The sequence below is a fragment of the Neolamprologus brichardi genome, chromosome 4, assembly GCF_056152115.1.
Source record: "Neolamprologus brichardi isolate AB-2024 chromosome 4, ASM5615211v1, whole genome shotgun sequence".
Classification (NCBI taxonomy): domain Eukaryota; kingdom Metazoa; phylum Chordata; class Actinopteri; order Cichliformes; family Cichlidae; genus Neolamprologus; species Neolamprologus brichardi.
Genome location: NC_142107.1, coordinates 8371673 through 8426155, shown reverse-complemented (window position 1 = coordinate 8426155; position 54483 = coordinate 8371673). Strand labels below are relative to the sequence as shown.

The window sequence follows — 54483 nt, the reverse complement described above, 5'->3', positions numbered from 1 at the left end:
TCGCATAACAGTTTCTTAATGTCACCAAATTGAGAAGCGCAGAACGTATCATACTCAGCCTGATATTTATAGATAGACAGACATCTTATATGGTACACCTCTGAGAATCAAGCTGTGCTTCAGGGTCACAAGCCAGCTCAGGTTTTATCACAGTGCACAACCAAAGAATATCAGTGTCAGTCCTATCACTCTGAATGTCACACCAAAGGTGGGGAGCTTAGATATGTCTTTTGTTCAAGGGGCAGTTTGCTTTTGAACTGGAAATCAAATTGGGCTCTTTTAATAACACAACAATATTACTGCCCATTATTGTCTGAACATGATTACTGCAGATTCACACAGTGGAAAAAGTGAAAAATATGAAAGAACAACATGATTCAAAAATCACAACAGTTGGCCTAAACACCACCACGGTTTCTGGCAGAATCTTTCTCACTCACTGCAAAGCATGGCCAGTTTTACAGTCAGCTCAATTACTGTGTGAAGCAATCGTGAACAATGGACTTGTTCTCAGTGTTTCTGTTAATGAAAATCAATTCATATGCAGAGTTGCACAACAGACCGTTCTTGGACACCAGTAAGTAATAAAAGCTACATTTGAGACTATTTTTTTCCAGTATAATATCCAACGATTGGTTCTCCTTTTCAAAACTGAGGCTAAGTTAATTTTCTGATTAACAAAATTCTACTTTTTTTTCTTACTGAGACCAAATTCTTTATAAAGGTTCTTCATTATGAAGCATTGATTTATATCCCATAAAAAAAAAACTGCTTTTAAAATCATTCATGAAAAAACAGCCAATCAATATCAATGTTACACTTACAATTTAATATCTTGGTGTATTAATGGCTGGGATAGCTAGGATATTGCAGACGTTTGTTGGTTTTTTGTTGTTGTTGTTATATTATGACATTGTGTTTCATCTGCATGCCTAGTGTTCAGTGACGTTGCAGCAAAAAAATTACATACCTGCCCAGTGTCAGATAAATCGTTCTCTTCTTCCTCTTTACACTCGCTTTTCTTCACCTTTTACACATGGCTGTGCAGCATCAATGCACATGGAACAATATACATTCAAGAGATGTTTAAACTCATATTTATTTGTCATTTTTGCAGAGCATGATTCCAGGACCGCAGTCAGCTCAGGGCAGGCCCACGCACATCTCAATGTGTGGCTGATAGCTTCAGTGCAGAAATCTGGAGTCATGCTGGCACTAAATATAGACAAAGGTTTTATGTAAGCTGAGGTGAATCATTCTATTCCACACATTTCAGCACATTTACTCACACACACTGGAAAAGTGACATGGCACAGGTGAAGGAAATGAATGTGTTAAACATGCACGGTTACATGAAATGGATTTAGAGACTTGACAACACTGCATATGCTGTCTGCCAGCTGAAATCGCACGCATTTACAGAAATGGGTGTGTGAGAGTGTGTTTGTGTGCATTTGTAGCTGTGTGTGTTTTCCTCCAGGGCCTACTATGAGCAAGGTAATTTAAATGTGTTAATCAAAGCTCTAACATGATTGATTGGATGTGTTGAAGGCATCCTTGTCCTTCCCACAAGCATCCCAGTGTTTTTTTTCTTTTTTGTAAGAATGGAGATAATGGATCAGTGTAATGGAACAACACACACCCCATCAAACATTTCTGAGGAACAGACATTCAGATTGGCTTGACATGTCACCTGATAGGATCCCTATGTGCAGGTCAAGTCCTGTTTCAAGCTGAACTAAAATGCAGTAGATGCAGAACAAACCCAAAAATAAGAGTGCCAGATATTTTCAAAATGTGGGGTGAGCTCTACTGATAGAGTGCAGAGTCACTGGAGGTAAAAAAAAAAAAAAATGGATGGTAAAAATAAATGATGTTATTGTACAGGTCTTTTTTTAAGGTAAAATTCAGCTTCGATCCCTTCTGTTGTGAATGAATGACAAAATAAGTAAATAAATAAATAAACAGCTTCTGGGGCATGAACTTTTTATTGCTTCTCAATTGGAGCACATCAGAGAAAGCTTAAGAACTGCTGGAATAAATCAGTGTCACAGCCCTTGCATATTGATTTCACAAAATAATGAAGAAGAGAGGTGTTGAAATAACTTGTTTCTAATTAAGAGATAGCTCTTCAGAAGGTGAAGAAAGTGCAAAGATAAGAGGTGAGTAGCAATGAACGGCAAGAGGGACTGAACTGTGGTCATCGTCAAATACAAATTTGCTCCTCTAGTCATCAACCTTTGACACCACCATGTGTTTGCAGAGCTGTGTTTACCTCACACACTCACATACAGCATCTGCAAAGACATGTTAGTAATGAAATCTAACAAAGAATAAAGCATCATCCAACATGATCCCATCAGCCTTTTGTCTTAGAGGATCAGAACATGGGAACCTGTCCTTAGACGTCAGCTCTGTTCTTTGCTTCCTCTTGTCTGTCTATCCCTTCTTAAGTCAGCTTCACACATATTGCCCTGTGTTACATCAGGTTAGATTATTATAAGGCTCACAAGCTCTCACACACACACACACACACACACACACACACACACACACACACACACACAGAGAGAGAGAGAGAGAGAAAATAGAGCTTCTACTGATTTTTTTTAAATCATTTTTCTGATTTTTACTGCATCTGAAGCAAATTTTGTTTGGCAGCTGGCATTTTGCAATCTGGTCAGATCATATGCATAGCACTTAACATGCCAGTCTTTTCTCTCACTTTCAAGCACAGCACATCATGGAAGCTTTTTCAGTTGCCTTAACTACAGTACATGTAGAGTTTACACCACAGCATTTCAATACTGGGGTTTGGATAATAAGAAGTCAGATAGCTGATGTCTGACAACCAAGGACAGAATTTTGTGTCTAACTAGACTAAAAATTTCACAGAGATAACTCACTGCCAAAGAAGCATACATTTTTTGGCAGAGAGTAACCTGAACCATTTACCATACCATCTACACTCTGTTACTATAGCAATGGTGACATCTACTGGTTAATATTTGCATTTCTTTAGACAAAACAGGAACATTTTACTGGGAAAAAAAGGAAATTCTGTGCTCTGTAGATTGTTAATTGGACTGAGTCTTTCCAGGCATCTACTTTGAAGGAACATTTACAAGTTAATGCAAGTCTTTCTTGCTAGGGAGCACCTACAAGAAACAGCTCTGCACTCCACTATGAGCAAATGAGAGAAAAAAATTAATGTGATTAGTTAGATTATGGCTTGAAAAAGGTCATAATCAACTTTCATGGAGGGCTTATTTATAGCCTAATGGTGTTCCAATTTCACTGACGTATACCTAGCGCTTACATTGTTTATGCACTGATATTTGGCAGCAGTAAATACATTAAAATGTCTTTCTTTAAGCCACGTGACCTGATAAATAAGAAAGGGAAAAAAAACTATTTTTTATACTGTTGTACAGGTGCCACATATTTTTATACATTGATGCTGTCAAAGTCAAAGTTGACCTGTATTTGTTGTGATGGATTTTCAATCCGCTAGTGTGGGTCAAATAAGGGAAACTGGTGGTTCAAAGCAGCTTGAAGCTGTGAAACTGTACGTGCCATGTCTGTGTGTATTTTTCATTGAACAGTGGTGACAGAGTACAAGGGGGATCTTGACACTGTCACGAAAACTGCATTCACAAGGGGTCACCCCAGCGGGGAGCGCTGCATGCTTGATTTTGGCAGATCTTTATGCCAGGTGCCAAATGAACGGCCAAAGAGGTCATGAAGAGGTCAGAGGATACCCTGACATAAACACGAGATGTGAAGCTGCACATACGAGCAACTGCAATGAAACATAATTATCTAAAAATAATCTAATTAAAATTGATTTATTCAGAGCTAACTGCATTTAAAACATTGATTACACAAGAGATGGGAGGGTTCATAAGATTATGAAGTCACCTGAGCTGCAATTTCAGTGAATGTGGGAAACACGCACAAATCCCACAGGCACAAGGTTTTCTAACAATGTTTTGAATCCACAGACTAGTTTGCAATAAACCTTTTTTAACATGTAACATTTAATGTAGTTAATAATAATAATAATAAATTTAAAAAAAAAAACAGTTCCTTTTGTCGTCTGTGGGGGGCATGAGTCTGAATCTCTATGTCAAGCAGCATTTATGAAATCTATACACCTCACTGTACTCTCATTATCCTGTCATTCTGGACATCCTGAGCTTTTATATGATGCAACATTGTAGAGTTTGCACATGTGGACCCTTTTTCACAATGATGGGAACTGCAGCATCCTCATTTATGAATATGACATAGGTTAAGTGATAAGATATTATGAGTCTACTGATAAAAATAAAATAGTTTCTTCAATTCGAGAGTGTTAACTTTTATTAAGTAGGATTATATGAATATGGAGTAATTGTACCCTCTCCAAAACAATCAGTTATTCTTATTGTTGTCAGGGGATGAGGTGAAGGAACCAGAAAGGTGAAAGCTCAGGGTGAAGAAATATAAGCTTTTGGGGAGCATGAGCATGTGATGTATCCATAATATCTGTAGTATTATTTACTGAAATTGGGTTGAAATAATTTTTACCGGGGAAAAATGAAAAACGTTGCCCACAATCTCCAAACTGATGGTTACATACAAAAGAAAATAGGCAGCCCAGTTTTCAGAAACTAGAGCGAGGTGCTCATCTCTGAAGGTAGCATCAAAACCAAAGACAACTGAAAAACACTCCTCAGCATATCTGTGGCTAGAGCATGGTTTACTGGTTGCTAGTTATAGCCAAGATTAGGAAGTCCGTCAAAATAAAAACTGATCTTGATGTCTCTGATAATGGGAAAACAATAAACCCTTCTGGAAGTTAAAACTCTCTTAACAAGAATGTCAAAAGGTTACCTCATTGTGCTGCGGTCATGCAGCTGAGTAACCAAATCATTCAACTTCAGAGCTCCAGCTTAAGCACTACTTCTTATCCATAATGGACTTTGTCATCATTTTCATCATCTTCTGAGGCTCCTCAAAAACTGGTATTTCCTCCTCTGACCTTTTTTTTTAAAGTTTATATTTTAATTAACAACAATACTTAAATTATCTTTTAAAAAAAGATAAAGAGTTTTTGATGTTATGTTGATGTTTTTCATCAGTTTATTAATGTGAGACTATACATTCTAAACTGATCTGTAGTTCATACTTTGGTACAGACACTAAATACAGCCCATATGTGAAAGTTAAATTACAGACCACAGCAGTGACAGTTTCACCTATGATGTAATTTCACTGTGTAAGTGTTACAAGGATAAAGAGTCAACAGAGTCGTGTTTCTTTCATCACAGAAAATGCTTTAATTGATGCTGTTACAGTTAAGAATCAAAATATAGCAAAAAAATAACAAAGAAGCATTTAAAGGCACATTAAAGAAAACCTGATTACACTGTGGTTCTTGCTAGCAAAACATTACAAAAAGGTTATGATTCTTTAGGAGTCCATCTGTTTGGATTTGCTTTCAACAAACTCAATTTCTGAAGAAGCTGAAGGCCTAGAGCAACATTATCACCTGCTGCTAGACAAAGCGAAAAAGAAAACAAAAATTCAATTCAAGAGAGGAAAGAGATTTACTTGATCTCAATGCTTTGAATGCGAGCACCCTCATGAAAGCTCATGAACGAGTATTCCTGTGCACCGAGGCGGTTGGGGAAACGAAATGTTGAGCCATCTGGTAAAGTCACCTCAAACTCTGAAGGAGTGAATCTGATGACAATCTAAAAGGCATGAGAGATAGAGGACTTATATTATAGCTTGTAACGATAGATAGATAGATAGATAGATAGATAGATAGATAGATAGATAGATAGATAGATAGATAGATACCTTGAAGTCCTTTCCCAGGCTGAAAGGAAAGCGTTTCTCCCGTTGCTCCTGACACCACTTGTCTGCCTCGAAAGTGTTGCAAACAATGATGTTTGTGTCTCCCTTGGCGTTAAAACGAGGGTTGAGATGAAGTGCAATTCTGTCATCACTGGGGCCAATATTCACTGCAAACCTGCAATGAACAGACACAAACAAAGCTACTTGCTTAAAATACTTTATTATTATTATTATTATTATTATTATTATTATTATTATTATTATTATTATTATTATTATTATTATTATTATTATTATTATTACTATACTAGGTAAAATATAATGAGAAGAACAACAGGAATTAAACACAAAAACATGTTTCATAGAGTTTCAGCTTCCTTAAAGAGACAGAGACAGACAACAAATTCAAATTTAGACATTTTTCACCTGGTTTTTTTTGTGTGAAATCTGACATTTGGGAGATGACAGCTGCATCTCCCAAATGTATAGCAAGAATTTATTTTGTTACATTTTGTTTGGAACTACAATTACTGAAAACCAAAAAGTTCCAATAACAGTTTTTATTTTATCCTTTTTATTATTTTCAATTTTACTATGATTCACTAATTCACAAAATCATGATAGAGTTTGGCCTTACTCTAGTACTTACTCTTTGGAATCAGGTTTAACAACTCCAACAACAGTCAGGGTTTGTCTAACCTTGAAGGTCATGTTCTTTATTGTCATCCACTGTGAAGAAAAATTATTAGTTTACATTAGATTAGATTAGCTTTTAGTGTTTCCCTTGGGATTAATATATCGTGGACAAACGAGAGAAACATGTTCTGTAAGATAACGCACACATACAGACACAAAAGTTGGGCAGGTTGATGATATGGTGATGTTTTCTGTTTTTTTTTTTTTTTTTTTTTTTTTTTTCTTTTCTTTTTTGTTCTTTTCTCTTAAGTTTACAGATTTCAAGGAACTCCTATTTTAGTTTATGTCATGCATCTGACATCCCAACTGAAAGCACAGATATCAGTATTTTGTTCACAAGATTGGGGTTATTTCTGTCAGAAAAGTGTAAATAGTTTGAATTCTAATACCTCTTGATCAATAAAAAACATTATGCTGTTTTCTTTCTATGATAGAAATGCATAACTATTGCTACAGTGCAGCTTTGCAGTAGTATTATAATGCTTTATATATTTTCAGCAGTGGCTAATGTAAGGCATGAGAGGACAGTTCATTAGTGGTAGAAGAACACAGTTTTTGTTTCGTTTTTGTTTGTTTTTTCACTTAAGTGAAAGTAATACTACTCTGTAAAATATATTTAAAATTAAAGCCTGAAAGTCATAATCCTCTAACTACAGCTGTTTGTATGGGAACCAGACAAATGTGTAGAGTCATAAAAACTATTCACAATAGACGATCGTATACATGAAGATTGTAATACAAAACAGATAAACATCTGCATCTCTTAGATAATAAAGTTATCTTTTTATTATATTTTTTATTATTAGGAAGGTTGATTTTATTGATTTTTATGTGTTTATTTTATTTTATTTTAATCAATAAATGTCATTATTTTTTTCCTGGGGGGTGGCATGTCTCCCAGCTAGATAAATTAATCTCACACAGTATTAAAAGGATTTGTTTTTATTGTGAAGTCCAGCAGAAGTGGTCAGGTGCAGCATAGTGTTGATGCATAACAAGTGACAGGTTCACCGTGAGTCAGCACAACAGCAATTACGAGGATGGAAGTTCACAAATCAAAGTTTGCACATTTTTGTCTGCTTGTTTCGGGAAAAATGTGGAAGTAAAGCACGTGAACATGTTATGGTAAATGGGTCTAGGGACTTATCTGGAAAAATTAAAAGTGAAGAAAAATAGTTTTGTGTGTGTTTTGTGATTTCTGCTACCACTTGTTTATGCTACATCACATGTGTTTCTTGCTTCATTTTTATTTGTCTCCTTTACCCTGCACATGATGATTGTATCAGTTAGATATTAAAAGTTAAAACAGCAGGAAAGTCACATGTTTAAGAAATTCAGATGAGTAAAGCACAAAACTCAAGTTTACTGTCTTTTATACTCAGTAATCAGGTTATAAGATTCCAGCTTATTTAAAGCAGGGAGGATGACAGTTGATCACTGAGTGAATCATGTGATTATCAAAATAAATGTTGAAGATTTGGATCACAAACATGTAGTAAACTTGCATTTGTATATAATGTCCCATTTGACTCTGGAACCTGTATCATGTGACTACCACCAATGAGCCATCATATGACTAATCTGGGTCAGCATAGGGTAATATTATATACAATAATATTTGCATCTAATAAAAAATCTAGAAAGTAGTATTACTAGACAATAATGCACTGTATTAAGTAACTTACCCGTTACTGTTGATGAGAATACAAAGCAACAGATAAGAAGTGATAAATGCACACTTACACTATGTGGTAAATAGCAAAGGTCATCAAATAAATCCAAAAGGACTCCCAAATTTTCAATCAAAAGTCAATTAAAAACAAACAAACAAAAAAAAAGCCGAGTTACATCAGCCTGGTATAGACTAAGTTTGCACCAGCTGTCAGTTCCATGTTTAAACTATGGTTTAAGACTCCATATCAGTCATAGGACTCGGAGAGAAGCAAAAGTAATGTAAGTTAAATATTGCTGCCAAAATTATACTTACAGTCTCCATCCTGACAGATGTAGTAGGTCAAGTAGTAAAGCTGAGAAGCAATGAGACTGCTGTGTGGTCTTGTCTCTCTGCACTCCAGCAGAAGACCTCAGTATATAGAAGGTAGGCGGTGCCTTCAACCTGAATGACATTTCAAGCGGCCAGTATAACTGTGCTACTGCACAGTAAAATTCGTAGTGTTAAAATAACACTTAAAGAGTTGAATTTAACACGGGTCCTGAGTCTATTTGGTCCCATTTGGAATTGGTGTTAAATCAACTCTTTCTATAGTGTTAAAATTTTAGAGTAACATTAACTCTAAATAGAGTGAAAATTTAGCACTGAGTAACACTGCATATTGTTAAATCAACTTAACACTACTAGCAGTGTCGTATTATTTACTCTATCATAGTGATAAATGAACTCTATTTGAGGAAAATCCCACTGATTTTTAACACTGTTATTTGAAATGAACACTGGGGGTTCAAATAACTCTGATGAGAGTTGATGTTACTCCATACTGTGTTATTCATACACTGATCTCTAGTGAAAAATTAGCTCTCATAGAGTAAAATTTGAAATTAATTGTACACCAAGTAGTGTTACTAAAACTCTTCCTGTTGTGTTACCTTTACACTCAATTTACTGTTTTGCAGCATGAAAACTTGCTTTTTAATCATTCTTTTACATATAAAACAAGTAAGCAAAAACCACAACTAGATCATACATTTAACAGCTTTATTTTCATGTCAGGCTCAAAATATTATATTATATTTAGCATGCTAAACTCGTACCAGCTGACTATGGAATATAGACCATAAAAATGTTAGTAGTTAACAAATACTGCCCATGTTGGTGAAGACTGGCTGAAAGCTAAGCAAAAATATTGTAAGAAAAATAAAACAGCTAAATATGCTTTTTATTAATCGGAAATGACATGTCACAACCATATTCACTTCATGACACTTCTGAAATCTGGATGTAATGTACAGTCAGACATTTAATTAATAATCATAAATTCACTATTTTTATGAATCATAAAATAATTGTAATTTGTGCATGAAATCAACACAAAGTGGACTGTAACAGTGAGGTGCTTTGAGGAATACTACACTACTACTAAACGTTTACACTGCAGCTTACCCCTGTTTCACATAGAAACACTCTGTTCTAGCTTCTACATTATTACTTAATTTAATTTCAACCTTTAATGTGATTGTAACCCTTTCCAAAAAGGGTTACAATTATTTGGGGTTTGAGGAAAAAAGCCCAGTTGATACAAAGTATTTGCTGTGTTCTGTTTAGTTTTAATCCAAAGAGGAAAGATTGCAATGCAGCCTTTGTTCAGCTCTTTTACCGGGAAAGCGAGAACTCATAACAGAAATGACACAGGGAAAATGTTAGCATGTTTATCTTGCCGTCTAACAGATAATGTTTGTGCATATGTCTTCTCATCTACCATACCTTTCCAAGCAAATTCTCCCCGTATCCAAAAAAAGTGATGCAAGGTGCTTATTATAGCCTGCCTAATTTATCAATCTAAAGAGGAAAGAATTCAATGCAGCCTTTGCTCAGCTCTGATACAGGGAAAGAGAGAAGCTGTGACAGAAATGACACAAGGAAATGTTAACATGTGTTTATCTTTATGTCTAACAGATAATGTTTGTTAATATGTCATCTCATTTACCATATCTGCACTGCTTCCCCAAGTACATTTTCCCCATATCCAAAAAAGTGCAAATGATACAAGCTCCTTATTATATCCTGCCAATAGTATCAAACTAAAGGGGAAAGAATCCAACACAGCATTTGTTCAGCTCTGACATAGGGAAATGCTAGCAAGTGTTTATCTTTCTATCTAGCAGATAACTGACATGCCTATGTATGTCCATGCAGACAGGAAGATCTTTAGAGCTGATTTAAAATTGTCATTTGATGGCTTACACCAGAGGTGTCGAACTCCAGGCCTCCAGAGCCAGTGTCCTGCAGGTTTTAGGTATCACCCTGGGTCAACACAGCTGAATCAAATGATTAGTTCATTACCAGGCTTCTGGAGAACTTTGCGACATGCTGAGGAGGTATTTTAGCCATTTAAATCAGCTGTGTTGGATCAAGGACACATCCAAAACCTGCAGGACACTGGCCCTCGAGGCCTGGAGTTCGACACCTGTGGCTTAGACCATCAAATGTCAAACTCCATCCCTCGAGGGCCCGTGCCCTAAAACTTTTGAATGTGTTGCTGATGCAACACACCTGAATAAAATTATTAGGTTATTAACAAGACTCTATTGAACTTGACTGCATGCTGAGGTGGCAACCCCTTACCCTACTCAAGTAAATGTAAATAAATGTAAGTACATGTGCGTTTTTGAAAAGGAAATTACTGAAAATGTACTGAATGGCTGAATGAATGGCTGAATCGGCACCTCAGGATTCTGTGCTTCGAGGATTCTGGTAGTTAGAATGACTCGGGGGTGTTGATTCATTTAGACTAACATAATCTCCCTGCTGCAACCAGGTTTCTGTAAGGCAGAGTAAATCAATTTGTTGATTAAATATTAACTTGTGTACTAACAAGGACTTGGAAGAGATAGACCTAATGTTTACTAAATCAAATTTGACTCTTTTACTCTTCGGTGCAGATGTGGATACAGTATTCTTCTTTCTTTGTGATTGTATGTTTTTTAAGTCATTTTTTGCAGATTTTTAGATTATTTTTGTTTGTTTGGGACCAGACACAGACTCTAAGGAGATGGGGTTTTGGGGGGTAGCAGAAGGAGAGAAGCTATAGAGAGGTGTTTAAGACTGCAACTCTGCTTCCTGGTCCCAAATCTGGACAGTTATGTAGTTATGTTTGGATGGGTTTAATACATTTGGCCAGATTTTTATAAATGAGAGCTGCTCCATTCAAAGTGAAATGGATGCTGTCTCTCCTAACAAGACTAGATTTCCCCCAGAAAGTTTTCCAATAATCTATAAAGCCCACATCGTTTTTTGGACACCACTCAGACAGACAGCAAATTCAAAAGAACGTGCAGCTAAGCATGTCACTCCTGGTCCAACTGGGGAGTGGACAAGAGAAAACTAGAGATTCTAGCATTGTTTTGGCAAAGTTGCACACCAATTCAATATTAATTTTAGATTTATGTTACTGGTTGTCCTTACTACCAATGTGAATTATAATTTTACTCCATTTTGCATTTACCGTTAGCCGGTGGGGAAAAATGGTCAGTCACATGAACAGTTTGGTAGTGTACTGGGGCTTCTGTTTAATTATATTTCCTCCTCACCATCATCCAGCCATCCTGTGTTCCCGGCTGCTTGGGACAATCTGCCGGGGGAGAGCTAATGGGCCCTACACTACCTTTAGCTGCACCAGCTACAGGGGCCTAGCTAGCTACGAGGTTTTTAAGGGTGCGAAGCCAAGTCTCCAGTTCAGTAATCCTGGCATCCAGAGCTGTAAATATGCTACATTTATTATAAGTATCATTACTGCTAAAGGAAGTCGAGGAGTAACTAAACCGTGACACACTGAGCAGGAAAGTGCAGGAGGAACAAGTAAAGAGGCCATGCTACTAGTGAGTCAGCTACAAACTAAGCTAAGCTGGCAAATCCCCAAAGACACAGTGAGGTGAGGAAATACTGTGAATATAATTAGCGGGAGAATCAACAAAGAATGTGCTTTGGATAAAGTGAAGATGTGAAGATTACACTATGAAATAAGAAGTTATATATAAGTTGTTAATTAAATTGGCTACGTAGATTAATCAATCAATCACTCAGTCAATCATTTCATTTATTTATGCGCACATTTAAAAACAACACAGGTTGACCAAAGTGTTGTACAAAGTAAAAAGTAAAACAAACACACGCAAAGAGAACAAAACAAAAACTCACCCACACACGCACACACACAGGTCTTCAATTTTTGCTGTTCCAGATGTTTTATGTTTGTTTTTCCTACAGGTGCAGCAGTTGGCAATACATTGTGCATTTTTATTTGTATTATATCATTTTACTATGTCTGAACCTGAATCCTCCCTTAATTATGCCGTTGCATGCTCGAGTCAGGGGTCACCAATGTGGAGCTAAGCATCAACGACACAGAGCTCTCAGTTCACACTCCTTCTTTATTCCTTTCCAACATCAACTGAACATATCGTGCCACAAAACACAGGAAACACTTCCTTAACACTGGGTGTGAGTGGAGCCCTCTAGTGGTCCACCACACTGCAAAAGACCAATGCTGCTGGGGGCTTCCCTGAGTGTTTCTTTTTTTACTCACCTTTTTCACTCATTTATCTGCTTACATATGCATTTAATTAGTAGATATTATTACAACTTCCTATTTGAACTGTGAAGTTTCTATCTTTCATGCCGAGGAAAACCCAGTGTTTGCAGAGAATGCTACTTGTCTGACTGCATCGTGCCAGGAGGGATTATGGTATGGGGTTACTTTTCATGAGTTGAGCTCAGCCCCTTAGTCTCAGTGAAAGGAACTCTGGCATTTCCAGATCAGTTTATCTCTAGAAGGGATTTAAATGGTCTTCATATAAGAATACACAGAACATAAAACATTGCAATGCCAAAACATGGCCACACAGTTTCCAGTTCTGAGTCTGTCAATTTCGGAAGGCTGTTTATATTGTGATGACTCTGTCTGCCTGACTGTCTGTGTTTGAAAATATAGTGCAACTTTTGCTATTCATCTATAAAACTGACCGTAGATACCAGCAAAATTTGGGGATTGCACTCTCACACTATTTTGCTCCATTTTGTGAGATTTTTAGTTGAACTTGGAGCTACCTACAGAGTTTTGTTCTCTTTAGACATACAATTTAGGATTAATTATTCATTTAATAATATCAAGTAGAATAGATATATATTGTAATTTGATCTGTAGTACAAACCTTGGTACATACAGTTACTGTGAGTCAAAGCTGACCCTCATGTTATGAAATATGACCCATAATAAGAATTAAATTACAGACCACAGCAGTGACAGTTTCACCTATGACGTAATTTCACAGGGGAAGGCCCAAAGGCATCATAAAACATTCCATGTTAGTGTAACAAGAATAAGGAGTCACAGGAGTCATGTTTTTTCATAAAAGAATGTGTTTTAAATAATGTTGCTGCAATAAAGAAAGAACAAGTGGAATGTCTTGGGAATTCAAACAAATGCTTTAGTACTTTCAGACACCTTACAGAAAACCTTGATCACACTTTATTTGATTTTTGCAAGCAAACTGCTAATTCCAAACAGAAAAATCACTTTGGCTACTTTAAAACTGCGTATGGCATCTTCAGTTATCTGTGTCAAGAACCAAAGAAAATATTTATCTTACATCCCATCTTCACATCCAAAGCTGTTTGGATCAGGCTCTCAACAAACTAAATTCCTTTAAGATAAAAAATGAAATTAGTCATGAGATTCAAGGTTGGCACGGTCACCATCCACCTTTGGGGACATATTACCTACTGATAGACAAGCAGAAAAATCAAACAAGCAATGTGAATTGACGATGTAGATTTACTTGATCTCAATGCTTCTAATGTCAGCATCTTGACCAAAGCCAATGACAGAATATTTCCTTGCACCCATGCGGTTGGGAAAACAGAATGTTGAGCCATTTGGTAAAGTCACCACAAACTCTGAAGGTGTGAATTTAATGGCGATCTAAAAAGACATTTTGAGTGAAGAGAAACAGAGAGACAAATTATAGATTGATTGTAATACACACACACACACACACACACACACACACACACACGCGCGTATATATATGTATATGTATATATATGTATATATGTATATATGTATATATGTATGTATATGTATGTATATATGTATGTATATATATATATATATACACACTCTCATACCTGAAACTCCTTTCCCTCACAGAAAGGAAAGCAATCCTCATGTTGCTCCTTACACCAATTGCCTGCCTCCAAAGAATTGCAGACAATTTTATTTGTCTGTCCCTTTGCATTAAAGCGAGGGTTGAAATGAAATGCAATTCTGTCCACGCTGGGGCCAATATCCAGCGTGAATCTGCAATGTACAGACACACAAATATTTATTACATCTTATATTCCTTTTAGCATGTGTAGGAAGGACATAGGGCTGAAATAAACTGAAATACAGATATAGCATTTTTACACACATTTGCAAATAATTTTGCTACAATAGATTTAAGGGACCATTCACCCCATAATCAAATTCTTAGGGCAATTTTAAAACAGAAATAAGCACAAGAAGTTTAAAACATCATGTAACTTAAATGAATCGCTAATGAAATTCTCATATTGTATTAAACACAAAAATGATATGTTTCCTAGCTCTACTTTGAGCTTCAGCTGTCTTAAGGATAGTTCACACCAAAATCAAATGTACACATTTATCTTATGACCTTAGGATCAAGTTATAATTTTTGTGCCAGCTGGACAGAATAAAAAATATATGAGCGATATGTGCAAGAATTTTGGGAATAGAAGTTGAAAACACAGTAACTGTTATCTTTTATGCATTAAAATATTTAATTGTATTTCCCAACTTTACTATCATAGAATGATGTGCAAAATCATAATACAGTTTATCTTTAATCAGTATTTACTCTTTGGGATCTGGTTTGATCACGCCAACAAGAGTCAGGGTTTGTCCAACCTTGAAAGTCATGTTCTTTATTGTCATCCACTGTGAAGAAAACAAAGAAACATTTGGTGATGCAGCACTGGCCAGTGTTGTTTTCTAAATGAGACTGCAGTAATAATTGGCCCTAATAAAGGTCAGTAGTATTACTCAACAACAATGCATTGTATGACCCATATACAATGATGTGAATAGTTTGACTATCAAAGCTTATCAAAACTTCCAAAATCTCAATAAAACTAAAAGCAAACGTCTGATTCGGTTGAATCCGTGTTAAATTATGGTTTAAGACTGTCCTTATTGGTCATGCAACACAAAGAGAAAATAGTCATATTACTTACTTCCACCATCTTGGTAGATGTACAAGGTTAAGTACAGGAGAGAATTCTCAAAGATGTTCTCAAAGATGTTCTGGATGAGTTTGGCCATGACAGTCTCAGGACTACTGAAGACCTCGCCCACCTGCTTATTGACCCTCTGGCAGAGGACTGCCGTGTCCTCAAACACGTCATTCCTCATGTAGGCACCCTCCTGACACTGCTTGATGTAGACGTCCACACAGTGTGCATAGCCCTTGAAATGTAATAGAACTGCTGCAACCTCCCGCATACGTCCAATCTCACCCCTGCGCTGAGCTGCAGTGAACTCCTGGATTAACTGCCGCTCCAGGTCATGGTATTTACTTGCAATTTTTGCCTTGACATCTGCAAACCTGTCGAATGGCAGCTCCTGGGCAATGAGATGCAGCTTCTGTATGATATCAGCAGCTTCCTTAATCTTGTCTGGGTTGTTAAATACATCGCTGCGTAGGTCTCCATCCAAGAACTCGTTGAAGTAGGTCATCAGACGCTGAGCTTCCACAGCTCTCTGGCGAGGCGTGTTCACCCCCTCCAGCTGGTCCCCCAGGTGACAAACCTTAGTGGCCACATAGCTGATGTGCTCGTCGAGCTCTTGGAAATGCTGAAAGGCCACCTGGTTGCTTCTCTGCAAGTCTTGAACTTTGTGGGCAAATTCCTTGGCCTCACGATGACACTGATGCTCAAGCTTCTCCACCTTCCGCTGGATCTTCTCATCCAATTGCTTCAACTCCTCAATGTGGTTCTGAAACTCCTCCAACAGCCTTTTGGGGTCAAACGCCTCGGCTCCTCCTTTGGAGCCTCCCCCAGGAGTCCTCCATGCCAGCCTTTCAATGTACTCATCTGCATCAAAGGGCTCCTCGAACAGATGAGCTGTCGTCGCCATGTTAAAGATTCAGCTGGCGGCGCGGTGAAATAAAACCTAGGAGATGGAACTCAAAGCCAGCAATAAAGCCGACTTCTGCATTGATTTGGTGGTTTCGTGGCGATCCAGCTTCCTGTATGGGAGAGAAGGGTGGGGGTGGCTGTAGCTCAGGAGGTAGAGCAGGTCACCTACTGATCGGAAGGTTGGTGGTTCGATCCCTGGCTCCTCCAGTTTGCATGTCAAGTATCCTTGGGCAAGATACTAACCCCAAGTTGCTCTCCGATGCATCCATCGGAGTATGAATGTGTGTGAATGTAGTTAGATAGCACTAAGTGTAGATAAAGTGCTTGTGAGAATGGGTGTGATTGGGTGAATGTGGCATGTTGTATAGAGCGCTTTGAGTACTCCGGGAGAGTAGAAAAGCGCTATATAAGAATCAGTCCATTTACCATTTACCAGGAGAGAATAAATGAGTACTGCAGGGTTTTGTCTCTCTGCACCCCAGAAAGATGCATTATATAGAGTGTGGGAGGAGCCTTCAACCTGAGTGATATGTGAAACAGCCAATAGGATTGTGCCAGTGCTAAACACCCACTACCTTACTCATAGTGAAATTATAGACCATAAATAACTACTTTAGAAGTTAAAAAATGTTTGCATATGTTGGTGGTTAACATCCCACTGTTACACTGTTTGTTTGAAACGCCTCCAAAAGACTGTCTGAACTTGAGTAAACCTACAATTCTCCTTCTTAGATCTTCACTGACTCTTTTGGACTTTTCTATTGTTCTGAGGGGTTAAAATGGGACTTGACAAAAATTACAAAAATATCTATTCAGAGCTCCAGGATATTTTTTTTTTGTGTAACGGTTGTGATTAGCTGACCTGTGTTGCTGCTGCTTTGAAGTTTACTGCTCTTGAGTGATTTGCACAACTAAATCCAACAAGGTGTAAGCAGATGCTTCCTAATGCACAATTTCCATTAACTACTGTTTATATTGTCTTTAATATATAGAGTATAAAGTTGGTATACAAATTGAATGCAGTGAATGAGTCAAAGTATCACCAACATAAGTTCTGCAGATGATGTAATAGTGACCATGAATGCACCGTCACTGTGCACCAGTGCAACACACACACACACACACACACACTCTCACACAAATTATAAAAGGCCTAAGGTTCAAGAAGCCAAAATGCGATTCAGCCTTTGCTCAGCTACTGTGAAAGAGAGAAGGTGTGACAGAAATCATAGGGAAATGTTAGCATGTGCTTATCTTACTGTCTAATAGGTAACTTTTATGCATATGTCTTCTCATCTACTGTCACTGCACTCCATTTAAAAAAGGATAAATGATACAAGGTCTTTATTTTAATTTGCTGGGTTTATCAAGCCAATGAGGTCAGAATGCAGTTCAGTTTCTGCTCAGTTCTGATACTGGGAACACATAGCAGAAATGAAATAGGGAAATGTTGGCATGTGCTTATCTTGCTAACAGATAACTTTCATATTTATGCATGCCTATGCAGATGAGAAGGAAAAAGAAGTAATTATCGTACATATATGCTGTATGGTGAACATTTTGACCTTAAAAGATCAAATATTCATCATTAAAATAATAAATGTTTAAAAGTGAATACAAACATCTGTTTTAATTAAAGCACAGTTCAATTATAGACTAAGCTTGCATCAGCTATCAGTGTTTAAGTTATGTATTAAGAATGTCTATGAAACACAGACAAGTAAAAGTAATATTAATAGTAATACAGAGCAAGAAAAATGACCTTGACAAAACCACGGGGCAGCTAAAAACAGGAAGGTTTCTGGAAATGATTTTAAATAATCATTTGTTGGAAAGTACACAGAGTTTAAAGAATGACATGAAGTCTTGAAGCCTTGAGATGATTATTCCCATTGTTACCATCTTGGCTGTTTTGCTAAAATGGTTGGAGGGGAGAAGAATTTGAGGGGAATTTACACTAAGCAAAGTTGATCTGAGCACCCACTGTCCTCCAGTGATAACACTAAGGTACTTCAATAATCGACATTCTGCAAAAACCTTTTACTACTACTTCCAATAAAGAAAAGAGACAACTATTATTACACTGTTATAACAAAATGTGATACAGAAAATAATCACATATGACTTTATTTTAAAAGTGGCAATTTGTTCTCACGTCATTCAAAAAGTAATCAACATAACTAAGTAAATAAATATCCTACTCTTCTTGGGTAAATGCAATAATATCAGAGTATGTGTGGGGATATTTCACCAGTAATAATTACCTAGTAGCTTCAAAAGCAGAAGTCAACAATATTGCTCAGCATTTCTTAATAAATAGCAGTAATCAACTCACCTGACATTTAAAATATTTAAGTTTCCTTTTCAACGGTTTAAAGGTTCAAAACATTTAAAACTGTACCCAATCCAGGTTCTCAGAAACAAAATCTGGTGTAAACCAAGAGAAGTTTACTTAAAAAAAAAGGATAATTTTTCAAAAAGAATTATTGAATCCCATTCATTATGTATATGTACCACCAGCAGCTGGAGTCATTTTATTGAAAGCTTTCTCAACATTCTGAGACTACAGTGAAGTAAAGTGCAAAGTTGCCATTAAAATGACATCAAACCATTTTTAGTGTTTTCTATTCCAAGCGTTGATTGATATTGCATTAATAATTATAATTATCAATTGTAGTTGAGGAAGTATTATAATTACAGCAGTGAGGTGAGTGTTTAATGGTTGTAGTGGTTATTAATGGTTATGTCCTGACAGTCCCACAATTTCTTGCCATTTTCGCATTCATTAAAATGAATGACTGTTTCATTTCATGTCTGTATTGTGTTAATTTCTTATATAAATCTGTGCACGATGTTGTGTAGATATTTTTCTACAAAAATAAATCCTAATAAATAATAATAATAATTCCAAAATCCTACTCTGAAAAACATTAATTAAGGATTAACAGTTCATGTATAGACTAGTAGATTAGTTATGTTATCTATGGTATAAACACTTCTCATAAGTTAAAGTGGACCCAAAACTGTGAAGGTATGAAATATGACTTGTATGTAAAAGGTCAAATCACAGAGTGGGGCAGTGCCTGTGTTTCACTGGGAAAGGATGAAAGACATTGTAAAACAAGTATAAGGAGTCACCAGAGTCATGTTTTTTTTCATAGTAGAACATGCTTTATTGATGCTTTTGCAGGAAAGAATTGAAAAGTAAAAAGTCTTGGAAAATACAAATAGTGAATAGTGAAGCATTTAAAGGCACATTAAAGGAAACTTGATGATAGTTTACTGTATATGATTCTTGCAAGCAAAAAACTACAAATCCAAACCAAAAAATCCCCTGGACTACTTTAAAACTGCACAGTTCCATAACAGGATGTTGAGTCATCTGTGTGCAGAGCTAAAAATCTGCTGCCAGACAAACAGAAAAATAAAACAAGAATTTCAATTCAGCAATTCAAGGGTGGATGTCGTTTTACTTGATCTCAATGCTTCTGATGACAGCATCCCCATGAAAGCCCATAACAGAGTATTTCTCTGCACCCATGCGATTGGGAAAACAGAACGTTGAGCCATTTGGTAAAGTCACCACAAACTTTGAACAAGTGAACTGAATGGAGATCTAAAAAGACATTTTGAGTGAGAGAAACAGAGAGACGAAGGATGTGAACACTGTAATATAGCTCAGAAAAAGGTCAAATAATGACGTTTTTAATGTAATCAAAGATACCAACAGAGATTGCATGAAAGACGAAGGCTACAATACGGACAAACACACTCTCACACCTTGAATTCCTTTCCTGGGCTGAAAGGAAAGCTTTTCTCATGTTGCTCCTGATCCCAATTGCCTCTCTCAAAAGAGTTGCAGACAATTATATTTATGTGTCTGCTGTCATCAAAACGAGGGTTGAAATGAAATGCAATTCTGTCCTCGCTCTCACCAATATTCACAGCAAACCTGCAATGAGAGAAAGCTATTACATATCACATTATACAGTATTTAGGATCAGAAAATATGGGGCTGAAATGGACTGACATAGAGATACAAAATTATCGGCACAGATTTGCAAATAATTTTGCTACAATAATTGCCCCAAGATAGTAAATCTTAATAAAATGGTGACAGAGTGTGGTTACCTAGCTTTAAGGGAAAGTTCACCCCCAAATAAAAATTCTCATTTGCATATTTCATATCAGTACCTTTCAAACTTCAGTTACCTTAACCTCCTAAGACCCCTAAGCATGCATTTTTAATTTCTCTTTTCTATTTGGGCTGACTGGGACCTGATGAATGAAAAAAAATTACCTGTTTTTTTTTTTTTTTACCTAAGTTTTGTTTCTGAGAAAAATGAGACCCACATGAGAGGACATTCGTTTTAAATTCAATAGAACAGTGGCACAGTCCTCGTAAGTGGATATCAGGCCCTTGTAGAGCAAAATTTAATTTAATCACCCAAAATTTGATGTCCACATATGTGGACAAAAGATCCTAGGAGGTTAAAGAGATACTTTACAAAATCAAATTTTCTAATTTTTCTTCTTACCTGGAGATTTAGTTATCATTTTTGTGCAACTTTTCTCTGTATAATAAGATGTACAATTTTGATTGAATTTTGATTGAAAGTACAATTACTCTTGTTACTCCAAAAAAGTCTCCAAAAGCTTTTTATTATAAATATATATTTATTTTTCAACTTTACTATGACTTACTCACTAATTTAAAAATCCTAATACATCTTATCCTTAATCAGTATTTACCTTTTGGGATCAGATTTGATGACTCCAACAACAGTCAGGGTTTGTTCGACCTTGAAGGTCATGTTCTTTATTATCATATCCTGTACAGATAAAGACAGGGATTTTTGGTGATACTGCACTGGACAGTGCTGTTTACTGGCTGAAGCTGAAATAATAAACGACTCCCAAAAGAGTCAAAAACATTACAAAATAGTAATGCACCCATAATAAATAATGCCCTGCATCAACCGTCTGTAGAGGAAAAAATAACAATTAAGAAATGATTAATGCACATATATGGTCTGTGATGAATATTTCAATGATAAAAGGCCATCAAATAATCCAAAATGTCAGAATTATTAAAAAACAACAAACCTAAAAGCATACTGCTTATACTTTAGTTTAAGCATAACTGTGCTGATTTAGTTACATCAACCTGGTAAAGAATAAGCTTGTACCATCTGCTTAAGACTGTATATATTTACTTACCTTCATCATCTTGGCATATGTAGTAGGTTAAGTACAGCTGAGAAGAAATGAGAGTTCTGCAGTCTCTCTGCACCCAGGAAGACTGCATTATATAGAGTGTGGGAGGAGCCTTCAATCTGAATGACATTTCAAACAGGCAATATTACTCTGCAATTGCTTAAGACCCACTATTTGACTCATTGTCAAATTATAGACCATAAATAAATAATTAGTAGTTAACAAATACTTGCAGATGTTGGTGGAGATCAGTTGTTAACATCACACTGTTACATTGTAACCTGTATTTGTTCTTTGGACTTTCCCATTGTTTGAAATGTCTCCAAGAGACCTTCTCAACTTGAACAAACCAGTGTGGATCACATAAAATCCCAAATAAATTCAAACTTGTGCATCCCATTCTTATTTAAAAAAGTCATTAAAGATGCATGGGTACAATAATTCCTTCATGGAAGAAGAATAGTTCAAAGTAGGCCTGGGCCATATCATACCGCTCACGATAATACCGGTATAATGTTGGGCAATGATAAGAAAATGATATATCGCGATAGAATATGGGTCAAACGCGCATGCGCAGTGCCTTTGTTTTCATACGCATATGGCGGAAAAAGCATGGCAGCAACGGAGAATGAGAAGGGCGAAAGCGGATCGTTGAATGAAACGGATGAACCAGAATTGGTTTGTAAAAATGCTGCAACTTCAGTGGTGTGGAACTGGTTTGGCTTTTGTCCGTCAGATACACAACAAAGCACTATTTTTGGTAGAGCGTGCTAACGGGCCGTCGTTATAACCGTGTTTTTTGGAAAATACGGTACACTTAAAATCAATCCTTTGATTTTTCTGAAAATCGACAGTGCCCCTTATAATCCTGTGTGCCTTATGTATGAATTCCGGTTGTGTTTACTGACCTCGAAACGATTTTATATGGTACACGCGCTCGGAAATCTGTCAAATGTTTTAGTAATATCTGCTAAGCTACGAAGCCGCACCACTTGATGGATTGTCGGAGCATTACGGCTATCGTAGGCAGGCGCCTTGCAGAGTGATACGTACTGTGCTTCAACATAATATTACCATATTGTGTGTGTATAACCTGTTTTTAAGTTTTGTGGATATTATACATGGTTATGCTGAGGATATGTCAGCCAATTTCCACTGGAAATGCCTTTTGGTTAAACTGTCAGCAAGGAATTTGCATTTGCACTGTTACATTTTTTATATAACTTTAATGCACATTTTTAACTTTAATGTTTTTTTTTCTTTTTGCACTAATAAAGTTGTGGAGTTGTAAAGTATTTTGTCTAGTGTCAATTATATCATCAGTTATATCGTAATCGCAAATTTTCAAATGTATATTGTGATAAATATTTTGGTCATATCGCCCTGCTCTAAGAAATTGACTCAAATTACCATGACATCCATGCCCATTATGACTGTAGAGAAACATTTTTAAACTACGAGTGAACTCTTTATGAAACATTTTATAAAGTTTAAAAGGGTTTAAATTAATTATAATTTAATTATAGTATGTTTGGTAAATGAGATATGGTTCCTTTGTTACTGAAATTCTTTTTTTTTAAGTTGACATTCATTCTATAAATGTTTTAAACTTAGTGCCTAAGTCAACTTTATATAGCACATTTAACCTAATTTCAATTAACCCTTAATGATATAAGAAGTCAACAAGATTTAGATTTTAGCCATTTACTGTATGTCATTTACACTTTTCCAAACATATTTACCCCTGTATCCAAAAAAGCTCAAACACTGCAGGATCTTTATTCCGCCTAGTTTATCAATCCAAACAGGCCAGAAAGCAATTCAGCCTTTGCTCTACTGGGAAAGAGAGAAGGTGTGACAGAAATGACACAGGGGAGTTTTTAGCATTTATTTCTTTCCCTTTCTAAGAGATTACTTTTATACATATACAGTGGGGCAAAAAAGTATTTAGTCAGCCACCGATTGTGCAAGTTCCCCCACTTAAAATGATGACAGAGGTCAGTAATTTGCACCAGAGGTACACTTCAACTGTGAGAGACAGAATGTGAAAAAAAAATCCATGAATTCACATGGTAGGATTTTTAAAGAATTTATTCGTAAATCAGGGTGGAAAATAAGTATTTGGTCACCTCAAACAAGGAAAATCCCTGGCTCTCACAGACCTGTAACGTCTTCTGTAAGAAGCTTTTCTGTCCCCCACTCGTTACCTGTATGAATGGCACCTGTTTGACCTCATCATCTGTATAAAAGACACCTGTCCACAGCCTCAACCAGTCAGACTCCAAACTCCGCCATGGCCAAGACCAAAGAGCTTTCGAAGGACACCAGGAAAAGAATTGTAGATCTGAACCAGAGTGGGAAGAGTGAATCTACAATAGGCAAGCAGCTTGGTGTGAAAAAATCAACTGTGGGAGCAATCATCAGAAAATGGAAGACATACAAGACCACTGATAATCTCCCTCGATCTGGGGCTCCACGCAAGATCTCATCCCGTGGGGTCAAAATGATCATGAGAACGGTGAGCAAAGATCCCAGAACCACACGGGGGGACCTGGTGAATGACCTGCAGAGAGCTGGGACCAAAGTAACAAAGGTCACCATCAGTAACACACTACAACGGCAGGGAATCAAATCCCGCAGTGCCAGACGTGTTCCGCTGCTGAAGCCAGTGCATGTCCAGGCCCGTCTGAAGTTTGCCAGAGAGCACATGGATGATACAGCAGAGGATTGGAAGAATGTCATGTGGTCAGATGAAACCAAAGTAGAACTTTTTGGTATAAACTCAACTCGTCGTGTTTGGAGGAAGAAGAATACTGAGTTGCATCCCAAGAACACCATACCTACTGTGAAGCATGGGGGTGGAAACATCATGCTATGGGGCTGTTTTTCTTCCAAGGGGACAGGACGACTGATCCGTGTTAAGGACAGAATGAATGGGGCCAAGTTTCATGAGATTTTGAGCCAAAACCTCCTTCCATCAGTGAGAACTTTGAAGATGAAACGAGGCTGGGTCTTCCAACATGACAATGATCCAAAACACACCGCCCGGGCAACAAAGGAGTGGCTCCGTAAGAAGCATTTGAAAGTCCTGGAGTGGCCTAGCCAGTCTCCAGACCTCAACCCCATAGAAAATCTGTGGCGGGAGTTGAAAGTCCGTGTTGCTCGGCGACAGCCCCAAAACATCACTGCTCTTGAGAAGATCTGCATGGAGGACTGGGCCAAAATACCAGCTACTGTGTGTGCAAACCTGGTAAAGACCTATAGTAAACGTTTGACCTCTGTTATTGGCAACAAAGGTTATGTTACAAAGTATTGAGTTGTATTTTTGTTATTGACCAAATACTTATTTTCCACCCTGATTTACGAATAAATTCTTTACAAATCCTACCATGTGAATTCATGGATTTTTTTTTCACATTCTGTCTCTCACAGTTGAAGTGTACCTCTGGTGCAAATTACTGACCTCTGTCATCATTTTAAGTGGGGGAACTTGCACAATCGGTGGCTGACTAAATACATTTTTGCCCCACTGTATCTTCTTATCTACAGTCACTCATTTCCAAACACATTAACCTGTTAATCAAAAAAATTCAAAATGATCTGACAGGTTTGTGTTGTATTCTACCTAGTTTATCAATTCAAAGAGGCCAGAATGCAGAAATGACACAGGGAAATGTTCTTACTATCTTACTGTCTAATAAGTAACCTTTTATGCATATGTTTCCTTATCTAGTCACTGCACTCCTTTCCAAACAGGTTTAGTGCTTCATTCAAAAAAAAAAAAAAAAAAAAAAAAGGCCAACATGTTCTGAAAGGTCTTTTTTGTGTTCTACTGAGAAGGTGTGAGAGAAATTACAGGGGAATGTTAGCATGTGTTTATCTTGCTGTCAAACAGATAACTTCCATATAACTTTCATGTCTATGCATGGCTATGCAGTTGAAAAGACAAACTAAGAGTTAAGAAGTTATCAATGTACACCAAGGTTTTCATTCGTTTTTATTTTTATTTAGTTTCAACTTGAGATTTTCAATTCGATTTTCTAGTTTGAATTTGTTTTTAAAATGAGTTTTCCAGTTTAGTTTTTATGTTTTTGAAAATGCTTAGCTTCAGTTACAGTTTTAGTCTTTTTTTGTAATACAAGTTGCATACAAGGGGAAAGACTGAACAAAAGAATTCAAAAAAGTTATGTGTAACAAAATCTTGTAATATCACAAATCAGGTAACCTTTTTTTTAATGTATTGATTTAGGGAAGATGAACAACCATCCATAACAGTCAACTGTAAATGATGTATGGCAGAGTAATCTTGGAATTAAGGAAAATTCAGTAAGCACAGTGAACATACTTTATTAATTCCTTCGGGATTGACAAGTGGACCCTAACATGGGTGTCACGTAGGGATCTGTGTGTAGAGTTTTGCAGTAACAGTTCACCACATCTGATTCATGTGGCAAAGCAGGGGCATAGTGTTTACAGCTCAGGGAAATGGGTGTGCTTTTTGGAAATTAGCTTTATGGTTTTGAAATTTGGATTCACAAGATTGGTTATAATGTTTAAGCAATCGAGAAAAACTATAACAAAATTTAACCGAACACCTGTTCATTAAGGAGTGCCAAAATGAATTAAACAAATATGTCATTAAACAATTAATTGGGTAGGTAATTAAAGTTTGAAATAATTAATTAATTCAAAACAAAAATAATGATAAAATATGAATTCACTTCATTTATATGTTTATGCATATTTTACTTACTTTGAATTTTAACCAATTAATGTTTGTCACATTTAATTAACTCATAATAATTAATGACACATTTTACTTTCAATTATTTAATGACATTTTTTTTATTATTTAATTATGTGTTTGGTTAAATAATTTTGGCACTCGTGGTCCTCCATAATCTCACTGTCAGCCAAGCCTCCTCGTGTTTTTTTTAACTATTCCTTTTGATGACTAATTTATATAAATTGTACATTATTAAAACTGTTGAGCAGCCAGCTGTGCCACTTTCACTGAAGTCCGTCCACTTTATTTCTCTAAAATGATCACAGCTTTTGGGGAAAACCTATTTATTTACTTCAGGAATTAAATGATACACAAAATGTGTCATATGGAGCTAACTGGTAACTCATTACTGCTCACAAGACATGTTTACCCCCAAAAAATGACAAGTGACAAAAAATGACAAGTGACAAAAAGTGACGGTGACCAAAATGAATCCTCTAGAGTAACAAAAAGTTACTGATTTCCCTGGCCCCACCTTATCATTCGCATGATAAGGTGGGGCCAGGTTTCACAATAAACTCACCCGAAACTCTGGCTGATTGGGACCCACACCCAGTTCCACACCTTGGCTCAGGCGATTAGAGGATCATCAGGGGGTCCTTTTGTCCCTCTGTGGGGGGACACTCCCACTAGGTTTATATCTGGGACTCTCCACCATTTGACCTTAGAACTGAAGAAGCTTCTCGGATGAGAGGTGAAACGTCTTCAAGTAACTTAAAGAAGTCCAGAGCTCCTTTGCTCCTTTGACTACGATGGTAAATGGTAAATGGCCTGTATTTGTATAGCGCTTTTACTAGTCCCGCCTAGGGACCCCAAAGCGCTTTTACACGTCCAGTCATCCACCCATTCACTCTCACATTCACACACTGGTGGAGGCAAGCTACAGTTGTAGCCACAGCTGCCCTGGGGCAGACTGACAGAAGCGAGGCTGCCATATCGCGCCATCGGCCCTTCTGGCCAACACCAGTAGGCGGTAGGTGAAGTGTCACAACGACCGAGACTGTCCGAGCCGGGGCTCGAACCGGCAACCTTCCGATTACAAGGCGAACTCCCAACTCTTGAGCCACGATCGCCCCTGGATAACTGAGAACCTTCACAGACTGATTTGCTTTACCTTCTCAAAACAAGTGAACCTTTTTTTGCGCCAGTTTGTTTGAGGAGAAATGAGCTCAGTCAAAAAAAAATTAAATAAGAGAAAAACATATAAACACAAAGGTGTGCCAGCTACTTACAAGTAGGCCCAGAATACAAAACAATATCCTTTGCATCCTGAAAATAAATATATGCACATTAGCAGGCAATCCAATTTTTTTTCCTGTTCCTATACAAGTCCTTGTTTGAGTTTTTACCTGAACTATTCGCTCCTTGTTGTGCGTCTTCACATCTCAAGTTGCAGAGTTTACCCAAGTTTTCTTCTCTGTTGTGCGCTCACAGCCGCTTACTAAAGTACAAGACTAACCCTGGCAGCAGCAGCAGACTCCCGCAGCACAGAGGCGTGCGTGTTATTGCAGTCGGCAGAGTGAGGTTATAAAAGTATGGTTCGGGGACCCCCGGAGGCCTTACAGCTTTTTCTGAGCGGTCTGTATCATGATGTCTGGTGTTTTTGTGTTTGTTAGTTTGTTTTTATTTTGTTTTATTTTGCGAGTTGGTTATTAGATGCTGCTTCAGCCAGTCAGAGATTCCCCCGCCGCCCCGCCCTCTCCTCCCTGTGCCGCAAGCAGCAGGCGCACCTCGCAAATGGAGGGCGCCCTGACTCCCAGCAAATGGGCGATAGAAAACCGATCAGTGCCTATGCGAGTCCCAATATGTGCTGGCATGACGTCAGGGCAGCATGAGTATGAGCAATTATTATTTTTTTGCCGATGGTGATGCCGCCCCCCGCCGGGCAACCGCCCGTGTCGCCTGTATCAAAAACTGAGTGCAGGGACATCTTTTAAAAAAATTTGAGCTAACAATAAATAAATAAATAAAATCCTATAAATTCACACATTTATCTGTTCCAAATTATAGCACCAACCAAGCCTGTGTCATTATTTGGTCAATAGCTGCTTAAAGCTCCCCATTCCCAAAGTCAGGAGTACTGTGGCTCACTTCTTTCTGAAAATCAGAAATTCTCATGAGGCACTTATGATGATCTTAAATCATTACTCTACACAAAATCTATCAGAAAGTGATGCACTTACTTGAAAATGTTATTAAAACCCATAAACATCGCAGGCTGTTGGCTGTTGCTAATGCTACCTGGTTATATCCAAAGAGGTAAGACAAATGTGTGACCTACCTGCTATATCACAAACTAGCCAACTTCTATGTTTCAATTAACTTTTCACATAACTGAATACATTCATTTACAAATATGTACCAGTACATACTTGTGAGTAATTTCAAACTGGATTTCTGTTGTACCAGCAACCCACACTTTGAGCATCTGCACCAACCATAGAAGCATGACTGAGGAGAAGAATAATGGACCTATGCAGTTCAGACCCTGGGAATTCGCTCATGAGGCTGTCTCTAAAGCATGAGCTCACTTGAAACTTGTAAATTTACTATAAGTGTACTGTGTGTTTATAGATATTCTGCGTGTGGGTTCATGATGTGGTTTAAGACAGGTTGCTTATGCTTGAAGCAAACTGTCAAAGTTGGCCTTTCCTCTGGAACTGACCCAGAATAGGCAAAAAAAAAAAAAAATCTCACGCAGTATAAAAGAGTCTTCTAATAAAATAATAAGTTCAAGGTACTTAGAGAATGTGCACATTTCCCACTATAAATGTAGCCCACAACGTATTTCAGCTCTTAATCTTTTGAGTTTGGTATATATGGCGGAGTGCTAAGGACACCCAAGTTTGTGAATGCAATAACTCAAGAATGAGGCAACGTAGAATTTTCAAATACCATGGTTGCATCTACTGAAAATCTCTGTAAGGTTTAAATCTCAGGAACCTTGACTTCAAGGTCAGAGCTCATATTTTCTAAAAAAAACAAAAAAACCCAGAGGATTTTCACATTTATAACACAGGTATAACTACTAGGATGATAAAGGGTAGCACTATATTATAAAAAAAAATGACAAACAACAAGCTTATGCTTAAAGCTGGTTTATTTAATTAACATCCAATTTATTTCCAATTTGTTTTGAATTAGGTCTGATGTGATGATAAGTAATCCACTGCTCCGCTTTGAATATTGGTAAGAACTTGACACAGAGACCACTTAATGGATTTTAAGCAAAATTGTGCCCAAGTTCAAGAACATATTCATTGGTTGGTTTTGTTGTTGTTGTTATTTTTTAGACTTTTTTTTGTTTATTTTCACAGGAAATGTTAATTCCCCTAGAGTTTTGGACACCCCAACAATCAGATGATTCCTTATGAGCAAGCAATTAGCGACAGTGGGAGGAAACACTCCCTTCTAAGAGGAAGAAACCTCCGACAGAACAGGCAAAGACTTAAAGGTTTATCATTTTACAAGTATTTGGCCATAGCCAGGGGCGATTCTAGAATCAGAGCTTTGGGGGTGCTGAGCACCCAGAGAGCTGCCCAGCCAGGCAAGATAAACCTGTCTCTGTCAGTCCCTGCATCCTTAAATGTTGTCCCGAGTTCTCTCTGATTGTCTCCTTGGTGGATTTAAACCCTTGTCCTCATCGTCTGTTGTATTCATCTCCATTATCAGTCATCATAATTTTACCATCTCTGTGCAAGTCTGCAAATTTCTTTATTAAATCATAAGATTCTTAAATTCATCAAGTCTCTCTGTGCCTGGGTCCTCGTCACAAAACATGACATCACTGTTTTGTACATTTTAACACAATTTAATCCCCACATTTGTGAAAGAAAAGCAAAACACTTTTTTGAAAAGTCTGTAACAAAACCATCAAATCTGATCAAGGTTATTTAAATGCTGCTAAAGAAGAATGGATTGGAATAAAAATACATATCCTAACCTTAATTACTGCGGGAGAATAATGAATGATGCTCATAGTGAGTAAGAAGTAAACTGAGTGCATTTTGTGGACAGAGATTCACATTTAATGTGTTTGTATAATATAATACAGATACATAAAAACACTCCCGAAACAGAATAAATTATTACAAATAAATTATTACATAATATTAATAAAAACTATAAAAATGGAGGCAACTTTGCCTGTGGTAGAATGTATACAATGTGTACAATGTATGCAGATACTAATTTTACTAATTTAATAATACTAATTTTCTGTTGTAAGATTTATGAGTTTCATGCTTTCATAGTGGTACTTAGGAGAGCTTGACATTTTATCAGGTGGTACACACTGTAAAAAGTTTGAGAAACACTGAGAACTGTATGTGTGCTTTTGGAAAACATTTAAAGCTGCTGTACAGAATCTTTGAAACAAGCTTAAAACATTTTTAGAATATAAACAGAGCATCTGCTTCTCTTTACAGCTCCTCACTCCACCAGGGCTGTTTGGCTCTTTCTGATAGTGTGCAAATGTGATGTACGTACTGCGGCAGTCATACAGACAACTAGATGGCCCAAAAGCTGGCCTACCTATTACTGGCTGAGGTTTTAGAAGAGTTGTGGCTGAACCACATAAAAATATATCATTAATTTTAATCTCCCCAATCAATTATAATGTTATGTTGGAATGTTGTTAAAGAGGGTCAAAATGTTTCAACCCAGTTTGTTTTGCAGATTCTGTATAACAGCTTTAATATAGGAGGACACAACTTCCAGATTGTGTGAGTTTCTGTTGTGCCTGTCACTGTTCCCTGTCTGTTTTCTTACCTGGTTCTTCCTGACCTTGCCTTTTCTCCTCACATTCCCCTCTTTCCTCTCTCCCTCTTTGGACTGACAATCATACACAAATAGATTGTATTAAATTAGATGAAAATTAAATTAATATGAAAAAATACTATTAAGATCACTAATAAAAAAGTCCTCTCTCAGTGTACTTTCAACCAAAAGGCAAATAACCAAACCACATGAACATCTAATAAAAGATATAAATATTGAAACACTGATCCAACATTATTCTTGATTGACGGATCATTTGATTTTACACTTTTACCTGAATGTGGCTCCTTTTTTTTGAAAAAACTTCCTCAATCCATTATGAACCTGGCTGTTTCTCTGTACGCACACACGCACGCACACACACACACACACAACAGGAGTTATAAGGTTAATGGGCATCCAGTCAGTCAGCTAGTTAGTATCCATTTAAAACAGGACAGTGGTAACAACAGTAGGCTACGGAAAATTTAAAGTTTTAGATTTTTAAATAGGCTGTATACATTTCAATGGGAGGAACAGGACGGTGAAATGTCGCTGAATTTACTACAGAGCAGGACCGATTGTAGGGTAGCAAACATTGTCGGAAAACACGTTTTCAACACTGCAGGTTACCTGGTGTAATGTTTTTCAGCTAAACAGAAACATGGTCTGACTCCTACCTAACTATATAAAGAGTAACTGAAGGTTAAATGCAGCTAATATGTCCTGTTTTAAGCCAGGCACTCACACCTCTGCTCCGCTGTGTCTCAGCCACCATCGCTCTGGCAGCAAGAGCGCTAGAGCCAGAGCAGGAGAGAGCTGGAACAAACCATTTTGGGAGGGGGGGTTATCTATACTTTTGTTGTTAAAATGTTACGTCTCAAACAAGTACAGTACTGTATGCTTTTTATATTTTTAGTAGTGTGTCACACAAACAGCAAATATTGTCAAAAAAAGAAAGAAATCTTTGGGGGTGCTTTGATTCATTTTGGGGGTGCTGAAGCACCCCCAAAAATGGGCTAAAATCGCCCCTGGCCATAGCTATAGCATTATTTTTGTTGTTAGTATTGGGAAAGACAGTTACATCATCAGAAGTTAAGGGGGGCAAAGAGATGTTACATGTTTGTGCATGCCCCAACATCTGTTCTTAAGACAATCAGCAGATCTATTGCCACAGAAATTATGTCCATAGACAGAGTATGGTGTGCACTCACACGCATTCTTGCAGACACACACATAAAAAACACATTTTTGTATTTCTTCCCACTATTTACATAATTGGCTGTGATCAGAGAATTACCAAAGTTGATCAGCTTACTTCTGACTTATTATTCCACAGCAAGTTGATCTAAGCACTCACTGCCCTCCAGTGGTCACAGTGAAGTACTACAACAGTACACATTCTCCAAAGACGTGTAAGCATTGATGCAAGAAAAAACTGAGGCAGCTGTTATGACACAGTGACAAAAGGAAAATCATGAGCACTGATGCAGGTATGAAGGTTTCTGAGGATGTTTACTCTGAGTGTTGGAGATGTATAGCTTTTAATTGCCAGTTTTTTTTTACACTGGAAGAAATGAAGCTTATGTGTAAGTCTAAGAGGGAAGATCTGTAATATCTCATCTGCCTGCTTTGCTGGGTGTTTGGCTGCTAATCTATTCAGTACATCACTACCACTTTTCTATGCTCTTAATCTCAGTACTAACATCTTTACTCTTGTCCATTCATTCTGTTGTCAGCCTCTGCCCTCACTGACACGCAAAACAAAACAATGACTACACAACAGACTAGCTACACAAGACAACACAACACACTAAGTACACTCCACGCTAAACGTCACAAATCTCCCACATCTCAAAACTTGCTCTCTATCCCTCACTCGCTCTGTCTCGCTGCCATCACTACCAAAACTTTCCCCTCTTCCTAACCAACCAAATCCCAAGTGTTGACTTTTTTTTTTAAAAATTGCTCGACATGGTACATTTTTCAACCAATAGCAAAGAGGTGGCTTTTTTTTCTTTATTTACTGTTTTTGCACTATCCTTAGAAAATGCTTTTAAAAATTCCCAAAAAAACCCACAAAAAAAACTTGACGATAGTATTTAGAAAAAAGCATTGTTATACGTCATATATATATATATATATATATATATATATATATATATATATATATATATATATATGACCTGTATATTTATTAGTTTCTTTTTTTTATCGTAACTCTGGGTTTAGTGGCCTGTCATTAAAATTTCAAAACTGGTGTATACTTTCAAGTCCGAACTTTCAACACGGCCTGAAACAGAGACTCAGCGTGGCTGCAGCTTGTTGCTATGTCAGTTTAAATCAGTCATGTGATTTGGAGGTGCGGCATGTCTGTGGACCCCAGAAGGTTAATAATACTCACCTTCATTCCATTTCCAGAGTGTAACAACCAACCACCTGTGTGAAATCTGAAATTGCCATGGTGCTGATCCATTTGGTAATGGTGGAGGCAATATATATAGTTTAAGAATTTATATTCACTCTTAACTGTAACTATGCTCAAAGTGTTAGTGCTATCTTATTTTAATAAACAACACTGTCATATACAAAACTGGGGTAGCAAGAGATCATCTTAGGGTGGCACAGGCCACCTCATACCACTCTTCTAAATCTGCCCCTGACCTTGTGGTGTTTTTCAGACTAAGTCCACAATAATTATTGCAATTATTCATTTTAAATGATTAAAATTAGCTATTAAAATCATCTTCCATTACATCCACAGTAGTTCAGGAGTGCTAAAGGCTAATTACAACATAATGGCAGATCAGATTACCAGCCATGCTGCCCTCAGAGGTGCTGATCAAAGTTGCAATTATATGAACAACCCCCTCACTGGTCCACTGTTAACATATTCACAGTGATTGAAACGCTACTGGTGAAAACACGTGGTTATCCACTCCCACCTTGTTAATATTCAGTGGGTGCTGAAGAAGGTGTTATAATACAGCAGTGAGGACAGTGTTTATTTGTTGTAGTGGTTATATGTGGTTATATAATAAATCCTAACATTTGCACAATGTTCTCCTCATTTTCACTTTCACATAAAAATATATAAATCTGTGGACGTTATGTGTTCGTGCTTTATGTAAAACCACGCATGGTGTGGTGTCAATGTTTTTCTTCAAAAATAGGTGTTGTAAAATCAAACTAGACCCAGACTCACCTGTGACACATGAAATACTGCCTATATGTAAGGGTTAAATTACAGAGCCCAGCACTGGCTGTGACCTATAAAGTAATTTCACAGGGAAAGGATGAAAGGTGTTGCAGAACAAATAGAAGGAGTCACCAGAGTCATTTTTTTTTTTCATAAAAGAAAATCCTTTAATTGATGTTGTTGCAGGTAAGAATTAAAAAGTGGAATGTCTTTTGGAGCATTTTGAGACACATTAAAGAAACCTGACCACACTGTACTGTATATGAATCCTGCAAGCAAAAAACTGCAAACAGAAAAATAACTTTCTTTAACTGCTTTTCTGGTAGAGTTCCAGAAAAGGGTGTTCAGGTTTAGAGCTAAAGATTCAAATTTTTAAGGCTCCTTTTTTATGACCATAGCTGTTTGGACCTCTTTCTCAACAAACTCATATCCTGTAAGCTATGAAAGTCTATAATTAGATTAAAGGTTAACAAGTTTTCAGGAAGCTGAAGACCTAGGACTTTATTTTACCTGCTGCTAGACAAACAAAAAAAAAGAACATTTTTCACATCCAGATATGAGAAACGATGGCGCTTTACTGGATGTCAATGCTTCGAATGCGAACATCCCCATCAAAGTTTATGGCCGAGTATTTCTCTGCACCGACGCGGTTGGGGAAACGGAATGTTGAGCCATCTTGTAAAGTCACCACAAACTCTGAAGGAGTGAATTCAACGGAGATCTAAAAGGTATTATCAGTGAGAGAGACAGACAGACAAAGGAATCAAATATTGTAATAGATGTGATGTATAACAATCAAGGTCTCACAGATGAGTCTGCAGTATCAAATAATGAAGTTATCAAAGATGCAGTGGCACTTATTTTCCACCAGAGAGAGGCACTATACAGTCTAAAGAGAAAGCTAATAGATTACATATGACCCATGCAAGGCTAAAATATACACACACACTCTCACACCTTGAACTCCTGTCCCAGGGAGAAAGGAAAACTTTGCTCGCGTTGCTCCTGACACCAATTGCCTCCCTCGAAAGAGTTGCAGACAATTATATTTGAGTCTCCATGGGCATCGAAACGAGGGTTGAGATGAAATGCAATTGTGTCCTCGCTGGGGCCGATATTCACAGCAAAACTGCAATGTACAGACATGTGACAAACCTCATTTACTTTAAATAAGTAGCTTAGTCTCATTCTAATGGGGAATTTGAAAGAGAAATAAGCATAGTAAGTTAATTATAAGGGGAAGAAGAACAACAATCAAGCACGTTTCACGGCTTAAAACCACATTTACCTTAAATTACTGACTCAATTAAATTCTCATAGTCAAATAGAAGTAACTGAGTCAAGTTCAGGAAGATAAATGACATGTTCCGTAGCTTTATTTCTGATGGTTCAGCTACTTTAAAGAGACAAAATATAATTTACTCATTTTTGTTAGCCAGTAACACTGAAGATTTTTCTATCTTTACTGTGATTCATTCATTTACAATCTCACGGCACAGCTCATCCTTAATCAATACTTACTCTCCAGCCTCAGGTTTGGCGACTCCAACAACAGTCATGGTTTGTCCAACCTTGAAGGACATGTTTTTTACAAACATACCCTGTGCATAAAAAGAAGGCAAGTTTGGTGATACAGTGTATTATTGTCTACTAATACTACTGACTTTTATTGGATCCAATTATTATTACAGCTTCAGGCAAAAAACAGCACTGGTATAGTCTCGGCCAATTCTCCGATCCTCACTTTATCCCTAGAAGTAGCAGAACATGTGTTTTCAGTTATATCCTAATTGACTGGCTGGTCAAATATTCCAGCTCTTTCTTGTCCTGAGGTTGCCAGGGACATTTTTCTGTACGCCGATTTTGGCAGAGACTGAATGTTGCAAAATGATCAGGGACAGCTGTTAAACTGAGTCAAATTTTCCTCAGTGCAATACTAGATACCGGGAGTGGAAAAACACTAAGCTTAGCAGAAATTCAGTTCCTGCTGTACATGTGGCAGGGAAATACTGGTTTGTGTAACAATTAGGAAACGGTCATTCTAATGGGGAATTTGAAAGAGAAATAAGTATAGTAAGTAAAATATAAGGGGAAGAAGAACAACAATCAAGCACGTTTCACGGCTTAAAACCACGTTTACCTTAAATTACTGACTCAATTAAATTCTCATAGTCAATTTCAAATAGAAGTAAATAAGTCAAATTTAGGAAGAAACACTAAATGACATGTTCCATAGCTTTGTTTCTGAAGGTTCAGCTACTTTAAAGAGACAGCTAACACAGACAAACTCTACCACTGAAGGCAAAAAGTCCAGGTGCACAAGTCCTTAAAAGTGTATTCTAAAGATGTAGGTTATCATATAAGTCTGTTAGACTCATTTGTATTTCTTCACTGCCCGCCTTCATTTCAAGGGACAAGATCAGAAACACAAACTACTTGTGTGGGTTTTAAATGCTGCAGTTGTTAGAGAAACATCCTAGATACAGTCAACAAGAAACCAAACACATTTGCTAAAAATAACCATGAATACTTGATCATATTAGATCATGCTAACAATTTTAGATTCACTTGTGAAGAGACCAAACTTTCCGACTGAACATGACTTTGAAGACTTAGTTGTTGATAAAATAATTTACATTTCTAGGTTAACAAACTGACAGGTCGCAATACCTTAGAGCAGTGGTGTCCTGCAGGTTTTAGATGTGTCCTTGATCCAACACAGTTGATTTAAATTGCTAAATTACATCCTCGACATGTCTTGAAGTTCTCCAGAGGCCTGGTAATGAACTAATCATTTTATTCCAGTGTATTGACCCAGGGTGAGATCTAAAACCTGCAAGACACCGGCCCTTGAGGCCTGGAGTTGGACATCCCTGCCTTAGAGCAACATTGTTCACCTCAACCTCTTCATGTCTGTGATTCTCAAATCCTACAGTTTTCCAAGGACCTCTGCATATTCTGTAACCCCAGTAAGGCACATGTTCACTGTTATCTGCATTATTAGATCCAATTAAACTTAATTCTGTTCATCTTAAATTATATGTCACCACCATACCAGAGGTACACAGATAACAGTGCTGTCATTTATATCCCTTTTGTAGACACACAAACATGTAATGATCTGCACTGTTCTATAAACAGGCTGAAATCGTGGCACGCCACAGCTCACTGCAAAACATGTAGTTTATTTAAAGATCAACCAGTGAAAGTAAGGGAGGTATAGTAATGTGAACATTCTTCCTCTGTTAGAAAGTGTGTTTGGCTGTGCTGGACTGGGCTTGTGTCCGAGCTGGCAGTGACGCTGCATATCTCCTAGACATTCTGCCTAATGAAGGAATCTGAATAAAGTAATGTGTAAGACGTGATACTTCACTGAATCTGTCTCTGTTGTGATGATGAAATCGAGCTGGCAAGTTATTAAAACAGTAACACGTTACTAGTAATAAAGTCATTATTAAAATAAACTTCACTGAACTGAATGAATAATTGTCATTTCTGTGTGAAATCAACACAAAGTGAATCTTAACAGTGCCAGAGACATTATTTGAGAGATAATTACACTTCTGCTTAAGGGCGAACTGTTGTTGACCCCTGTTTGGCTTAGATTTGCAGGATTGTTGGCTCTGTTCCTGTTTCTGGGTTATTACTTTATTTCATTTCATCCCTTAATGTGATTTAAACCACAACACCCCTTTAGCTCCCAAAAAGAAAAACAGATACAAGGTCTTGATTGTATTCTGACTATTTTATCAATTCAAAGATGCTAGAATGCAATGCAGCCTTTGTTCAGCTCTGACACTGGGAAAGGAGAAGGCGTGACTGAAATGAAAGACTCAAGTGTTATCATGTGTTTATATTACTAAGGGTAACTTTCATGCATAGGCATGACATTGATCTATTACTATAGATGAGAAAAAGAAAATAACAATTAAGAAGTATATGATTTAAGCATATGCTCCGTGGTGAATATTTTGACCATAAAAGGTCATCGAAAAATTCAAAACATTAGAACTCCTAACAGCTCAATAAAAACTAAATGCAAACATCTGTTTTAGTTAGTTCAGTTTAGCTGATGCAATTACATCAGCCTGGTAAATATAAAGCTAGGACCAGCTGTCAGTTCAATGCTTAAAATAGGCTTAAAGCCTAAGACTGTTGATATCAGTAAACCAAAGAGTCATATGAAAATCAAAGTAATATAAGTTGACTATTGTTGTCAAAATTGTACTTACATTATTCATCTTGGCAGATGCAGAAGGTTAAGTACAGCTGAGAAGAAATGAAAGTGCTGCAGGGCCTTGCCTCTCTGCACCCCACCAGATGACTCCAGTATATAGAGGGTGGGAGGTGCCTTTAACCAGAGTGACATTTCAAAGAGCCAATATAATTGTGCCATTGCTAAACACCCAAGAGCTGACTCACGGTGAAATTAAAAACCGCAAATAACTAATGTAGCAGTTAACAAATACTTGCAGATGTTGGTGAAGAGGGGCTAATTAGTGAAAGATCCTTTGTTAACACCAAACTGTTACATTTTAACCTGGTGGAGTTGAGCCTGACTGTGAGGGGAACTGCAGACTTGGAGTTAAAAATAGAAGTGTATTTGTTACCAGGGAGACAACTAAATATTTAGCAGAGCCAGCGGTCTTAATGTCCACTTACTGTATATAGCTCAGGGCATACAGTAAGATTAAATGCAGGCATTTGGAATAAATCTGTGACAAATTCTAGGTAGAGTTGAAATTAAGTGAAATGTTGGAAGTGAGTCAGATCCTCAAAATGATTTGAATATATGACTCACACTTAGAGCCAGAGTATACTGTCAGCTGCTGACAGAAGACAGCTGCTGTGAGTGCAGCAGGGTGGGTCAGTTCCACACATATCCACTACAATGTATTACAAACGAATGTAATTCAGAGCAATGTCACAGGAACCATTTATCAAGAAGTACTTTATTTTACAGTTATCTGCTGTTTTTCCCTCTGTAACTACTAATTCTAGTCATATTTGCAGTGTAGGGCTGCTCCAAATTAAATTTGGCTAATATCTCATCATTTAACAATAAAGACCAAGAGTGGAGTTTCAGAAGTTCTATTTTTATAATCTAGGTTCATATTCCAGGCTGAAAACTTAAACCTTGTGACCAGTTCCCCTACACTTCACACATTGTAATGGTACAAAATAAAAATCCCTCCCTGTGCTTTATGACTTCTTTCTGGGTCATGTTATTGATTAAACACTTTTTGGCACCACCACCTCAAAATAATGTCCTGAGAGCAAGAGAAAAATCACAAGATCTTTAAGTAAAAAGTACAAAAAGAACGCTTTAAACTAATTTACATAGTCCACACAGTGCAAATGGGTAATCATTCAAAGCATATCGCAAAAGCAACCCAACAGTCTATAAAGACAAAGAAAGGAGATATTCTTCAACTGCCAACTCAGTCATCTGATCTCAGCCCTTTAGCGCATACTTTTCAGTTATTAAATAAAAACTGAAGTCAGAAAGATGCACAAACAAGAAACTAAAGACAGCAGCTGCATCAAAGGGTTTCCATCGGTTCTGGCCTTCAGACTGCAAAGGGTTTTTATCCAAGTAATAAAAACTAGTATTATAATAACAAAAATGCAAGCTTGATCAGTTAATTCTTAAACAGCTAATGCAATGTGCAGTAAATAAAAACCTGACTGAATGCTAAAATTTCAATAGGAAATAATCTTATCTACTTCTTGAACCATGTGCTCCTGTGACCATGTGTCAAAACAGGGTGCTATCTTCAAATGATGCATGATAGGTTCTCACACACCTTTCTGGATGGTCATGGTCTAACCCTACTGCACAAGCAAATGCTGTGCAGTAGGGGAATTATTTACAATTGTGGTCAAAAGCTTACATACACTCCTCTTGGGAAATAATGTCATGATAATTAGGGGCTTTTAATGGTTTGTTTAACTGTTGATTGATTGAATGGTTGCGCAAAGGTCACAAGTTGCATCTTGACCAGATGATTTTGGTCATCAACAAGCTTTTAGCGTAACTCTGGATGGATATTTGAGCGCTCTTGTTGACAAAATTGGCAGAGTTCATTTAAACTAACTGGTTTCCTGGCATGGACTCGGCTTTTAAGAGTATTCTACAAATTTTCAACAGGGTTGCGATTGGACCTTTGGGGAGGCCATTCCAGAAGCTTCATGTTAGCCTGCTTTATCTATTCCAAAACCAGTTTTGATGTGTTTTTTTGATCATCTTTTCTATTGTCATTGGCTTATACTTGTAAGATTAAAAATGGTTTCCAAAAAAGAGTATGTTTGGTCTAAAAAGATACATGTATCATTGGGGGAATGATGGATTTTTTAGAAAGTGTCATGTAAGCACCAGTCTATTCATTGAAATATGATACTGCTAAAAGTTTGCTCGGCACTTTACAACAGTTTGACTTAGAGTTACAATACAATTGACTCGGTTCTGATTTCTACCTTATTAGTTTATTTAATTTAATCTTTTAATGCAATTTTAGATATCGCAAACCTTTTCAAACAAATGTATCCCTGTATCCAAAAAAGCTCAAATGATACAAGGTCTCTATTGTATTCTGCCTAGTTTAGCAATCCAAAGAGGCCAGAATGCAATTCTGCCATTGCTCAGCTGTAATATTGTGAAAGAGAGAAGGTATGACAGAAATTACAGAAATGTTGCATGTATTTATTTCCCTTTCTAACAGAGAACTTTCACATCTATGCATGTTGACGAGAAGACAAGACAGAAAGACATTTTTCCAAACACTATACCACATATCTTCCTGGAATAACAGCCATTGCCATGTATTGGATGTCAGTGGGAATACAGATTTAAGACACTTCTGTATTGGCTTTAGCAATGTCCATGGTTTCTATGTGAGATGGCAGGCTCCAGAGCCTGAGGGCAAAAACACCAAAGTCCTGTTTTTGTTCTCTGGCAAGAAAGGGTCACTGACTTCTGACAGAAACTGGAAGGATGAACTCAGTGACCTCAAGGTATAATATGGAGTTAAAAGATCTGCAGTATATTATGGAGCCAATCAATGGAGTATTTGAAAACAACTAATACTAAACTTAGAAAATGATTTCACACATAACCAGTGCAACTGAGCGAAAACAGGATAATGTGCTCTCTTTTCTGTGCACAGATCTGTGCATCAGTTTTGAACCATGTGTAATCAAGGAAGGGTGAAACTGGACAGTCTTATTTACAGCAAGTTACTGTAATCCAGGTAAAAGGTGACACAGACAGATAACTGTTTCAACATCCTATATATGGAGAAAAAAACCCAGCTGTGATGTAGCAATATTCTCGGTTGATTTGATTATTAAAAGACATAAAACTATCCACTGAAACATTAAATAGAGTCCGAATTCATGTGGATAGAATGCCTTAGTTAGAATATTTATAGAGCTGGGTGTGCCACATAAAATAACTTCAGTTTTGGTATTGTTTAGTTGAAGGAAGTTCAGCTCATTGAAACAGACAAAAGGGTCATCATAAGAACAGTCACTGTCAAGTGTGGCAGGTAGATAAAACTGTGTATCATTCAAATAACAGAGATAGAAAAATGGTAACGTGTGTTTATCTATTTCAGAAATATAACGGCAATGCATGATGTATGTAGCACGTATGATTAAAAACAGAAGAGGAACAAAAATGGATCCTTGTGGGATGCAACAGGTACTGGAAGCCGACTAGCTTCATCTTTCGATCATGACGTTCCTATATTTGAGGAGGGAAACCAGTGTAAAACGTGACAAAGTTTGTGTTCCAGATATTTTTAAAGAACTTGTTAGATTCTGTGCTGAGATCAAGCATGACTAAATAGTAGACTGACAGACAAAAGCAGATTATTATATGCCTTAAACAGAGTAGTTTTTTTTTCTATGTATGCTTTTAAAACCAGAGTGAAACTTGTCAGATATGGTAAAAGTATTTAAACATGGCTATAATTAGTAACTTTGCAGTAAACCGAGTCACTTCATTTTGTTTTAAAGCACACAGTCAGCACGCAGTCACACAGTCCTATAGAAACACAACATGGACCCTGATCCCCTCAGTAACTATAGGCCTGTTTCCATTTAACAAGATTTTAGAAAAAGCTTTGTTCTAATTGGGACTAACAAAGACTTCTTTAAGAAGGTGTGGTGGAGTTTATTACTAGTGTTTAATTATCTTTCTCAGAAAAGTGATCAAAACTGGCATACTTTGTATTTGGAAAGATTATCTTCACTTTCAGATCAGCTTGTTCAAAGTTATGTACCACCTTACAAGTGAACGTCTGAGGATCTTAGTTCAGCTGTACCAACAAACAGTGAGTGGTTTGTTCAGAAAGCAGGTGTAATTATTATTATTATTATTATTGTTTTCAAAGGTCATCTCTCTACAGGATCAATCTGGAAAAGCTATGTCATTTTTGTTACTAGTATTGTGAAAAACTGGACAGTCTTATTTACAGCAAGTTATGGTAATCCAGGTAAAAGGTGACACAGACAGATAACTGTTTCAACATCCTATATATGGAGAAAAAAACAGCTTTAATGTAGCAATATTCTCGGTTGATTTGATTATTAAAAGACATGAAACTATCCACTGAAACATTAAATAGAGTCCGAATTCATGTGGATAGAATGCCTTAGTTAGAATATTTATAGGGCTGGGTGTGCCACATAAAATAACTTCAGTTTTGGTATTGTTTAGTTGAAGGAAGTTCAGCTCATTGAAACAGTCAAAAAGGGTCATCATAAGAACAGTCACTGTCAAGTGTGGCAGGTAGATAAAACTGTGTATCATTCAAATAACAGAGATAGAAAAATGGTAACGTGTGTTTATCTATTTCAGAAATATAACGGCAATGCATGATGTATGTAGCACATATGATTAAAAACAGAAGAGGAACAAAAATGGATCCTTGTGGGATGCAACAGGTACTGGAAGCCGACTAGCTTCATCTTTCGATCATGACGTTCCTATATTTGAGGAGGGAAACCAGTGTAAAACGTGACAAAGTTTGTGTTCCAGATATTTTTAAAGAACTTGTTAGATTCTGTGCTGAGATCAAGCATGACTAAATAGTAGACTGACAGACAAAAGCAGATTATTATATGCCTTAAACAGAGTAGTTTTTTTTTCTATGTATGCTTTTAAAACCAGAGTGAAACTTGTCAGATATGGTAAAAGTATTTAAACATGGCTATAATTAGTAACTTTGCAGTAAACCGAGTCACTTCATTTTGTTTTAAAGCACACAGTCAGCACGCAGTCACACAGTCCTATAGAAACACAACATGGACCCTGATCCCCTCAGTAACTATAGGCCTGTTTCCATTTAACAAGATTTTAGAAAAAACTTTGTTCTAATTGGGACTAACAAAGACTTCTTTAAGAAGGCGTGGTGGAGTTTATTACTAGTGTTTAATTATCTTTCTCAGAAAAGTGATCAAAACTGGCATACTTTGTATTTGGAAAGATTATCTTCACTTTCAGATCAGCTTGTTCAAAGTTATGTACCACCTTACAAGTGAACGTCTGAGGATCTTAGTTCAGCTGTACTTTGAGTATTGCCAACAAACAGTGAGTAGTTTGTTCAGAAAGCAGGTGGAATTATTATTATTATTATTATTATTTATTTATTTATTTATTTATTTATTTATTTTTAAGTTAATCTCTCTACAGGATCAATCTGGAAAAGCTATGTCATTTTTGTTGCTAGTATTGTGAAAACCAGTTCCTTTATCAGATGTTCAGTGGGACAAAGAGATGTGACATGCTTGCTCATGCTTGTGGTCTTAAGGCAGTCAGCAGATCTTATGACACACACATATTCGCCTACACACACACACACACACACACACACACAGACCTGGTACAGGTTTTACTGAATATTTATTATAACTATTTATTATCATCACATGAAAGCCAGTAATTCAGCTACATACTTTAATTATATGAGATAATGCAATGCAAATCACTACAACATTTATTCCAGGCTTCACACCAGCACAAAAAATTATATTTGTGTGCATTTCTTATGATTAAATGCAAACTATTAAAAAAAAATGCTATCTGTTGATTTGTAGTTAGCAGACAATTATCAAAATTCATTATTTTACTTAAGAGTTATTAGTGAAAATGCTTGAAGGTGAGAAGAATTTGAGAATAGTTATATTGTTTGTGGTCTGACACAAAGGTGATCTGAGTGTTCACTGTCCTCCAGTGGTCAGAGTGCAATAGTACAACAGTCCACATTCTGTAACGACTATTTACTACTGGAGGCAGCTGTTATTACAAGGTGACAAGGAGAACCAATAGAGCGCTAATGTAGGTGGGAAGTCTTCTGAGGATATTCCCTCTGAGTGTTGAGGATGTATAGCTTTAACTAAAGTAACACAAAAGTAAAAAACAAACAAACAAACAAAAATGTCAATCTGGCAGTGATGCAAAATTATAACAAAATATAATGCAAAACGTCACACACCACTCAGCTGCACAAAAGTCAATCAAACTACATAGATACGCCACTATTCTTGGGTAAATGCAGGAGCATCAGAGTTTGTGTGAGGGTAATACACCAGGAAGGATTATCTAGCTTCAAAAACAGAAAGCAAAAATAAATAGCAATATTTAGTGCTTATTAGAGATTTTCAATAGTGAAATTTACTTTAAACAATTTGGGCTCAAAACAGTAAAAAAAAAAACAAAAAAAAAAAACAAAAAAACAACCAAATAGGCTATTTTTCACAATTCAGCCTCCCATATTATCCCTGAGAAAAAAGATGTGGTGTGAAGCATAAAAAAGAGATTTTTCTTTAAAAAAACAAAAAATATAAAAAAAAAGCACTTCACTATTCTCTCTCAGTATAGTGTTTCTGTCACAACAACAACAAAAAGGAAAATATAAAATGAAGAATTGTACACATTACATCACATTGTTGCCATTAAGAAATGCAAAACAGTAATCAGGTAAATTACACTCACTGACCATTTAAGAACAAACTAACATGATGCACTAATAAACTGGCTATTTAATCACAACATTTACCAGTCAAGCACAACATTTTGTACAACAGGTACAACAGGTTGTACAACAGAAGTGACCTTTCAGACTGCAGATCAATGTTAGACTGAGCATTGGTCACAATAATAATTGAAAAGTACAACATATCATTTCCTTGTCATAATGACATAGGTCAGACAATATTAACTTTTGAATACCTTGTGGTGTCAGACCAAACCGACACAGTAATTATTGCATACATTAATCTTAAATGTTTAAATTACCTGTATGTAATTCAGGAATACGTGCTAATTACACCTTAATAGCATATCGCTATTAGAGCCCTGTTGCCCTCTGAGTGTGAGGGGCTGATCCAGCTTGTAATCATATGAACGACCCCCTCACTGGTATTGGTCCACTGTTAACATTTTCCCAGTGACTTCAACTCTACTGGTGAATATGATGTCAAAACACACGGTTATCCACGCCCTCCTTGTTAATATTCAGGTGCTGGTAGGTTTCATTTTCAAATGCGGACAGATGGTACATAAGTAAGCGTTATTTTAACGTTAGTTAAAGCGCGGTGAGACCCTTGCTAACGTCATTAACTGTAGCGTAGCAAATGTCTAACTAACACTGGAGTTGACAGCTCGAGGTGCACCGGTTAGTGTGTATATGTGTGTGTGTTTGCCTGCCAGCCGACATCACAACAGTTTAGAAAACCTGCAATTTATTACTGCAAAGTTGGCATAAAAATGGCATCAATAGCGGCGGCGCATGAGCCAGGCATTAGCCCAGGCTCCGTACCGCTGGCCGATGCTTTAGTCCCGGCGAGTATATTTGCTCCAGACCGTGGAGGATGCAGCGACGACGCCGGGGATGAGTGTTTCGAGGATGGGGACGTGCTCAATGGCGAGCCCGAGGATCGGGGGATTGACTTTACTAGCAAGGTAAAGCTAAGCTCGCCAAGCTAATGCTAGCTGCTGCTGTCAGTGAATGAATGAATGAGAAAAAGAATGCACCTCTTCTCTATAGCTATGTAATTAACGTTTTATAACTATGGAGTATTTTTAAGCACCAAATATAACAAAAGAGTGATTTTTCTGGACACCGAGCTGCTTTTGTTGACACTAAACAGCTAGCTAGTGTTAGCAGATCCAGCTAAAATAGCAGCGGAGCCCGGCGCTAACGTTAGCTGCACATAGAAGCACTTCTCAAAACAAGTGAATATGGCTCATCTGTTATTAACGTTTTGTGAACCCAAAACAAAAACATACGGGATAATAAAGAACAATGAGATAATATGGTCGGCTTCCCATGGTACCAGCTAAAATACCCGACATGTTTTGCCTATATGTCTCCGTATGATATATATTGTTGACTGTAGCTATATGTGCTGTTGAACCATACTGATCAACTGAAAGTTGCTCTTAAATACCGGAACTTGTAGCATGAAAAAAGAGTTTTTGGCCTGACGTAATCCGGAATGTTTGAATGTAAGAGTGAAAGCAATCATGTTTTTGCCCATAGGTATTGAATTGCACGTTACAATGGTGTTTTTTTGGTCCCATAAACACATTGCACAGAGTTGCATCAGGTAGGCAGTCCCTTGTTGACTTTTGGCTCCTTTCAGTATGTCAGCAACTGATATGCTATTCTGTGTAGCAACTTCTCAATAACCCAGTATACTGGGTACTATTCATCTAGCACTAGCATTCATCTAGCAGGCCTTTAACACAGCCCTTGTAGCTCCAAATGCATATCTCTTAGTATAAAGTATGATAGTACTATTACACTTGTAACCCGCCCTGTTTCTGCTACTACTGGACCTAAACTACATTTCCTCAATAGTTCACTTATTTCATTTTGTGTGTGTATGTGCTGGTTTCTTTTAAAGATAGAAACAAAAACTAGCAAATAATAATAAAAAAAAATGTTTGTTTAATCAGGGTCCCCATGAGCATCACCCTCAACCTTAGCTACTCTTCCCAAGGTCTTACACACTCAGGCCAACATTCACAACAAATAAACATAAAACAAGCAGGTTCTTCTTATACAAATAGCATTGCACTTCAAGGTGTTTTTAGGTCCATATCAGCAGGGATAACAACACTGTGTTCATGTAACCTTGAGGTATGTCATGAGAAAAGAAGCAGCTGTGTTTGCATGTTGGGTGATGCTTTCGACCCTGCCATTCCCTTCAGATTTCTTTTTGCTTACAGGGTATGAATGAGAGTGTCCTCCAGTGAAACTAAAATGTCCCAAATAAGTAATACTGTTTGGTTCAATGCCTGTTCTTTTTTTTTTTTAAACAACCTTACCTGATGCAGTCTCTCCCGGGGACTGTTATTAACTGTTATTAGAAGAAGAATATTTGATTTAACAATTTCATGGCCAGTGTTACTCTTTATGTTTTCTCTCTTCCCCTCTCTGGAACCCAATAGCTGGCACTTGTTAGCCCAAATGGAGAGCAGTATGATTCGTTACTTCGGCAGCTACGAGACAGGATGGAAGAGGGATGTGGAGAGACTATTTATGTGGTTGGAATGGGCTCAGGTGAGAGATATATAAAAGCCCTTGTCCAAATTCCAAGGATACTGTAGTGTAAATTACGAGTCTCTCTCTTCCGCCTTTTCACCTATTCACTCTGTAACAGTTTGTAACACATCTATTCTTGTTCTCCTCCTGTGCAGATGGTGGTGACTGGGGTTTGGATGAGAAAGATATGGAGGCCTCAGTAGCCACAGTTCACTCCATGTGTGAGCAGCTAGATGCTGACCTGATCCCTCTACGGGAGCGCAATGAGGCTGCCGGTTTGGTACGTGACTATCTGATACGGAGGCGTGTGGGTGAGCTGGACTTCCTGGAGGTCAGGTGAGCAGTAATGAAGTCACACTTACTTTCAACAGTGCACAGTGTGTTCAGTACAGGTGACATGTGTCCTGACCAGACTGTTTCAGTTTTTTATCAGATAAACTACTGAAAAAACCCAGAGGCCCCTCAGGTGTGAAAAAAGTCAGATGCACACTTGGTACAATTACAGCTGAGAATTTTAAAGGAAATTTAAAGAAATGTTTATTTTAAGCTAAATATTTATAATAATAATAATAGTCATAAATCACCTTGTAGATGTTATGAATATTGGTACTCTAGGTGGTTTATAGCCTAGGTTTCATCTAGGAGGATTTTGGGAACAAACATACATACATAAGCTACGATCATGATAGTGTGATGATGATGGAAGATTTCTGTAATTAAACCAATCCCAAGAGGGCCGGGTTCCAAATCCCTTACTGACTTTTGTCCAGTGGCTTTGACCTGTGTACTGTCTAATCATATGGAGGGAGTGCTTAAAAAACACCTCACCTCAGCTATTATGGATCAGTTGGCCTGTATGCAGTTAGCATGCAAGTCACAAAGGAGCACAAAAGACGCTGCACTGATACTACTTAATACAGTTACACATCGCTTACAGCAAACAGCTGATCAGGGAAGGATTATATTTGTCAATCTGACTTCAGCCTTTAATACAAGGACACATTTTATTGCAAGAACAAATAATAAGAGGGTAACAGTGGATTAGATATTTTGAAACGTATTGTTCGCAGAAGGTCTGTATTACTCATGTTGTATCTAATGAAATAATTTGTAATACGGGGAACCTGTAAGGGTGTGTTTTATCCCAATTGTTATTTTCTCTTTATATAGATGATGTACAGCTACAGGATGGGAATATGAAGCTGGTGTAATATGCTGATTATATAACTCTTGTTGGTCCCGGTCATAGGAATACCAACCCTGATGATTTTGCATCATTGCGTAGGTTGGAGGAATGCTTTGTTGATTAACGTTGACAACACAAAAGAGCCTGTCTTGAATTACACAGGCCCTAAAACAGGTCTTTCATTTTCTGTTCAGTCTGTGGAAGTCATTAATAGGTTTAAGTATCTGGGAAAACATTGTGTAAAGGAATTACATTTTGCAGCTAATGCTGATTACATCAATAAGAAAGTTAGTCAGAGACTGTTTCTCGTGAGGAAGCTAAGAGGCTTTGGAGTTAGCGAATACGTTTTGGATTGAAATCGTCCTCATGTTCAATACTCGGTCTGGTGTGGTAGCCTGACTGTGGTAAGTAGGAACAAACTGGACTGAATCTGAATTGCACTCAGGTCAATGTTATAGGATGCCTCTGGCTTGTAAAAAGCTATATAAAGGATGATTTTAGTATGATGAATAATAAGCTGCAATATATTTTTTATAACTTTACCAATGGTTTATGCATGTGTGTATGAATGTGTGCTGATAATTATCAGTTTTTAGTGTGAATTGATAACTGACAGTTTTCCACTAGTTTGGACAATGAAAGCTATTCTGTTCAGTTCTATTCTGTTCTATCCCTGAAGCATCCAGGGCTCCTTTTTCAACCTATATGGTATTCTTGTGTCTCTCAGGGTTGCAGTGGTGGGCAATGTGGATGCTGGTAAAAGTACTCTGCTGGGAGTATTAACACATGGTGAGCTGGACAACGGCAGGGGCTTTGCCCGCCAGAAACTATTCAGACACAAGCATGAGATGGAGAGTGGCAGGACCAGCAGTGTGGGCAATGATATCCTGGGGTTTGACCAAGAGGGACAGGTGAGTGTGTATGCTCAATGCTTTACTTCTAAAAGAAGTGTAACTCTGAAAATGACTCATGTTTTTAATGATGGTTCATATATTGAATCATGAGGTGCTGAAATATGTTGACTGTTAAAATAAGTATGAGAAGAAATGAGTTTGGTGAGGTGAACGTTAATAGTAATATGGAGGATCTACAGAAAATGTTGATGTAAGATGAAAGACTGTATGTTTACATAGGATTTCTGTTATTGTACTTGCCTCGCAGGTGGTGAATAAACCAGACAGTCATGGAGGAAGTCTGGACTGGACCAAAATCTGCGAGAAGTCCTCTAAGGTCATTACCTTCATAGACCTGGCCGGCCATGAGAAATACCTCAAGACCACAGTGTTTGGGATGACAGGACACCTTCCAGACTTCTGCATGCTTATGGTCAGAAAGGGGGAGGGGGAGGGAAGATGGTGTGCGTGTCTATGTTCAATATCCATGATGTCCCAAAAATCTTTTTTCTTTTTTTTCTTTTTCATGCAAGTGTAGGAATAAAATTCACTTTTCCCTTCCTCTCCAGGTGGGCAGTAATGCAGGTATCGTAGGAATGACCAAAGAGCACCTGGGCCTGGCTTTAGCTCTGAACGTGCCTGTGTTTGTAGTGGTAACCAAGATAGACATGTGCCCAGCCAACATCTTGCAAGGTAAGCCTTCTGGGGTTTTATTTGCTTTGCAATATTTCCTTATTATGCTAAAAATACATCAGACCTTGAGTTGGCTTCTATTAGCTTATATGCTGTTTGTCTGCATTTTCACGTGCTAAAAAAATTACAATAGCAACTAAATAACTTGTGTGGTCTTCATTTCCTTCTATCAGAGACCCTAAAGCTGCTGCAGAGGTTACTGAAGTCCCCAGGCTGTAGAAAAATTCCTGTCCTGGTACAGAACAAGGACGACGTCATAGTCACGGCTTCAAACTTCAGTTCGGAGAGGTACTGGGTCTGTTGTTGCGAGATTCAGCAGCAGAAAGAAAATATCTCACTGTAAGCTACGTGTGTTTGTTGTGCACCCCCAGGATGTGCCCCATCTTTCAGATCTCCAATGTGACCGGTGAGAACATGGACCTGCTTAAGATGTTTCTCAACCTGCTTTCCTCCAGGACATCCTACCGGGACGATCAGCCTGCTGAGTTTCAAATAGATGATACCTACTCTGTACCGGTACTATGAACACTGATAAACTGCTCTCCCTAATGTATTTTATCGTGTAAATTTAATGCAAAAAAAAAAACAGGTCATGTGTTTTTTATGTCTTAGGGTGTGGGAACTGTAGTATCGGGAACTACTTTACGTGGGCTCATACGCCTGAATGACACCATGCTGCTGGGACCCGATCCTCTAGGGAGCTTCATCTCTATTGCTGTCAAATCAATACACCGTAAGAGAATGCCTGTGAAGGAGGTCAGAGGTGGCCAGACTGCCTCATTTGCTCTTAAAAAGGTAGAGAAATAATAAAATCATCCACTGTCTAGTGCAGATGCTTGGCATTGCATAGGTCAGTTAAATGTTAGCAGTTTATTTTTACTCATTAGGCCTTATTGCTGATCTTGAAAAGTGTTATTCATCTTGATAATAGAAGGGCAGTGAAAATGATGACATGTTTTATCATATGCTTCCTTCCAAAGATCAAGCGTTCGTCCATAAGGAAAGGCATGGTAATGGTGTCCCCGAGGCTAAACCCACAGGCAACTTGGGAGTTTGAGGCTGAGATCCTGGTGCTGCATCACCCCACCACAATATCCCCGAGATACCAGGCCATGGGTGGGTAGCAGTGACACGCTCTGTGTGTGTTTCTAGAGTCACCTTAAGGCAAAGGCAGGACATTTCAGCAAAGATTTATAGCAAAGTTTCTAAATGACATTGAACATTTGTATGTATAAATGTTATGGGACTGAAATGGTCATTTTACAACCACAGTAAGCATCAATTCATTCTCCTTTACGTATATATTCAACACTCAGTCCACTGTGGCAGCATAAGGCAGACAGCCACCATCCTGTCCATGAACAGAGACTGCTTACGAACAGGCGACAAGGCTTCAGTCCACTTCCGTTTCATCAAGACCCCCGAGTACCTGCATTGTGACCAGAGGCTGGTGTTCAGGGAGGGGCGCACCAAAGCTGTAGGAACCATCACTAAGGTAGCAAAGCCTTCTGGAAGCTGAAGGTTTATGTTGAGTTAACGCTACAGTGATCTGATGATCATGAGCCAGGTTCTAAAGCTGTAGTTGGAAATAATATTAAGATTATGGCCAAAATGTAGAAATCATTGTACGTTTATGTGCTCACAGATAGTTCTTTGGGACTAACGTGTTGTCTCATATCATTTTCAGCTGCTGCAATCCACCAATAACATGCCATCAAACTCAAAACCGCCACAAATCAAAATGCAGTCTACCAAAAAGGCACCGCTGCGAAAAGAGGACGGCACCGTGGTGGCCGGTGACGACGTGGGAGGAGCAGCTCAGCCGGCAGCCTCCAACTCGACACAACCGGTGAGTCACAAGTCATTAAAAGTACTAAAGCTGTATGCTGAATGTACAAATTCTGTGTGTGCGCAGTAGTGCAGTTCCCGCGTTTCTTCAGATTCTGATTACTTACCTCGAAGTTGCTGTTCTGCTAACTTCTGTTTCCTCCTCCTCTTTTTTTCTCATCTTGTCTGTGAATCTATACACTGCTTTGTAATATTTCACCCTAAATTTTAAACTCACCCACATCACTCCTGTACACTCTCTCCATCTCCTTTGCTTTCGTGGCTGGCTCTCAAAGGGAGAGGGAGATGATGACCCTCAGTTAAAGGAGGGCAACAAAGAGAACAAGGTAAACTGTGTTGACAGAAAACAAAAGCAACAGTGAGGCTGAATTGTGGAGACTGGACTCTGGTCTTTGCATTTGTTGTTGTTTTTGGCATTGTGATGCAGTGCAGCGACTGCCTTATTGAGCGGTTTCGTTCTATCTACGTTACAGCCAAAGTCTGGAGGTGGTGGAAGGAGAAGGGGTGGCCAGAGGCACAAAGGAAAAGGCCAGAACAGCAGCACCAACCCCACAGCAGCGCCTTCCTCATCGGGGATAGGGAGCTGCTGAAAAGCCCAAGGGTCCCATTTCTTCCTGTCACTCCACCAAGTGTCTTCATTCCACACACCATGAAGGAAGCAGATGTTTGGAGCAAGACACTCTCCTTAGTCTTATTACTCCTCGCCTTTTTTTTTTAGTTTTATTGGGTTTTTGTTTTGTTTTTTTTTACACCAGGTCCCATGCTTTTTATTTAATTATTTTTGAAAGGGAACACAGAGGGGTATGTCTCACACTAAAAGCATACACCTCCTAAGCATTTAATATCAGCTGCCTTTACCATTTTGAATGGCTTGGGTGATTGAAAGCAGTGTGGTTTTTGAGGTTAGCCTCACTCAGGATGATGAATATATTTAATTTTATCCATATTTTATGCGTGTCTGAAAACAGTCCTCTGGCTCAGTTTCAGGGGCAGGGAGGAAGGATAAACCCAAGACAAGGGTCCAATACCCTATATTTACGAGCAGCTATTAGTGACACCCATGAATTCCCTGTGTATTTGCAATGATAAACAGTTGTACTATTTATACAGCATTAATTGCCTCTTAGTTTTACTGATTGGAATGATGTACAAAATGTATGCAAATCACAAATGTAGCAGAGTTGATTTAAGATTCTAGGTATACAGAAAATATAAGCTGTTTTGTTTTATAATTATTTATTTGACATGCAGAACATTTACTCTTGGATGGTCTTTATCTTTTGAGATAAGTTCACTTGCACACCTAGATTCAGTAGTATGTGTCATTCTTCCATCGTCGGTCTATATACAAACCTTAAAATAGTGTTAGTACCAATACAGCACAGTTTCTCACTTCAGCAGCTGCTACTGATTGTAATACTTGCCGTACTTGCAGTGCTACTTGTAATTCTCATATCCCATGTGTTATGGCTTGTTGCTGTAGACATATTGTGACATTTTAAACCCTTGCTACAAGAAAAGGACCATTAATAAACACAGTTTACTGAACTTTTCAACAGTGCTGGCTATTGTGTTTCCGTATTTTCAATATTTCTGACATTATTTGCAGTGTTATTATTTGCATGGATCTAACCCCTCATTTCTTATTATTTTGTAAGGAAAATGGGAATTAAATTTATTTAACCTCCTAGGACATTTTGGGTTGTCTAGACCAAAATACTAAATTTTGCTCTACAAGGGCCTGATATCCACTTACGAGGACATTATACTGCCACTGTTCCATCAAAATTTAAAACGAATATCCTCATACGTGGCTCTCATTTTTCTTAGGAACAAAAATCGGGTAAAAAAAAAAAATCAAAAAAAAAAAATCTGGTGTTTCTTTGTTTTTACATTCATCGGGCCCTGATATGCCCAAATATCAAAGAGA

General features: G+C 37.6%; 6 protein-coding genes and 1 pseudogene across 7 annotated transcripts; 1 reads left to right on the top strand and 6 right to left on the bottom strand.

Annotated features, from left to right (window-relative positions):
* Positions 1-5594: 5594 nt before the first annotated feature.
* Positions 5595-6573, bottom strand: LOC102799222 (beta-galactoside-binding lectin-like). The gene is made up of 3 exons (XM_006791605.3): positions 6497-6573; positions 5851-6022; positions 5595-5741 (listed from the first exon to the last, which is right to left on the bottom strand). Exons 1-3 carry the CDS (start codon positions 6571-6573, stop codon positions 5595-5597), a joined length of 396 nt encoding a protein of 131 aa, XP_006791668.2.
* Positions 6574-11366: 4793 nt separating this feature from the next.
* LOC148102940 (uncharacterized) lies at positions 11367-12089 on the bottom strand (annotated as a pseudogene).
* Positions 12090-13903: 1814 nt separating this feature from the next.
* LOC102792867 (beta-galactoside-binding lectin-like) lies at positions 13904-15215 on the bottom strand. Its single transcript, XM_006791652.2, has 3 exons — positions 15139-15215; positions 14405-14576; positions 13904-14198 (listed from the first exon to the last, which is right to left on the bottom strand). Exons 1-3 carry the CDS (start codon positions 15213-15215, stop codon positions 14052-14054), a joined length of 396 nt encoding a protein of 131 aa, XP_006791715.2. The 3' UTR covers positions 13904-14051.
* A 291-nt stretch (positions 15216-15506) lies between these two features.
* Positions 15507-16507, bottom strand: exoc5 (exocyst complex component 5). Its single transcript, XM_087840416.1, has one exon. The coding sequence runs from the start codon at positions 16413-16415 to the stop codon at positions 15507-15509; it is 909 nt and encodes a 302-aa protein (XP_087696542.1). The 5' UTR covers positions 16416-16507.
* Positions 16508-19796: 3289 nt separating this feature from the next.
* LOC102793166 (beta-galactoside-binding lectin-like) lies at positions 19797-21249 on the bottom strand. Its single transcript, XM_006791653.2, has 3 exons — positions 21170-21249; positions 20198-20369; positions 19797-20033 (listed from the first exon to the last, which is right to left on the bottom strand). Exons 1-3 carry the CDS (start codon positions 21244-21246, stop codon positions 19887-19889), a joined length of 396 nt encoding a protein of 131 aa, XP_006791716.2. The 5' UTR covers positions 21247-21249; the 3' UTR covers positions 19797-19886.
* Positions 21250-34517: 13268 nt separating this feature from the next.
* On the bottom strand, positions 34518-38702 carry LOC102799521 (beta-galactoside-binding lectin-like). The gene is made up of 4 exons (XM_006791606.2): positions 38610-38702; positions 35899-35978; positions 35335-35506; positions 34518-35098 (listed from the first exon to the last, which is right to left on the bottom strand). Exons 1-4 carry the CDS (start codon positions 38616-38618, stop codon positions 34952-34954), a joined length of 408 nt encoding a protein of 135 aa, XP_006791669.1. The 5' UTR covers positions 38619-38702; the 3' UTR covers positions 34518-34951.
* A 7064-nt stretch (positions 38703-45766) lies between these two features.
* gtpbp1 (GTP binding protein 1) lies at positions 45767-54114 on the top strand. Of its 2 annotated transcripts, XM_006791607.3 has the most exons (14): positions 45767-46345; positions 47840-47951; positions 48089-48269; positions 49847-50030; positions 50281-50445; positions 50582-50705; positions 50879-50993; positions 51077-51221; positions 51318-51500; positions 51686-51821; positions 52022-52200; positions 52393-52554; positions 52829-52879; positions 53027-54114. In XM_006791607.3, exons 1-14 carry the CDS (start codon positions 46151-46153, stop codon positions 53141-53143), a joined length of 2049 nt encoding a protein of 682 aa, XP_006791670.1. In that variant the 5' UTR covers positions 45767-46150; the 3' UTR covers positions 53144-54114. The 2 variants fall into 2 exon arrangements, with proteins under 2 accessions (XP_006791670.1, XP_006791671.1); XM_006791608.3 differs by lacking the exon at positions 52829-52879 and having other exon boundaries at positions 45768-46345.
* Positions 54115-54483: the final 369 nt, after the last annotated feature.

Excerpts from the sequence above, each read along its gene's own strand:
- LOC102799222 (XM_006791605.3), bottom strand. The coding sequence starts at position 6,573 with ATGACAATAAAGAACATGACCTTCAAGGTTAGACAAACCCTGACTGTT. Across the intron at positions 6,023-6,496 it reads GTTAAACCTGATTCCAAAGA|GTTTGCAGTGAATATTGGCC; the intron begins GTAAGTACTAGA and ends TGTTCATTGCAG. Across the intron at positions 5,742-5,850 it reads GCCTGGGAAAGGACTTCAAG|ATTGTCATCAGATTCACTCC; the intron begins GTATCTATCTAT and ends CATGCCTTTTAG.
- LOC102792867 (XM_006791652.2), bottom strand. The coding sequence starts at position 15,215 with ATGACAATAAAGAACATGACTTTCAAGGTTGGACAAACCCTGACTCTT. Across the intron at positions 14,577-15,138 it reads ATCAAACCAGATCCCAAAGA|ATTCACGCTGGATATTGGCC; the intron begins GTAAATACTGAT and ends TGTACATTGCAG. Across the intron at positions 14,199-14,404 it reads GTGAGGGAAAGGAGTTTCAG|ATCGCCATTAAATTCACACC; the intron begins GTATGAGAGTGT and ends ATGTCTTTTTAG.
- exoc5 (XM_087840416.1), bottom strand. The coding sequence starts at position 16,415 with ATGGCGACGACAGCTCATCTGTTCGAGGAGCCCTTTGATGCAGATGAG.
- LOC102793166 (XM_006791653.2), bottom strand. The coding sequence starts at position 21,246 with ATGATAATAAAGAACATGACCTTCAAGGTCGAACAAACCCTGACTGTT. Across the intron at positions 20,370-21,169 it reads ATCAAATCTGATCCCAAAAG|GTTTGCTGTGAATATTGGTG; the intron begins GTAAATACTGAT and ends CTCTCATTGCAG. Across the intron at positions 20,034-20,197 it reads GCCCAGGAAAGGAATTCAAG|ATCTCCATTCAGTTCACTTG; the intron begins GTGTGAGAGTGT and ends ATGTCTTTTTAG.
- LOC102799521 (XM_006791606.2), bottom strand. Across the intron at positions 35,507-35,898 it reads GCCAAACCTGAGGCTGGAGA|TTTTGCTGTGAATATCGGCC; the intron begins GTAAGTATTGAT and ends TGTACATTGCAG. Across the intron at positions 35,099-35,334 it reads CCCTGGGACAGGAGTTCAAG|ATCTCCGTTGAATTCACTCC; the intron begins GTGTGAGAGTGT and ends AATACCTTTTAG.
- gtpbp1 (XM_006791607.3), top strand. The coding sequence starts at position 46,151 with ATGGCATCAATAGCGGCGGCGCATGAGCCAGGCATTAGCCCAGGCTCC. Across the intron at positions 50,031-50,280 it reads GGTTTGACCAAGAGGGACAG|GTGGTGAATAAACCAGACAG; the intron begins GTGAGTGTGTAT and ends CTTGCCTCGCAG. Across the intron at positions 51,222-51,317 it reads ATGATACCTACTCTGTACCG|GGTGTGGGAACTGTAGTATC; the intron begins GTACTATGAACA and ends TTTATGTCTTAG.